This window comes from Sorghum bicolor, chromosome 6 (assembly GCF_000003195.3).
Source record: "Sorghum bicolor cultivar BTx623 chromosome 6, Sorghum_bicolor_NCBIv3, whole genome shotgun sequence".
In the NCBI taxonomy this organism is placed as follows: domain Eukaryota; kingdom Viridiplantae; phylum Streptophyta; class Magnoliopsida; order Poales; family Poaceae; genus Sorghum; species Sorghum bicolor.
The window spans coordinates 30,578,012-30,650,100 of NC_012875.2; positions in this window are offsets into that span (position 1 = coordinate 30,578,012).

A 72,089-nucleotide genomic window follows, 5' to 3' on the forward strand; every position below is an offset into this window, starting at 1 on the left:
ACTAGAGGAACTAGAACTAGAACTAGATGAACTAGAACTAGATCTAGATGAACTAGAGGTAGAACTAGAAGAACTAGAGGGATCCTCTCTACTTGGATGAACAATTGAAACCCTAACTTTTATTCTGTAGAAGAGGTATGATCTCCAGGGGCCAGGGGGGTCTGGTTTTATAGTCCCTTCAAGTGAATCTGGGCCGTCGGATCAAACCGACATTGATCGCACGGTTTTCCTTGATCCTTTAGGTCGGTGGAGCATAATACGCGAAACGGGTCCGAATTGGACACTGTAGCTGGGCGGGCGCCCTGCCTCCGAGCCCGATCGGCCTCCCGTTCGTTCCCGTGGCTTCTGGAGTCTTCTAGATGATAGAAAATTGCGCAGCACGTTAATATCTCTATGTAAACCCGACGTGTGGGCCTTTCTTCCGTATTTCCTGATAACCCCCTGCAGAAACAGACAAACACCAAAACTCGTGGAATTCTGTTAGATAAAACCCTAAGTCTAGGTGTTGGTTGCATTTGGATCCTTTTCCATGATTAGTTGATGGTTAAATATGAGCATTAAGGACCGTCAACACTAACCTCGAGATAAAACGGCTTAGCGCCGCCAAACACCCCGTGACCTTTTGTACCCCTTGACGTCTCGAATCGGCCCCATTCTCGCAACGGCCGAGACCTTCTCGGGGTTGGCCTCGATGCCGCGTTGGGAGACTATGTATCCCAAGAGCATGCCTCGAGGCACGCCAAAGACGCACTTCTCGGGGTTGAGCTTGATTCTGTTGGCACGTAGACAACCAAAAGCGATCTCGAGGTCCTGAATCAGGTCGCCTCGTTTCTTCGATTTAACGACGATGTCGTCAACATATGCCTCGACCGTCGACCCTATATGCTCGCTAAACACGTGGAGCATGCATCGCTGGTATGTTGCCCTAGCGTTTCGGAGCCCGAACGGCATGGTCACATAACAGTACATCCCAAAAGGCGTAATGAAAGATGTCGCGAGCTGGTCGGATTCTTTCATTTTTATTTGGTGGTAACCAGAATATGCATCAAGGAAAGAAAGGGTTTCACATCCCGCGGTAGAGTCAACAATTTGATCGATGCATGGTAAAGGGAAAGGAACTTTTGGACATGCTTTATTTAAACTCGTGTAATCGACACACATCCTCATCTTCCCATTCTTTTTTTAACTAGTACAGGGTTTGCTAACCAGTCGGGATGGTGAACCTCCTTGATGAATTCGTCCGTCAAAAGCTTGTGGATCTCCTCGCCAATGATCTTGCGTTTCTCGTCGTCGAAGCGACGCAGCCGCTGTTTCACTGGCTTGGAACCGGCTCGAATTTCCAAGGAGTGCTCGGTGACTTCCCTCGGTATGCCTGGCATGTCTGAGGGACTCCATGCAAACAAGTCGGCGTTTGCACGGAGAAAGTTGACGATCACGGCTTCCTATTTGGGGTCGAGGTCGGCGCTGATCATCAGCACCTTGCCGTCGAAGCCGTTGGGGTCGAGTGGGATCTTCTTCGTGCCTTCCGCCGGCTCAAAGCTACCCACATGACGCTTGGGTTCCGGAGCTTCTGTAGCAAGGGCCTCGAGCTTCGAGGCAAGCTCGGTGGAGTTCTCGACAGCTTCTACATACTCGACGCACTCGACGTCACATTCGTACGCATGCTTGTAGGAGGAGCTGACAGTGATGACCCCCTCGGGCCCAGGCATCTTCAGCTTCAGGTAGGTGTAGTTGGGGATAGCCATGAACTTAGCATAGCCCGGGCGCCCGATGATGGCGTGGTACGTGCCTCGAAATCCCACCACTTCGAAGGTGAGAACCTCCTTCCTGAAGTTGGCTGCCGTGCCAAAATAGTCCGAGAGGTCGATTCGACCCACCAACAACGCCTTCTTCCCCGGTACAACACCATGGAAGCCGCCTGCGCTCGGTTGGAGCTGCGTCCTTCTGATGCTGAGGAGGTCGAGGGTCTCGAGGTAGATGATGTTCAGGCTACTGCCGCCATCCATCAGCACCTTCGAGAGTCTGGTGTTGCCGATGATGGGGTAAACGACGAGCGGGTAGACGCCGAGGGCGACCACTTTGTCGGGATGGTCATCACGATTGAAGGTGATAGGGGTGCTCGACCAGTTGAGGTATTGGGGCACCGCCATTCTTGTCGCAAAGACCTCGTGGCGTTCCCTCTTGCGCTGCCTTGCGGTTAGCTGTTGTTGGGTATTCTTAACATCATTACCAAAAGTAGACTTAGTTTTCGAATTCTAGTAACGGTGCCAAAAATGCCAAACCTATCCCTCATACCACTTAAGCCAAGTTGTCATCTCAAGCTTGACATGAGAGACGCGGTATTGAAATATGCAATTGCTCTTCTAAATACATAATGGATGGGATCTACAAGCGCACAGATTAATACCGATGTAGCATTTTAACCGGGAAGTATTCCAGGTATCGTTATTTATATTTTTTACCACTGGGAAGGGATTAACAATCATCACTATTGATTACAGAATGGAATATGAGATTGAGTATCTATCATTGCATGTATAATTGAGAACATTTATCTAAATCTTTCATATAGGGGTAAGTGTCACATAAAAGATATATGAAGTAATGAATAGTGACAAAGATAATTAATCTGATCATCATAACTTAGCCACATATAAATATGATAAGCACCTCAATTAGATACTCTAGAAAGTCATTAGCATGGAATTAGAACGAACTACAAGAATATTTCCTAAGTTATTCTCAACTATATAGTCTAGCATTATCATAGTTAGTGCAAGCATACTTAGCAATCATTGCGAGACAAGACTACGCCCATGCATAGTGATATTAGCATATTTAATGAGAAACATAGCAATCACTCCCCTGTAATAATGTTGCTCTGCCAGCCCAATACACGAGAGGGGGACTATATAAGAATCAATGATGCTGTCACTATCACGAACTACTCCACGATGTGGCATATTGGGTACAATCGCAGATAAATACGGTATAAGCACCACGCCTACACAATATCTATCATTTACCCATGGATCCGATGGATAAATGCTATACGATCCTAAGCATGTATATAGATCCAATCTAACTAAGCCAAGTATATAACCATGATAAACTAAGAACAATATAATCTTGAATATAAACAAGTAGAGCAAAGTCATAAGCAATATATTGAAGTAGAACAAAGTCATATTCATAATATTGAAGAACAAAGATAATTAGAAGAACAATTAGAAGCACAATTAGAGAATTACCAAGAATCCTCTTGACAGATCCGGAAACCAATCGAAGATTGACTCCTTCTAGTTCTAATCCTATGTAGCTATGCTAATCTAGATATCTAATTAATGTGGTGGCGCTAATCTTGATCAGAGGCTTCTTCTCCCTTAAGGAATAATGAATTAGGGTTGAGAGGCTCTCTCCTCCAGGGGCCAGGGGGTCTGGTGTTATAGTCCCTTCAAGTGAATATGGGCCGTTGTATCAAACCGACATTGATTGAACGGTTATCCTTGATCCTTTAGGTCGGTGGAGATCTTTCCCGAAAGAGAGTCCTGATTGGACTCCAGAGGTGGGCGGGCGCCCAGTGCCTGGCCCCGTTCGGCCTCCGCTTCCTTCCCGTGGCTTCTGGAGTCTTCTAGATGTAAGATAATTGCGCGGCACGTTGATATCTCTATGTAATCCCGACGTGTGGGCATTTCTTCCATAGAAATAGACAAATACCAAAACTCGTGGAATTCTGTCAGATAAAACTCTAAATCTGGATGTTGATTTCATTTGGATCCTTTTCTTTGTTTATTTGATAATTAAATTTGATACTTAAGGACCGTCATCAAACTCCCCCAAGCTTACCTCTTGCTCGTCCCTGAGCAAGGATAGACTCAGTAATGGATCAGAAGTTGTTGCAATACCTTTCACTATGGGACTTGTAACCTTCACTTCTGTCTTGAGTAGTTAAAAGATAGAACAGTCTAGTCAAGTGTCATGTCTCTTATTTTTTATCAGCTATAGCTCTAGAGTTTTTGCAGATTTTTCAAATAAAACTCAGAGATTCCTTTGTATGACTCTCTCATATCTCTCTTTTGTGGTATTTCTGGATCCTTACCAAGGCAGAGATGGTATATGCCTTCTCTCAAAATATGTAATATTTATGGTATAAAGCATAGTGACATTTCCTTCTCTCTCACCCTACTCTAATAAGACTTTAATATCTGGAGCTCATAGGTGGGAGATAAAGTATACATACTCACAAAACATTTATTTCATAGTCAAACCATGGATCCAAAGAAACAAATCAATAAGTCAAATCAAGATGTGCATGTGTGGCAAATGAATGGTGTATGGTGATGATGGTGGTAACAATGGTGAAAGTCTAATTCTACTTTTAATCATTGAGGGGATACATACCTTCCTCCCTTTCTAAAACTTTATGAGGAGAATGAGATGCTCTTCTTTTTCTTTTCTCTCAGGTGGGTATCTTGTACCCCTAATTCTACTGTCGGACACTTGTCTATTTTTACCTCTCGTCTCACTTTTTTTTTCTTTCGAGGTTCCGGGCACTTGCCCCTTTTTATTTCCTCGTATTATTTCTTTCTTCTTTTTTTTAGAGCACTCATCTCTTGAGATAATATAGCAAGTGGTAGTAACAAGATAGCTTGAGCATTTATTTCACAGGGAAAAAACAAAGATGTTTTTTGGCTATTCTCTCCCGGATTAGGAGTAGAATGTTTTTGGGTGGTTATGGAGATGGAAATGAGTGGATATATGTGGATGGTACTTCCGGAGTTGAAGCACCATGTGTGAGTGAACGTGCAAGTGAATTTTGATTTAAACCACATGATAAGTTCCTAAGGGCAGCTTGACCACACTCAATGCTCATAAGCAGTAAATAGTAAATGTGTGGCTCAAAGTCTAGCAAGCATGTATATATGGCTGTGGTAGGAATTTAAACTCTCATCATACAGGAACTCATCATGCAATAGTTTAAAGATTTTAAAAGATAAAATTCTCCAGAATTCTAGCATCTCTAGGAACAGATAAACAGCAGCTCAACCTTCCCATATCATATCCGTTAACAACTTAGACTTCAGATCAAGTTTTCCTCCCACAAGTTTAGGTTTAGAGCAAGCTTTAAATTATAACAGTTATGTCTAAACTTGAGAGATAACTCTAAATTTTAAAATTAGGCAGAGCAACTATTCATCATATCCATGATAGAGTTTTATTATTAAGATTCAGATTAGCATAGCACTTTATTTATTTATTAAACACACTAAGCAAAAGATATATATATATATAAGCACAAAATCTTTATTTGGTTTTCCATAGTTATGTATATTTATATTTTAATACAGTATAAGTATAAAGATACATAGATAGTAATACTTATCGGGATAAATGGGGGTGCTCTCCCCCAAGCTGAATTTTGACGTAATTTCCCTTGATGTAGCTAGCAGGTGGCAGAGGTGTATTTGAAAGTCAGCAGAATGTCCTCCGTCTACTAGTCTTCTTGATTCTTAAATTCAGTGGAGCTCAAATCGACAACAAAGCTTGTGGAACTGATTAAGTGTTAGCATAAATATCTAGCATTTATCATGTTGAGACTCCTTAACAAATATTACTCCCTATTTTTATATTTTCATTTTATAAAGCAGAAAAGAAATATTTATTTTATTTTTATGCCACCACAGTGAATGTACTTATGGGTTTTACGCCACTCGTAAACTCACATGGGCTTACTGTTTTTCACATTTTTATTTTCTTTTAGGATAGTATGAACATGATTAACTAAGCAAACTATTTAAAATAATTGAAAGGGAAAGGATAACTACCAAGTTTACCTCTTGGTAAGGCGTTCGGTGTTTTTAAGTCCTCCAAACGGGACCCTCCATTTTCTCAATTGTCATGGGATTCGTTGGGTGGCGTAGTCGGTACTTCTGGCGGCGCCTCCTCTTCATGTATAGTTATCTTCTCTTTCCACACCTGACTCGGTGCTACGGTCTCCTCTGGATAATTCTGTTTAAACTATATGTCTTCTGACCTTACAACTTCTCTTTCATAGTCTGCCCATCCGTCCTTGATGATTTCCCTCCTCTGGTTGTGGTTGCGTCGTTTTCTAACCTGCTTAGATTCTTCAAAGATGTAGTTAGGGTCAGTAAAATAGCGGTGTACCTTTTCTGATGGGAAGTGCATATGGACTTCTCCGGTTCCAATGTAGATGATTGCTTTAACGGTGCTGAGGAACGGTCTTCCAAGGATGATGGGTGGATCGTATTCGTCTTCTCCCATGTCAACAACCGGAAATTCTGTGTAGACAAAATGATCGTCTATTTTGACTGGGACATCAGTCACTGTTCCTTTGACCTCTCGAAACGTCTGATCTGCCATTTGGAGCTGAATGTATGTTTGTTTTAGGGGCATGGTTCCGAACAAGAGCCGATAGGTGACTGCGGCCATTATGTTGACGCCCGATCCGGTGTCACAAGTCGTCTTGTAGAAGTTGTATCCATTTATGGAGCAATAGATGCTTGGCATTCCTGGGTCGTCCTTCTTGGTCAAAAATGGTGACTTAAGTTGTTGATCTTGACCTCCATGAACTGCAGTGACCATCTTAGCTGACTCGGTCCACACTTGCTTGTTCCTGTTCCTCCTGTTGGTCCTCTTCCTTGATTCACGTCTGGATTGATCTGGGATTTGTGTAGTCTTGTTCTTGAAGGAAAACGTCTCCTTCCTCCCTTTGATGTAGAAACTGATCTTGGCAGCACTAGCGCAGATGATAACTCCCGAGGTGTTTAAGAATAGCCTCCCTAAGATGATGGGTGCCCTCTCATCATTACCGGTCTCTATCACTACGAAGTCTGCTGGGGCGTATAAGGTACCAACTCGGACACAAAGGTTCTTCAATATTCCTTTTGGAAAACTTATCGTCTGATCTGCAAACTGCAAACACATGGTTGTTTCTAATAATGAATATATAAAGAATTTTTCATAGAATACCTGGATATAATGTTGACGCTGGAGCCAAAGTCGCAGAGTGCTTCTAGGACATCCACCATGCCGATGGAGATCGGGATGACGGGGCGTCCTAGATCGCCTCTCTTGACCGGTAGAAGGTCAGTAGTGAATTCAGTGACGAGGTTACTCCAGTTATTACCTGCATCAAACATGTCTACAAGATTTGCAGATTCTAATCCTTCTGGTTGTGATGGTATACCGGGGTTAGTAGCAGGAACAGCAGCAGCTATTTGATTTAACTGAGATTCAATCATTTTATTAAAGCTAATTTGATTCTTGATGACAGAAGAGAAATTATCCATTCTATTATTTATATTTTCTAGCATTTTATTATTAGATGCCAATTTCTTAGATAGGTTATCCATTAGCTTTCCTTGATTAGACACTAACTCTCTCAAAGGTGGAAAATTATTATTATTATTGTAAGAATTGTTACCTTGATAATTACTTGAGTAGTTAGGCCTCTGTTGATTCCAACCTTGATTTTGTTGAGGACGGTTGTAGTAGTAGAAGTTGTTATTGTTGATGTAGTTCACATCCTCAAGCATCTCAGGGCAGTGATTGCCTGAGTGTCCAGTATCTCCACACTCCTCACAAGTCATGTGAGAGTCGTAGATGTGCATAACTTCTTTCTTATCTCCAGCTCTATCATCGAGCTTTTTCATGAGCAGGTCTAACTTTGTAGACAGCATGTCTACCTCCTTGAGCTAATGCATACCTCCACCTCTCTCACGTGTCTGGGTCCTCTCTTCATTCCAGCCTCGGTTGGACGCCATCTTCTCCACAAGAGTTGTGGCTTGTGATATGGTAAGTGATAGGAATGCTCCTTCAGCTACAACATCCATGGTTTCTCGAGCACTGTTGCCGAGCCCATGATAAAATGTCTGCATCAATAGCTAGCTCTCCATTCTATGATGGGGACATTCTAGGATGTAGTCTTGGAAGAGCTCCCATGCTTCTGGAACGGATTCGTCATTTTGTTGCTGAAAACTTGTAATCTTCCCACGGAGAGCATTGGTCTTGCCCATGGGAAAGAACGTAGCTAGGAAGTTTGTTGAGAAGAGTGCCCACGTAGTATTCTTCTCCTTTGTAGCGTAGAACCACTGCTTCGCTCTCCCCAACAGTGAGAATTGGAAGAGGCGAAGTAGTATAGCATCTCTGGGGACTCCTGATATGGTAAATGTGTTGCAAATCTCCAGGAAGTGTTGGAGATGAGCACTAGCATCTTCATGTGCCTTCCCATAGAACTGGTTGGATTGCACCATGTTGATAAGTCCAGGCTTGAGCTCAAAGTTGCCATCGATCTCTACAGCAGGTCCAGTGCGGATGTTGTCCGTAGTGGGAGCTGAGAACTCACGGGTTGATTTGTTTGCCATGGCTTCAAACTCTGAAGACAAGTTCCGGTGATCTTCTTGATTGGATGAAGCTTCTTGCTGAAGTGTTGATGATCTCTTCTTGAGCTTGGCTCTTGTTTTTCTGAATAACGCTTCGGGATTGTCAACAAAATTTCCTAGATGATGTCTTCTATTCATACATTCCCCTACATAAGATAAAATAGGAAAATATCAGGGTAAAACTGTATGAGAGAATTGATAAGCTCAATCATATTAGTGATGCGAATGATAACTCAAAATCTATATCCATTCCTGATTAGTAATCAACCTTCCCCGGCAACGGCGCCAAAAATGCTTGTTGGGTATTCTTAACATCATTACCAAAAGTAGACTTAGCTTTCTAATTCTAGTAACGATGCCAAAAATGCCAAACCTATCCCTCATACCACTTAAGCCAAGTTGTCATCCCCAGCATGACATGAGAGACACGGTATTGAAATATGCAATTGCTCTTCTAAATAAATAATGAATGAGATCTGCAAGCGCACGGATTAATACCGATGTAGCATTTTAACCGGGAAGTATTCCAGGTATCGTTATTTATATTTTTTACCACTGGGAAAGGATTAACAATCATCACTATTGATTACAGAATGGAATATGAGATTGAGTATCTATCATTGCATGTATAATTGAGAACATTTATCTAACTCTTTCATACAGGGGTAAGTGTGACATAAAAGATATATGAAGTAATGAATAGTGACAAAGATAATTAATCTGATCATCATAACTTAGCCACATATAAATATGATAAGCACCTCAATTAGATACTCTAGAAAGTCATTAGCATGGAATTAGAACGAACTACAAAACTATTTCCTAAGTTATTCTCAACTATATAGTCTAGCATTATCATAGTTAGTGCAGGCATACTAAGCAATCATTGCGAGACAAGACTACGCCGATGCATAGTGATATTAGCAAGGTAAATGAGAAACATAGCAATCACTCCCCTGTAATAATGTTGCTCTGCCAGCCCAATACACGAGAGGTGGACTATATAAGAATCAATGAAGCTGTCACTATCACGAACTACCCCACGATCTGGCATATTGGGTACAATCACAGATAAATACGGTATAAGCACCACGCCTACACATTATCTATCATTTACCCATGGATCCGATGGATAAACGCTATACGATCCTAAGCATGTATATAGATCCAATCTAACTAAGCCAAGTATATAACCATGATAAACTAAGAACAATATAATCTTGAATATAAACAAGTAGAGCAAAGTCATAAGCAATATATTGAAGTAGAACAAAGTCATATTCATAATATTGGAGAACAAAGATAACTAGAAGAACAATTAGAAGCACAATTAGAGAATTACCAAGAATCCTCTTGACAGATCTGGAAATCAATCGAAGATTGACTCCTTCTAGTTCTCATCCTATGTAGCTATGCTAATCTAGATGTCTAATTGATGTGGTGGCTATAATCTTGATCAGAGGCTTCTTCTCCCTTGAGGAATAATGAACTATAGTATTGAGGCTCTCTCCTCCAGGGGCCAGGGGGTCTGGTTTTATAGTCCCTTCAATTGAATATGGGCCGTTGAAAGCCCAAGTTTGGTTTTGGATAATTGATGAAACCCTAATACTAACCTCTATGCTAAGTGTGTGTAGACTTAATGAGGTTGGTACATGCCAAGTGATGGAGCAAGTGATGATCATGGTGATGAAGGTGATGACCACAAGATGATCAAGTGCTCAACTTGGAAAAGAAGAAAGAGAAAAACAAAACCCTATGGAGATCAAGGCAAAGGTATTGCTTAGGGTTTTGGTTTTGGTGATCAAGACACCATAGAGGGTGTGATCACATTTAGGATAGATAGCCGTACTATAAAGAGGGGAATTCTTTGGCTAAGCGGTTATCAAGTGCCACTAGGTGTTTTTGTTCATGTGCATGCATTTAGAACCTAGTGAGCTAACTTAACTCCTTTGAAGAAAATGATTGTGAAAATGCTAACACACGTGCACACTTGTTGGTTTACACTTGTGGTGTTGGCACACTTTGAGAAGGAGGTGGAGTTTCAAGGGTAGAGAGAGGATGGGTTCGGCGGGATTCGGCGCTTTTCGAGAAAATGAAGTGCATATTTTCTATTGCGCCGGTGGGAAATTTGGAGTAGTCGCGGGAGTGTTTCTCGCTGAGAAAACACTCACCGGACGCTGGCTCAGAGGCACCGGACGCTGTGTCTGAGCGTCCGGTGTGCAGGCTGCCTGGCCCAGTTAGGGTAAGGCACCGGACGATAGGCACCGGACGCTGGCTTGAGCGTCCGGTGGTGCGCGTCCGGTGTGCGGGCGTTTTGCGTCCCTCTCTGCGCATGGGTCCGGTGAGCACCGGACGCTAAGGGTGCGTCCGGTGGCTTGCGTCCGGTGACCCTGCGAGTTTGCGGAGCTCTCTGCGCATGAGTCCGGTGTGCACCGGACGCGTCCGGTGTTAACTTGCTCAAGCGTCCGGTGCTCTGCAGGTTACCGTTAGACTCTGACACGCGGCTGACGTTGGAGCACCGGACGCTGGTGTTGAGCGTCTGGTGCCCCTTTAAGAGCGTCCGGTGACCCCGTGTTTTGCCCAGTGAAAGAGCCAACGGCTCTATTTGTTTGAGGGGCTATAAATACGTGTTTGGCCGGCTTGGGGCTGACTCTCTTGGCATTCTTGACTACTAGACATCCTTGTGAGCCTAAGCAAACACCTCCCACTCATCTCCTTCATAGATTATACATCTTTGTGAGATTGGGAGTGATTCCAAGTGCATTTGCTTGAGTGATTGCATCTAGTGGCACTTGGGGATCGTTCTAGCTGCGGTTTTCTTGTTACTCTTGGTGGTTGCCGCCACCTAGACGGCTTGGAGCAGCGGAGGAGCTTTGGCACGAGTTGGTGATTGTTTGTGGCCATCTCCCGTGATTGTGAGAGGTTTGTGCCTACCTCGGCGGAGTGCCAAAGGCAACATTAGTGGATTGCTCGTGTCATTGAGCTACCTCACTTGTGGGTAGGTTCTTGTGGTGTGCTAGTGAGGACGAGGTTCGTGCTACACCTCTTAGCCACCGAACCACCAAGTGTTGGTCGACACAACGGGGACGTAGCGTGCCGGCAAGCACGTGAACCTCGGGAGAAAATCGTGTGTCTCCATTGTGATTGTACTTTGGATTTCTCCCGGTGATTGGACTTCATATTATTGATTGGTTCATCCCCTCTACGCGGTGGTATAAAGTTCAAACCATCTCTATTACTTTCTTGCAAACTAGAGTAGCTTACATACTTGTATAGAAACTTTAGGTAGCTCTCTAGTGTAATGTAGAGACATAGCTCTTGTGTGCCTAGTGATTATATCAACTAGAATTGTTGGATAGGTGGCTTGCAAACACCCCATTAGAGCTAGAGCAAAAAGCTTCGCTTTGTTATTTACTAACCTCTTGCTCTAGTGAGTTTGTAGAATTTTTTTAAAATAGGCTATTCACCCCCCCCTCTAGCCATATTAGGACCTTTCAGCCGTTGGATCAAACCGACATTGATTGAATGGTTATCCTTGATCCTTTAGGTCGGTGGAGATCTTTCCTGAAAGAGAGTCCTGATTGCACTCCACAGGTGGGTGGGTGCCCAGGTCAACTGGGCGGGCGCCTAGTGCCTGGCCCCGTTCGGCCTCCGCTTCCTTCCCGTGGCTTCTGGAGTCTTCTAGATGTAAGATAATTGCGCGGCATGTTGATATCTCTATGTAATCCCGACGTGTGGGCCTTTCTTCCGTATTTTATGATAACCGCCTGCAGAAATAGACAAACACCAAAACTCATAGAATTCTGTCAGATAAAACCCTAAATATGGATGTTGATTTCATTTGGATCCTTTTCTTTGTTTATTTGATAATTAAATTTGATACTTAAGGACCGTCAACAGCTACGTCGGGGGTCCACCGTAAATCATGTAGCAGTCGTGGACGGCTGGGAATCCCTCGTCTTCCTTGTCTTCCCCCTTGTCGCCGCTCCTCTCTTTCTTCTGGTCGTCCTTCTTAAGCCCCAGGCCGTCGAAGTACCTTTTCAGCATGCGGCAGTCTTCAAGCTTGTGATTCGCCCCTCCCTTATGATAAGGGCAAGGCTCTTTCAGCAGCTTGTCGAAGATGGCTCCCTCAGGGGGCCCTCGAGGCTTTTTACGTTCCACCGCGGCAACGAGATCTTCATCGTCGAGGGCCTCTCACTTGAACGGCCGTGCTTTCTTCTTCTTCTTGCTTTTCTTGGGCCCTCGTGTGGGACCTTCATCGACGTTGGCTGGCGCTATGCCTTTGCCTCCCTCGTAGCTGAAGAAAGCACCGATCGCATCCTCCCCTGCAGCATAGTTTGCCACCACGTCCATTAGCTCGTCGACGGTCTGTGGGCGATTTCGACCTAACTCCCGCACTAGATCTCGGCAGGTGGTGCCCGAGACAAAGGCTAGGATGACATCGTGGTCAGGGATGTGCGGCAGCTCGGTGCGCTGCTTCGAGAAGCGTCGAGCGTACTCTCGGAGAGTTTCTCCTGATTTCTGCTTGCACTTGCTGAGGTCCCATGAATTGCCGGGTCGTATGTAGGTTCCTTTGAAGTTGCCTTCGAACACCCTGACAAAATCAGTCCAATCATGGATCTGGTTGGCAGGGAGTTCCTCGAGCCATCTGCAGGCGGTGTCGGAGAGGAAGAGTGGCAACTATTGAATAATGGCCCGATCGTCCCCTCGAGTGCCTCCCAACTGACAGGCCAGTCGGAAATCTGCCAGCCACAGCTCTGGCTTGGTTTCGCCATTGTATTTAGCAACGCTAGTCGGTGGTCGAAACGGGCTGGGTAGCAACATGCTGCGAATCACTCTGCTGAACACATGAGGGCCCGGTGGTTCTGGGGCCATTCGGTCCTCGTCGCTGTCGTATCGTCCGCCGCGGTGGGCGCTGTAACCGCGCTCCTCTGCATCCTCGTGCCGACGGCGACGATACTCGTCGATGTCATGTCGCGCGTCGTGTCGCCGCTGATTGTCGACGGGGTGGTTTTGGACAGGCACCGTCTTCTTTCCTCGAAGTGGCGATTGCTGATGAACCGACGCCTCCCTTTTGTTTCGGACCGGCTCGTCATGCTTCTCCGAGCCTGTACCTCATCGCCGAGATGCTGAGCTGTCGGCTTGCTGAGCCGCCGTCACTTGAAGCAGAGTCTGCACCTCATCTCGAATGCGCCGTGCTTGGGAGTTCGAGGGTTCAGGCATGTTGCGTAGCAGCATGGTCGCAGCTACGACATTCTGGCCCGCTCGGGGGAAGCGGCTGACGGGTTGTTCTGGTTCCCCGTCCCGGCAATCTGTCGATACACTTCTCGGGCTCGCCTGCATGCGCCTCCGCCATGCGGGAGTGGTTGGTCCTGCTCGAGGACCCGCTCGAGCTGGGAGAGGCGCTCGCGGTCTTCATCAAGCTTGGCTTTGAGCTCTCGTAACTGCACAAGTTGCGCAGCTTTGTCTTCCTAAGGCGGAGGGTCGACCTGACCGTTGTTCCCAGGCGTCCCAGGGTCCTCTCTTGCTACAGGGGCTCAACCTCCTACGACGGCGTCTTGTGTCTCGTCTGTGGTCTCCACCTCTCCGTCGACGTTGAAGCATTCCCTCGTAGGGTCATAGCTGTCGGATTCAGAGTCGGGGTCCGGCTCGGCGGCATAGAAGCATCCACGTCTTTCCTCCAACAGCTGCTGCCTGAGCGAGGTGATCGTGTATCTCCCAGGTCCTAGGCGTCGGAGGCCTCACACCGGGAGAAATCCGGTAACCCGGATGCTTGTTGCTGTGCTCCAGCGTTGCTTGGGAGGACCATTGGTCACTCCACGTATGTCTGGGCGCTTGGACATATCGTCCTGGCGAGCGACACCGCGGCATTGTCCAGACCGAACGGTGGTGCTCTTCTTGGGGTGAATAACCCGTGCGGAAGTAGCGTTGTGGGGGACGAGAGCGCACGAGGCGCGTCGTCACCCATCGTCGTCGCGCGATCCTCGTGACGTCAGGCCGTCGTACCCGTGGCTCCAGCGCGTGGGGTTGTCGGCTCCTGCGTCACCACCCGCCTGGCACAAGATTGCGACCGTGAGGAGGCAGAGGAGTGGTGACGGCGCTGTCCACGCCTCTTCTTGGGCGGGGAGGCACGGTGGCGAGGCCGTCTTGGAGCTCTCAATCGTGCGGGTGAAATGCGAGCTACTTCCGGTCCTTTGACCGAGAGGAGTATCATGTCATAGCTGAAACCAGTAGACATGAACTCGAGGCTCCCAAGCCAAATCACCGTGGAGTGTGGAATCGGTGAAACGAAAGTGGCCATCTGGAAAGAGATGGGAAGTCGATGAAAAAACACGCAGGACCCCTACCTGGCGCGCCAACTGTCGGTGTTTTCCCCCCGGGGGGTCACACCAACGAGTAAAACTTGTGTGCGTGCTCCCTTTCCCAGATGGTGATGCAAGAAAGACACAAAGATTTATCCTGGTTTGGGCAAGAGAAGGCCCTACGTCCAGCGGGGGGGAGATGTTTCTATTATCTTACACCTAAGTGCTTGTACAGGGGTGAATACAAGTCAGTATTGTGGCTGGATGGAGATGAAATGTGATAGCTCTTCTACGTATGTCTTGTGTCCTGCCCCTACCCTTTCCTAGGCTTCCTCTTTTATAGTTCCAAGGGGAGACCTAGGTTACATGCATAGGTGACAGAGTAGGGGTCGACAGGGGCGTGGCGTGCTGACCTACTCGAGGCTTCCGTACCGGCGTGGTCTCGAGCCGTCTTGCTACCCAGTACTTGAATGATGATTACGCGTGCCACTGAATCCGGCTTCTGCGTGCCGTCCTGGGTTGGCTTACCATGGGCACGCCTGTACGTCGTGGCTGTGGTCGTGTCAGGGTGGTTGAGGTGCTGTCTTTCATCGCCCGACTCTTCTTAGGGAAGAAACACGTTCGCTCGAGGGTCCGATGCCGTGCAAAGCCTCTTTGATAGGAGCACTGACTTTGGGCGTCTCGAGGGGGTCATGACAAGACATCCCGTTCATCTCGCTGTGCCCTGCCATGCTCTGGTTCATCCGATGGACAAGGCTGCAAAAAGGGGCGATTGGACGGATGCTTGCTCCCTATCACACTTCCCGTGACTGTCGGGTTAGCTGAGAACGCGACAGGCGCATTAAATGCCCTGGTTCCCGTACCCGCGTCAGGCGGCAGGCGGCGTCCTTGCGCTCGAGGCCTGTCGATTCGTACGAGCCAGTTTCCGTATTCGACGGTTGCTATTCGGTCGAGCCCTAGTTGATTCACACGACGCTCTTTCTGTGTTCGAGGCTATGGACGTTGTTGATGGTCCTTAAGTACCAAATATAATCATCAAATAAATAAAGAAAAGAATCCAAATGCAACCAACACCCAGACTTAGGGTTTTATCTGACAGAATTCCACGAGTTTTGGTGTTTGTCTATTTCTGCAGGGGGTTATCAGGAAATATGGAGGAAAGGCCCACACGTCGGGTTTACATAGAGATATTAATGTGCCGCGCAATCTTCTGTCATCTAGAAGACTCCAGAAGCCACTGGAACGAACAGGAAGGCGAACGGGCCTGGGTGCAGGGCGCCTGCCCTCCCCCCTTGGGCGCCCGCCCTGTCCCAGAGTCCAATCAGGACTCTCTTCGGGGATTATGCTCCACCGACCTAAAGGATCAAGGATAACCATTCAATCAATGTCGGTTTGATCCGACGGCCCATATTCACTTGAAAGGACTATATAACCGGACCCCCTGGCCCCTGGAGGAGAACAAGTTCATCATAGAGTTGAGAGAAGCCCTCGAAGGATAACCTCTCCTTTAAATAGACTTAGGGCTTAGCATCCAATGTGAGTAGAATTAGATCTTCTAGTTTCTACTAGATTGAGAGAGATAGAGTGGAGGTGTAGATCGGAGGAAGCCTGGCCTGTCGGTGTCTACTCTGAGGTTGTATCTACGGGATCAAGTTCTCCTAACCTGAGGCTTCCTTCTAGGATTCTTTAGTAATTCGACTTCTAATTCTAGTAAGTTCTTGTTTTATTGTTCTTTGGTTTATGAGTTTACTTTAATCTCTTTCGGTTGAGTTTAGAGTAATCATTGCTAGCGTAAACGTGGTGTTTGGGCTAGGGTACTTATAGATATCCCCTGACCAGCTGGACTGTGGTAGTAGCGAGGAACGTGACATTTCTGAGTTACCTTTGCAGACCATATCTTGTTAGCAGGACGGGTAGGGTTTATAGGTGCGGGTCGAACATCCTTTGTGGTGTCTAGATTCCGTAAGCTTCCCCAATAGAACAGTAGATCATCCTTACCAAGGTTAGAATGAGACTACGGTTGTAGTCTTCTCTATACATCGCTCACATCGAGAAACATTCTTTATAGCCTAAAGGGTAGTAGCAATAGATTTGGTTAGTCAGATGCACCCTTTCTCCCAGTGGTAAAAATATAAATACGATACTCTAAATAACCTCCCGAGTGAAATGCTCACCGATATCTGTGTGCTTGCGGATCATTTTCTGATGGCGTTACCAAATATCAACAAGCATTTCTGGCGCCGTTGCCGGGGAGAAAGACGGTTTGCTGAGATAACTTTAAGTCTTGCTATTATCTTGTATTATACTTTTATCTTTTTATTTTTTCCATCTTTATGGATAACTCAAATTCCACACCTATTATTGAATTTTTTGCACCTTCGGAGACCAGCCATAGACCATGGGAGTCAATAAGTCCTTTCTTTGCCCCTAATTATGATCTGTGTCCGGAGTTGATTGCAATAGGTCAAATCCAACCCTTTTCTATAGCTGAGCTCCTATCTTTTAATCGAGAAGATAATGAACTTTTAGCTACACCTAGGGAATCTTTTAATCTTTCTATAAATTCTGGTTTAGACCTAGCCCTACAAAAATCATGTTTTGTCTCGATATTTTCACATTGGTCTTAATCATATACCCTTTGGTAGAGTTTTTCTTTCTTTAGCTGTTAGTAAAGCAAGGTATGTCTTCATTCGTGGACATCCTTCTTGTACTAGTCTTCATAGAAAAATCTTAGAGATAGAGAAGGAATCATCTCCCAGACAAGGAAAGGAAGTTTCAATAGCCGATTTCCAAACATTCCAATCCCATGATTCGGCTATCCAACCCATCCTTGAGCCTAATAATTTCTCCTATGCTCTTTCTCTTGAACTTCCCGATGATCCTATGAATCTCTCTAGACATCCCATTCATAAGAGTCACCAAGATCACAAGGAGGATCGAGAAGAGCAACATCAATGGCTAGAGGGCATTAAAAATCCATGTGCTATCACCATTGAATGGATGGATAAAACAAACTTGAGAGACAATCCTAGAGGAATTTTAAGCATTCATGAAGAATCATCCTTGGAGTTTGAGAATGTGAGAAACAACAATGAGCATGGAAGTTATTTCATAAATACGTCACCAAGTCTTTGCTCATATAAAACATCTCCTCAATCAATTGGTCTCTCCAACATCACCGCATTTGAGATCTCCAACCCCCTCTTTGATGAGGACATCCCAACCAAGCATGCTCCCTCTAATTCCACGCCAACCTCTACACCGACTACACCGGCACCAGCCCAAGCCATTGATGGAGCAATTACACGTAGCCGAGCCAAGAAGCTACAACAAGAGGTGAACGCGCTACTTTGTGAGAGTTCTATTAATGTTAATGAGAATATTATACTACCTAAGTGTTCTACTTTGGTTGTGCTTAGGTATACACATGAGGAGGGAGGTGACCTGGATCGCAAGGATTGGAACAACACGGTGCAGAACGGACCAGTTGAAAGAAGGGCAGATCGGACCAGTACGGTGCAGAACGGACCAGTTGAAAGAAAAGATCATAACTTTCACTTTCGAGATGCTATGAAGGCTCATGAGCACTTGTTGGAAAGCTCATCGAGTCTACTTTCCCATGAATCTAGTGGCCACTAGTTTGGATACTCCATATTGCCTGCAGACCAGAATTAGTACAGACTGCTCAGAAGGTCAACAGTCTATCATGATAGAATGTTGGTACAACTTGCCAAGTAAAACTGTACCAATCTACTGCGTTTCGTGGTGCATGGCATACGTTGCTGGAAAGCTCTTGGAGTCTAGTTTCACACCCAAGAAACGGATCATCATTTGGACTTCTCAATAAAAAGTTATGGTCAGTTTATTGGAAACTGCTCTGGAGGCCAACAGTCACGCGAAGCCACTTCGGGAATCCATTTCGAGGAGACCTTTCACATTGCCTGCCCTCAGAAACTCTATTTCGTTTTCATACCTATCTAGCAGGGCTGTTGCTAGTATAAATACCCCCTAAGACTCATTGTAATCAAAGACTTTGATAATTGAAATACAGAACCCCTTTGTTCAGCTGCGTGCTAACAAATTCAGAGAGTGATCTCTACCCCTTTGCTCTTGTGTTTTCCTTCGCGGAGATTACAGAAGCGGCCGCGTCATCGGCACCCAATCCGTGCTCCTGATCCTCGAGTTCAGGTTGCGTAGATTGGTTCTTTGAGAGTGTGGTTGGACGAATCCTTGGTTCAGGCTGCCGTATAGAGACGGTGGTTGGCTCCTTGTGCGTGTCGTCAGGTTGCACTAGTTATCCTCGCTGCTTGCAGCAAGTTATCGGCTGATCCTCAGCTAGTTATCCTACGTCGTGAAGATCGGGACAACGACCTCACCATCTGGTATCAGAGCTCAAGTTTCCACGGTAGGAATTTTACCCTTAGCTACATATATATATCTTGTTCGTCCTATCTCCCAAAAAGCCATAAAAAAATTGCATTAGCCCTTTGTTTCAATCTGTTTTTCTTGTGAGTTTGGTTAAGTTTCAGTCCATTAGAGTTTTGTTTAGTTGCTGATCATCATATCCTTTGTGTGTCCTTTGTGCCTCTTTTATATCTACAAATCCCTAAAGAAAATCTGAAACCGGTATCATCCTTCGCGTAAACTTTGATCCTATCAAGTTAGAACGCTGACGGTTGTGTCTTGTTTCAAAAAAAAAGTATGTGTAAGTGTTATATCTGCTCTTGTTCTTAGTTATAAAAAAACAAAGTATCAAAAAAAAGGAAAGTGAAAAAAAAAGAGAGTTGAGGAAGAAAAGTTGTGAAGAAAGAGTAGAAAGTTCACTCTGTTTATGTGCTCAAGTTCTGAATTTTATATCAAGTCACACAATCAGTCATTATCCATCTTTGGTGCAAAATTTTGCTTGGGTTTGATTGCAACACTTGCATCCTAGGCATACTCCTTGTTTGCATCAAATCTAAATTATCTTTGCGCGTGTGTTTGATCTATTTACATCACTCATATCTTGTGGTCAGCACTAGGCATTGAACTTCTAGTTTGGATTGTGGTTTAACTTTACAATATCAAGAATTCAGACTGCATTCCTTGTGAAATATATCCCCACCAAGCTCCACAAATAACCCACCATCATAGGAAAATATTGATCTTGGATTCTCCCAACCATCATTCTCGGTTACCACCTCGCATTGGCCGTTGTAATCTGCGGGGAACTCACATGAGCTTCGGTTGGTAAGAGAGGTGAGATTGTGAGATTCCACATATAATTCCCTATTCTACATATATTGTTGCTTTGCCTTCACTAATTTTTTACAGCAAGATGTCTGAGCATCCGGAGATTGATGATTGTGTCACCATGGCACAATTCGATGAGATAAAACAAAGCATGGAGACGCTAACAAACAATGTTCAAGCACTCATGAACCGGTTGCAAATTCATCCTCATGATAATGCAAATGACAGTCACCATGAAGATGAAGAAGAAGATGATGAACAGCCCCATTATGATGATCGTCGTCACCGAAGAAATCGTAGGCGTAATCAGCACAATGAAGAGAGGTTTGGCAAGTTAAAATTCACCATGCCCCAGTTTGAAGGAGGATCTGATCCTGAAGCATATCTTACATGGGAGTTGAAGGAGGATAAAATTTTTCGTGTGCATAATTATTCTGAGAGAAAGAAGGTTGCCATGGCTGCTCTTGAGTTCGATGGGTATGCTCTAATCTGGTGGGAGCAAATGTTGAATGAAAGAGAAGAAGCTGGTCAAGGTGATGTTCGTTCATGGGCTGAAATGAAGAGAGAATTGAGAGCAAGATTTGTCCCCAAACATTATCTCCGTGATTTATTTGACAAGCTACAGAATCTGAAGCAAGGAAGCCTCAGTGTTGATGAGTATTATAAAGAGATGGAGAAGGCGATGATTAGAGCCAATGTAATTGAAGATGAAGAGCAAACAATTGCAAGATTTATGTCAGGGCTGCATCGGAATATTCAGCGCATTGTTGAATTTCAGCAATATCGTAATCTTGTTGAATTGGTGCATCAAGCTAGCAAAGCTGAGCGGCAATTGCAGCAGGATATGAAGTCCACTAGAGGAGTATCTTTCAGCACAAAGAGTGCAGCAAGTGGAAGTAAATTTGCACCCAAAGGAAGTGGAAATAAAGGTACATTTTCTAGCTCAAACGGTGGTGCACGATCTAGCAACCTTGGTTCTTCTAGTAGCAAAGAGTTGGCTGTTCAAAATGAGAAATTCAAATCAGCAAACTCAGTGGGTTCTTCCACCAAGAGTAGTGGAATTCAGTGCTTCAAGTGTGGTGGTCGTGGTCATCTTGCAAGAGAGTGTCCAAACGCTAGAACCATCATTGTGAATGATCAAGGGGAGTATGAATCTGCTAGTGAGGAAGAACAAGAAGAAGTGAGGAATGAGAGTACAAAAGAAGGAGAGAAAAATAATTTGAGTGCCCTCCACAAATCAGTGAGTGAGAGCCACAAGCCAAACATGAGAGATGACAAAAAAAGAGAGGGAGAGAACTTCGTGATGATAGCCACCAAATCTGAAACGAGAGATATGAGGAAAAACCCAGATCAAGTACTATTTGTACTTGTGTGCAAGGACACATTGCTTTCAGCTAATGACTTAACATTTGTCCCTAGTGTTGTTGCACGTGTTTTGCAGGACTATGACGATGTTTTTCCAAAGGAAACACCTGCTGGACTTCCTCCTTTGCGCGGTATTGAACATCAAATTGATCTCATCGCTGGAGCTGCACTTCCAAACCGTCCGGCGTACCGCACCAATCCGGAAGAAACCAAGGAGATTCAAAGGCAAGTACAAGAACTTTTAGATAAAGGATATGTGCGAGAAAGTTTAAGTCCTTGTGCTGTTCCTGTGATTTTGGTGCCAAAGAAAGATGGTTCTTGGAGGATGTGTGTAGATTGTAGAGCCATAAACAACATCACCGTTCGTTATCGTCATCCTATTCCTAGGCTAGATGATATGCTTGATGAATCGAGTGGTTCTATGATGTTTTCTAAAATTGATTTGAGAAGTGGTTACCATCAAATTAGAATGAAGATTGGAGATGAATGGAAAACTGCTTTTAAAACAAAGTTTGGGCTGTATGAATGGTTAGTTATGCCTTTTGGTTTGACCAATGCCCCTAGCACGTTCATGAGATTGATGAACCATGTCTTGCGAGCATTCATTGGAAAGTTTGTTGTTGTTTACTTTGATGATATTCTAATTTACAGCAAGACATTGGAGGAACATGTTGATCATATTAAGCAAGTTTTGGATGTGCTAAGAAAAGAAAAAATATTTGCTAACCTTGAGAAGTACACATTTTGTACAGATCAGGTTGTGTTTCTTGGTTTTGTTGTTTCAGGTTCAGGAAATCAGGTTGATGAATCAAAGGTGAAAGCAATCAAGGATTGGCCAACTCCTAAAAATGTGAGTCAGGTGAGAAGTTTTCATGGACTTGCTGGTTTTTACAGGAGATTTGTGAGAGATTTCAGCACCATAGATGCTCCGTTGAATGAGTTAACAAAGAAAGGTGTTGCCTTCCAATGGGGTGAACCACAAGAGAGAGCATTCCAAGAATTGAAGAAGAGGCTATCCGAAGCCCCCTCGCTGGTAAAGAAGAACCTGAAGGAGTGGGAAGAGTGCTTGCCACATGTGGAATTCGCTTACAACAGGGCAGTACATTCTACAACTAATATGTGTCCTTTTGAAGTTGTGTATGGATTCAAATCCCTTGCTCCGATCGATTTGTTGCCTCTACCATTGCAGGAAAGGATTAACATGGAAGCATCCAAGCGTGCATCATATGTCAAGAAGATTCATGAGAAGACCAAAGAAGCAATCGAAAGAAGGTCCAAGTACTATGCTGATTGGGCAAACAAGCATCGCAAGAAGGTGATATTTGAGCCCGGAGATTTAGTGTGGGTACATCTTCGCAAAGACCGCTTTCCTGAGAAGCGTAAATCCAAGTTGATGCCACGGGGAGATGGTCCATTTAGAGTGCTGTCCAGGATCAATGATAATGCCTACAAGATTGAGCTTCCTGAAGATTATGGTGTTAGCACAACCTTCAATGTTGCTGACTTGACACCATTCTTCGGATTAGAAGAATTAGAGTCGAGGTCGACTCCTTTTCAAGAGGGGGAGGATGATGAGGACATCCCAACCAAGCATGCTCCCTCTAATTCCACGCCAACCTCTACACCGACTACACCGGCACCAGCCCAAGCCATTGATGGAGCAATTACACGTAGCCGAGCCAAGAAGCTACAACAAGAGGTGAACGCGCTACTTTGTGAGAGTTCTATTAATGTTAATGAGAATATTATACTACCTAAGTGTTCTACTTTGGTTGTGCTTAGGTATACACATGAGGAGGGAGGTGACCTGGATCGCAAGGATTGGAACAACACGGTGCAGAACGGACCAGTTGAAAGAAGGGCAGATCGGACCAGTACGGTGCAGAACGGACCAGTTGAAAGAAAAGATCATAACTTTCACTTTCGAGATGCTATGAAGGCCCATGAGCACTTGTTGGAAAGCTCATCGAGTCTACTTTCCAATGAATCTAGTGGCGACCAGTTTGGATACTCCATATTGCCTGCAGACCAGAATTAGTACAGACTGCTCAGAAGGTCAACAGTCTATCGTGATAGAATGTTGGTACAACTTGCCAAGTAAAACTATACCAATCTACAGCGTTTCGTGGTGCATGGCATACGATGCTGGAAAGCTCTTGGAGTCTAGTTTCACACCCAAGAAATGGATCATCATTTGGACTTCTCAATAAAAAGTTATGATCAGTTTATTGAAAACTGCTCTGGAGGCCAACAGTCACGCGAAGCCACTTCGGGAATCCATTTCGAGGGGACCTTTCACATTGCCTTCCCTCAGAAACTCTATTTCGTTTTCATACCTATCTAGTAGGGCTGTTGCTAGTATAAATACCCCCTAAGACTCATTGTAATCAAAGACTTTGATAATTGAAATACAGAACCCCTTTGTTCAGCTGCGTGCTAACAAATTCAGAGAGTGATCTCTACCCCTTTGCTCTTGTGTTTTTCTTCGCGGAGATTACAGAAGCGGCCGCGTCATCGGCACCCAATCCGTGCTCCTGATCCTCGAGTTCAGGTTGCGTAGGTTGGTTCTTTGAGAGTGTGGTTGGACGAATCCTTGGTTCAGGCTGCCGTATAGAGACGGTGGTTGGCTCCTTGTGCGTGTCGTCAGGTTGCACTAGTTATCCTCGTTGCTTGCAGCAAGTTATCGGCTGATCCTCAGCTAGTTATCCTACGTCGTGAAGATCGGGACAACGACCTCACCACTCTTCCTTTCTATTTATAAAAACTATAAAGGGGTGGTTATCGATGCATTTGTCTATAATAAATATTACAGATATCGTTGAGTCAATCTTGATATAGGCACGCTTAGGTCAGCGTTGGATGGGAAACCACTCCGCCGACATAAATTGATGGTTTCCCAAGGACAAGCTTAGTGTCCTAAAACAAGCACTTATCACATCATAACATGAGCTTCTAATTATTTGCAACATTGCCTTGTGTATTAAGCATATAAGGATAAATATTCCTTCGGCTATTCTTGTCACTAACCTTTCCAGGATTGGAGCAAGAAGATTGGATGAATGACAAGCACAAGGTATGTCCAACCAACCATCACACAACATTAAATTAAATTCATCCAAACTTGAATTTTGCAAAATTCAAGCTTGGGGGAGTACTTTACATAAAAACATCATTTGCCATGTTGCTATGTTGGTTGTCCTTACCTTTGAGACATGCTCAATTTGTTAAATACTAATCACACTACTTCATCTCCACTTTAGTAGATCTCTATAAATGCTCTCATGCTACCTTTATTTGCTTTAGTATATGTCTAGGCTTGGAGTAGTTTCATTTATCTCTTAATTAAGCATGGTGCTTAGTTTAGGAATGATGATCTTACTTCCAAAGGAATTTTTTTTTAAATTAAGCACGGTGCTTTGGTTAAAATGCCCTCCTAAATCAAATTAGACATGGTGTCTAGGTTGATTTTTGAGCCGATAGTATGCTATAGTAGATATGGGATATTTTGTTGGACTAACCCCTGCAGGAAAACTTTCAATCAACCTGGGAAGTCCTGAGATACAAACTCATTGGAGATAAAGGAGACACATGAAGTTTAACAATTTGCACAATAAGGACATAGCTCATTCATCATAAAGATATGATCTATGGAGGGTGCCACAAACACGATACACAACCACTAAGAAAGGAAAGCTTCCACAAGGTGATACTATACCATCACTCTTCAATTAAGGTAACATCTTGAAGTACTTGAGTATCACTTTTATAAGTTTCTCCTTGGTTATGGCGTTCACATAACATAAAGAGACAACACATGTATGAATTGTAACTCCAAATTAACCAACCCAATTAATTCAACATGTTTAGTCCTTTAATCTTTGTCCTTAGTACTACCTTCGTGATCCCACACTCCTAATCATATAAGCTAAAGTATTGCACATTCAATCTTTGGAAGATATAAACAAAACATAAATATAGATAGATTATCTTTCCATTAGGTTGAGCCATCTGATCTGACAAATGCTACACTCATGATCTAATCAACTTTGTCTTGCTCACTATGCTGAAGGTTAGAGAAGAACAAATACACTATTGGTTCTGTTGGTGATTTTCACCAACAGGGCCCATGCACTTGATCTCTACCTTGTCTCTATGAGCAGGTACACTTCAAGCAAAACCTGAAGGAGTTTTACAACTTCCAGATTCCACCAAGTGAAGGACCTGGATCTGCGAGCACAAACACACTGAGTAGGATATTGCCAACACCGCACTTCGAACTGCTGGGCAAACGAAGAACATGGGTGACTCCGTAACAAGAGGTGCAGACGTCAATGTCCACACCTAATCAAATGGTGCACCTAAAGGATGAAGACGGTGAGAAGTCTTGTCCAGAAGACTTAGAACATTGGATTCTTGCCGAAAGAGGTCAAGATTGTCGACTCAAGTCGCCCTTCCTGATCAAGAAGGACGACCCTGGTGTTCCAAGCATCGAGTGCACAATCAACGGATACTCTTTTCAGAAGACACTCTACGACACCGGATCTGACGTCAACATAATGGCCGCAGTCACTTATCAGCTCCTGCATGGAACCATGCCCCTACAACCAACATACATTGAGCTCCAGATGATTTTCAGGTCATTGACATGGGAGAAGACGAGTATGATCCACCCACCATCCTTAGAAGACCGTTCCTCAACACTATCAAAGTTATCATCTATATTGGAACCGGAGAAGTCTACATGCACTTTCCTCTGAAGAAGACGATGCAACCAGAGGAGGCAAATCATCAAGGACGGATAGGTAGACTACGATGGAGAAGTGGTAAGGTCTGAAGACATACAGCTTGAACAGAATTGTCCTGAGGAGACCGTAGCACTGAGTCAGATGTGGAAATAGAAGATAGTTATAGCCGCCATCCAGCGAATCCCAGGACGACTGAGAAAACAGAGAGTCCCGTTCGGAGGACTTAAAAACACCGAACGCCTTGCCAAGAGATAAACTTGGTAGTTATCCTTTTCCTTTCAATAGTTTGCTTAGTTAATCAGGTTCATGCTATCTTGAAAAGAAAATAAAAATGTTAAAAATAGTAAGCCCCATGTGAGTAGACTTATGGTTTAAAAACCCATAAGTACATTCACTATGGTGGCATAAAAATAAAATAAATATTTTTTCTGCTCTATAAAAATGAAAATATAAAAATAAGATTGTGATCCTACCAAAGAGAGTAACATTTATTGAGGAGGCTCAACATGATAAAGGCAAGATATTTATGCTAACACTTAACCAGTTCCACAAAGCTTTGTTGTCTATTTGAGCTCCACATAATTCAAGGATAAAAGAAGACTAGCACACGGAGGACATCCTAATCGCTGTCAGGGTGCTGTCGACATTCAAATACACCTCCGCCACCTGCTAGCTACATCAGATGAAATTACGTCAAAATCTAGCTTGGGGGAGAGCACCCCCATTTATCCAGCTAAGTGTTTCTACTCGCGTTTATACTTTACTCAAATAATAAAAAGATGCATAATCATGAAAACCCAAATAAAGATTTTGTGCTTTTATATATATATCTTTGCTTAGTTTGCTAAATAAATAAATAAATAAAGTTTGCTATGAACCCACGTGATAAACTCTCACATAGAAATGATGAATAGTTGCTCTGCCATGACTAGTTCTTAAAATTGAAATCTCTCTCAAGTTTAGGCATAACTGTTATAATTTAAACCTACTCTAAACCTAAATTTGTGGGAAGAGTACTTGATCTAAAGTCTGAGTCGTTAACGGATATGATATGGAAAGGTTGAGCTGCTATTTATCTGTTCCTAGAGATGCTAGAATTCTGGAGAATTTTATCTTTGAAAATCTTTAAAATAACACATGATGAGTTCCTGTATGATGAGAGTTTAAAATCCTACCACAGCCATATATACATGCTTATTAGACTTTGAGCCACACATTTACTTTTTACTGCTTATGAGCATTGAGTGTGGTCAAGCTGTGTATACCCTTAGGAGCTTGTCATGTGGTTAAAATCAAGATTCACTTCCACGTTCACTCACACATGCTGCTTCTACCCCAGAAGTACGCATCCACATATATCCACTCATTTCCATCTCCAGATTCACCTAAAAGTATTGTACTCCTAATCCGGGAGAGAATAGCCAAAAATATTCTCCTATTTCTGTTATTCCCTGTGAAAAAAATGCTCAAGATATCTTGGTTACTACCACTTCCTATATTATTTCAGGAGATGAGTGCTCTAAAAAAATAAAATAAATATAATACGAGGAAATAAAAAGGGGCAAGTGCCTGGAACCTCGAAGAAAATAAAAAGTGAGACGAGAGGTAAAAATGGACAAGTGTCCGACAGTAGAATTAGGGGTACAAGATACCCACCTGAGAGAAAAGAAAAAAAGGAAATATAGAGCATTTCATTCTCCTCGAAAAGCTTCAAAGTGCAAGAAAGGTATGTATCCCCTAAAAAGAGCAAAAGTAGAATTAGACTTTCACCACTGTTATCACCATCATCACCATACACCATTCATTCGCCACACATGCACATCTTGATTTGACTTATTGACTTGTTTCTCTGGATCCATGGTTTGACTATACAATAAATGTCTTGTAAGTATGTATTAGCTATCTCCCACTTATGAGCTCTAGATATCAAAACCTTATTAGAGTAGGGTGAGAGAGAAGGCAATATCACTATGCCTTATACCAAAAATACTTCATACTTTGAGAGAAGACATATACCATTACTGCCTTGGTAAGGATCCAGAAATACCACAAAAGAGAGATCTGAGAGAGTCATACAAGAAATCTCTGAGTTTTATTTGAAAATCTACAAAAAAAAAACTCCAGAGCTATAGTTAATCAAAGAACAAGAGACATGGCGCTTAACTTGACCGTTCTATCTTTTAACTGCACAAGATACAAGTGACGGTTACAAGCCCCATGGTGAAAGGTAAAATGAGTAAGTTTTAAGTCTTAACAGTTTACTCTAACTCAAAGATGAGATCTTACTTTTAAGGCATGAAACCACTGCAGAAACTCTTCAGTCCATCCTTGCTCAGGGACGAGCAAGAGGTAAGCTTGGGGGAGTTGTTGACGGTCCTTAAGTACCAAATATAATCATCAAATAAATAAAGAAAAGGATCCAAATGCAACCAACACGCAGACTTAGGGTTTTATCTGACAGAATTCCACGAGTTTTGGTGTTTGTCTATTTCTGCAGGGGGTTATCAGGAAATATGGAGGAAAGGCCCACATGTTAGGTTTACATAGAGATATTAACGTGCCGTGCAATTTTGTGTCATCTAGAAGACTCCAGAAGCCACAAGAACGAACGGGAAGGCGAATGGGCCCAGGGGCAGGGCGCTCGCCCTCCCCCCTTGGGCGCCCGCCCTGTCCTAGAGTAAAATCAGGACTCTCTTTGGGGATTACGCTCCACCAACCTAAAGGATCAAGGATAACCGTTCAAACAATGTCGGTTTGATCCGACGGCCCATATTCACTTGAAAGGACTATATAACCAGACCCCCTGGCCCCTGGAGGAGAACAATTTCATCATAGAGTTGAGAGGAGCCCTTGAAGGATAACCTCTCCTCTAAATAGACTTAGGGCTTAGCATCCAATGTGAGTAGAATTAGATCTTCTAGTTTCTACTACATTGAGAGAGATAGAAAGGAGGTGTAGATCGGAGGAAGCTCGGCCTGTCGGTGTCTACTCTGAGGTTATACCTGCGGGATCAAGTTCTCCTAACCCGAGGCTTGCTCCTAGGATTCTTCAGTAATTCAACTTCTAATTCTAGTAAGTTCTTGTTTTATTGTTCTTTGGTTTATGAGTTTACTTTAATCTCTTCCGGTTGAGTTTAGAGTAATCATTGCTAGCGTAAACGTGGTGTTTGGGCTAGGGTACTCATAGATATCCCCTGACTAGCCGGACCGTGGTAGTAGTGAGGAACGTGACATTTTCGAGTTACCTTTGCAGACCATATCTTGTTAGCAGGACGGGTAGGGTTTATAGGTGCGGGTCGAACATCCTTTGTGGTGTCTAGATTCCGTAAGCTTCCCCAATAGAACAGTAGATCATCCTTACCAAGGTTAGAACGAGACTACGGTTGCAATATTCTCTATACATCGCTCACATCGAGAAACATTCTTTGTAGCCTAAAGGGTAGTAGCAATAGATTTGGTTAGTCAGATGCACCCTTTCTCCCAGTGGTAAAAATATAAATACAATACTCTGCATAACATCCCGGGTGAAATGCTCACCAATATCCGTGCGCTTGCGGATCATTTTCTGATGGCGTTACCAAATATCAACAGACGTCGTCTTTGACAATTTTACATGCGATCGGGGGGCGTCGAGTCGGGGGCCTCGATTTATGTACGGGTGCTCTCGTTATGTGCGTCGGTTAGGGTACCCCTTTCTGATACCCTCGACATTTAGCAATCCCTTCCTAGTGGTAAAAATATAAATAACGATACCTGGAATACTTCCCGGTTAAAATGCTACATTGGTATTAATTTGTGCGCTTGCAGATCTCATTTATTATTTATTTAGAAGAGCAATTGCATATTTCAATACCGCATCTCTCATGTCATGCTAGGGATGACAACTTGGCTTAAGTGGTATGAGGGATAGGTTTGGCATTTTTGGCGCCGTTATCAGAATTAGAAAACTATGTCTACTTTTGGTAGTGACGTTAAGAATGCCCAACAGGCATCAAGACGACGATTCCTTCTGGGGCCCCCTGCTTCTCTCCTTGCGGCTACCACGTGAGCAGAAGAGTGTCTTACCTCACGATCGGTCTCATCTTCCTTCACCAGGGGTTTCGATGATCTGACATCAATCTCCCCCTGTAAAGAAAGAGCCAAGTGTCAGGGAAACTAGATGAGGAAAACAATGCTCGAGATACCATAACTCGAGGTTCGATAGGCTCGAGATACTTACCAGATCGAGGTAGCCGTCCTCAGGCTAGATAGGGAATGTGTTTACGTCCTCTGCCTAGAAGGCGCTCGATATAGCAGCCCTGACCCTTGCCACAACCTCCTCGTCAGGGAGCACCTCCCTCGACATCCGGCGTGCCTAGAGGTCCCGGGACGTAGCGCGTGGGCCCATCTCATCCATCCTCAGCGGACGGGACATTAACGGGAGCACCCATTGATCATGAACCGCCGAGAGGACGATAGCCGCCGTCAGCCCTTCCACACACAGGCGCTTCAGGGCATCGAGGAGGGGGTGCAGTCGAGATTGGCGGTCGTTGACCATGCCGTAGTTCTAGTGCGCCAGGCGTGACATGATGAGCCGCCCGGTGTACAAAGGGAGGAGACCGTCGTCGTTGCGCACGTAGAACCACTTTGAGTCAAACTGGGCGTGGTTTGACGTCAGCCCAGTAGCGATGTACTCGCGTGGCTCCTCCGAGCGTCTGGACTTCTACACCAGATTGAGGTAACCCGCCCGCACGGGTTTCTTCACGCCGGTGGTTCTACCGGGGGCCTGGAATAGCTCGCCCCAGAAGAGGTGGAGCCAGAGCTCCCAGTGAGGCATCACGCCTAGATAGCCCTCGCACACCATGGCAAAAATCACCATGTTGGAGATGGTGTTGGGGGACAGGTGTTGAAGCTCGACCCCATAGTGATGGAGGAGCGCCCTCATGAAGCGGCTCGAGGGAGATCCAAACCAATGGCGATGAAACTTGATGAAGTTGACCGCGTAGCCTTCAGGCAGGTTCGGTTCCCGGTGCTCCGCTGGCGACACAATCTAGTCGGGCCGTGTCGAGGAAGTAACAGGGCGGAGAGGCCCCTCACCCACCAGATCGCATAACGGCGCTCCATCACGATCGACGGGCGCCAGTCATCGGCAACAATCAATGTCATAGGCATGGTAGCTGAGACGAGCTTGACAGTGAAGGGGACCGGGCAAAGCTTTGTGCTCGGCTTTGTTCTCTCTCTCTCTGTCTCTCTCTCTAGGCTTTGTTTTCCTTTTGCGTGCAGGAAAGTGGAAAAGGAAGGAATGAAGATGACAGCGGAAAGCGAAAGATGGACCAACAGGGCGGATCCCTCAAATATATAGATGGACCACAATGGGCAGATCCGCCAATCTTAGTGACTTCCTACTTTCAATGCGCTGCCTAATCGACCCAAGATTCTAGCGACAGGACATTTGTAGTTTCTGCACCCGAGGTTGCAAAGGCTCTCTCCTAAAAAGGCGCACCCAACAGGCAGGAAGGCAAACCACCACGATGCATCCTTTCACCACAAGGTAAGCTAGGCTCCGTCCATCTTTACAACCTCGAGAGAGCATAGACTGGCCCTCAGTCGGGGTTCGACAGTCGCTCTTGAGTACCCGAGTCAGGGATGCCCAGAGGGGGGCCAACACGAGGCAAGGCTCGAGATCATATCATCGAGACCCCACTAGGAGTATCCAAGGCTGAGACTAGTAGGAAGGTGAGGAATCCCCACAGAGGGAGGCATTGAGCTGCTGGGCCCTATCGAATGGAACTGGTATCCACGCCCGCACAAGTCTAGCATCAATGAGAGCGCCCCAGGGCTGACTACCAACCACCATCGAACGGGGCATGGGTTCTCACTTGGACTTCCCGATATCAGCTCACAGAGAATGTCGATGCTTGCCCAATCAATGGTAGCGTCACAGAGAACTATTGGAGCTGTGAGCGTATAAATCTTGGGGGTTTTGTCAGATCTGACATCCCTCGACAAAAGAGGGTCGAAAGCGGTCAAACCCGATTACAAAAATACTTGCCAAGAAAGAAGAAACTAATAAAGCCCTCGAAGGAGTCTACCGACTCCTCCAAGGCCTCGGGGGCTACCCCCGCGTGGGTCGCTCGCGCGCCCCCACAGAAATCTGATCACTAATAAACCCCTTCTCGACCACCAGTGCTTGAGCAGGGTCCCGGGGCTACTGTCGAGTATATCAATAAGGGGTACCCAAACAAATATCCCCGAAAATGAACAAAAGGCCAACCCCAGAGCAAGTCTCGACGCCCCCAACAAAGCACATGCTGATCGACACCATAACTCGACCTACAATATGTATGCTGATCAACCCTGGTCTCGATGATGGAAACAGGGTCGAGCAAATGCTTGAGACTCAAGGCCAAATGAACCTCGATTACAGAAACAAGTCGAGCAAATCAACCTACCTCGAGCGCAGAGGCGCGCTCCTGCGCCTGTTGTGGGTATGGTTCCTAGAGCATTTAATGCGACTGATAAGCTCCCACCTAACCCTACGGGCACAGCAACCGTGATGATGGATCGTGTGCGCATCAAATCCCACTTTCCATCAGCTTTATCCTAGAATTCGGAGAAAGGTACACGCTGGTACTATTGCAACTAGCGTGGTGTCCCGTCAGAAGGCCCCTCGAGACATAATGGTCGGCACTTCCATGTACGGATGCTGCCTAAACTGCCAGACCCTCGAGCCCACATGCTCCTTTCCATAGAAGGGTTGAACAATGGAAGTCAGGGCTCAAACCACTCCCGACATGACGACTGCAAAGACATACAGGTGTGCGTATATATGGACCAATACCAAGTGATGTATAGGGGGTCAGCCTAGGAAATGCACGTCCATCATCGCCAAGTACGCCACAACAAGACCGGTCGAGGCCACGCCAGTACGGAAGCCTCAAGTTGACCCGCGCCATACCCCTATCAAGGCCTACTCTAGCACCTACACCCTGTAACCTTGTGCCTCCCCTTGATCTATGAAAGGGGGCGCCAAGGCCGAAACGAGGACAACACGATACATAGAACATCACACTTGCATACACCATTCCTTGCCATCCTAGCTTCACACAGTTAGGACTTAGAACCCCCGATTCAATCGCTCTTGTATTCATCCCTATACAAGCACTTTCATGCAAGATAATACAAACTCTCCCCCCTGCTGGACGTAGGGCCTCCTTTTGCCCGAACTAGGATAAATCTCTGTGTTCATCTTGCATCACCCTCCGGAATGGAAGACACGCACACAAATTCACTCGTTGGTGCTACCCCCGGGGTTAAAACACCGACACCCACCTTCTTACATGTGCTCTCTCCAGCTCCCCCCTCAAGTAATCATTCAAATTGGCAGATACAGGAAGCATTGTCTTTGGAATGGAGGAGTTATTAATAGAAAAGGAACTTGCTTGGCAGCCTGGGAATCTGCATGCCACTCCAAAAAAGATGGTGGCTTGGGTATCATTGACCTGGAGGCACAAAACTCAGCACTTTTGATCAAGCACCTTGACAGATTCTACAATAATGCAGACATACCTTGGGTTAGTCTTTCTTGGAATAAATTATATGCAAACACCCACATCCCACCACATGCTAGAAGCCCTGTTGGCTCATTTTGGTGGAAAGATCTGCTGAAACTATTTAGAGGCTTTGCAAGATGTATACCAAAAAAGGGCAACTCTATCATGTTATGGGAGGATCTCTGGAAGGACAGTCCTTTGAGTGAAGTTTTCCCACAACTTTTCTCTTTTGCCAGAAAGTCAAAATGTTCCATCAATTTTTTTCTCGATAAAGAACTAAATGTCGTCCTCTTCCTCCCCCTCACTGTGCAAGCCTCTGCACAGCTTGTGGAACTACAAAATTTGATTCAGTAAAGGCAAATGTCAACTAGCCTTGAAGATCAATGGACATATAGCGAGGGTGAATTTGATTCAGGAAAGGCAAATGTCAACTAACCTTGAAGATCAGGAAAAGCATACAGTGTGATTGTTGGGACACAACAGGCATCACCACTCTTCAATTGGTTATAATCAGCTAGAAACCTTGGGAAGCAGAAGCTTCTTTTGGTTACTACTCATCTCATGAGTGTGCAGTCTACTTTGGTGCTACTCATCTGATTTCTAGTATTGAGTGTGCAGTTTATTTTGGTGCTAATCACTACTACAGATATGATTTAACCATTTGTAGAAGCGGTGAGCGCCCAGCCACCCCTACAAATCTAAAAATGGGATTTGTAGAGGCAGTTGCAAATCGTCTGCCATGAATCATAAATATGGGCTGAAAATAGCAAAAACGAATTTTAAACCAGTGGAGACCACACATCGCGAGTCGCATAAACACGTGGCCTCAATCTTGGCGCATTCCACCCCTAACCACTCCACCCAAACAACACTTATGCCAAAGTAGGGTATTGGTCCTCATTGTATCTTTATCTGATTTTAAAACTAGTATCTGGGACCCTAAATGAATTCTAATAAAAAAGTTATCAACTACAAAATCTCATAGCTTTTCGAGATCTATAACTTTTGCTTTGATTGTTTCTCCATTCAAGATTGTTTGAAAAATTTAAATTTTAAATATGATAAATTCATGCGTATTATTCACGCATAGATGATTTCAAATAAAAAAATTTCGACTACTATCATAACTTTTTGAGAGCTATAACTTTTGTTTCGATCATTTCTTCATCTGAGGTCGTTTGAAATTTTGAATTTACTATGCAGCTCATATTTTTAGAGATGACTAGAAATATTTTTTTTATTTTTAGAGACGGGCCACTGCTTCTACACTACTACAGAACAGGCCTTCGATCACTTGCCCAAAATGAACAATAATCTCAGCCCAATCAGCGTCCGGGACAAAAACATCTTTACTCCCAGTTGGTGAGACCAACCGGGACTAAAAGCCCCCTGCCCAACGGCTATGGTGTCAGAGATCGGTAGAAGGGACCTTTAGTCCCGGTTGTTGTTACCAACCGGGACTAAAGCCCAGCCTTTAGTCCCGGTCGGTAACACCAACCGGGATTAAAAGCTGTTGTCCCGGTCTTTCTCACCGGCTGGAACTAAATATTGGACTTTAGTCCCGGTTAGTAATGGGAACCGGGATTAAATGTCCTTCTCTATATTTGAACTTTTCTTCTTTCCCTGGTCGAGCCCGATCCTCACTCTTTTGCTGTGTTCTTCATTTGCTTGTTCTTGCATCTCCGGCTATTGATTCATTTCATCATTTCTACGCCATTATCGAGGTCACTAGCTTCATCTTTTCAATATTTAGCAGCGGCATATGTCATTTTCTAGTGTTATGTATGTTGTTTTTTATTATATAGTTTGGTTAAGAGATCACTAGCTTCATCTTCTCAACATCGACGCGTTGTTTAGAGAAATAGTGATACTATGGTTTTTTATTTTAATTAGTTTTGAAAAAAATTAAAAACTTATAATACTATAATTTGCAATTTGTGATCGAGTTAATTATAACTAGTCTCGGTTTTATGTATTTTTAAAAATAGAGAACTGTTATGTCTTTTTAATTTTGCTTATTTAGAAAAATTAGAAATAGAGAATTTTAGGTTATTTGTTAGTTTAATTTCTATATAAAAAATTAGAAACTTATAATACTTTAATTTGCAATTTATGACAAGGTTAATTAGTTAATTATAACTAGTATGCATACCGCATTTCATGATTAGTTAGAAAAATAGAGAACTTTTGTGCTTTTTTAATTTTGCTTGTTTAGAAAAATTAGAAATATAGAATTTTAGGCTTTTTGTACTTTCATTTCTATATAAAAAATTAGAAACTTATATTTCTTTAATTTGCAATTTATGACAAGGTTAATTAGTTAATTATAACTAGTATGCATGCCGCATTTCATGATTAGTTAGAAAAATAGAGAACTTTTATTTCTTTTTAATTTTGCTTGTTTAGAAAAAATAGAAATAGAGAATTTTAGGTTATTTGTTACTTTAATTTTTGTATAAAAATTAGAAACTTATAATACTTTACGTTGTAATGCAGACAATGACACGTCATTGGATGTACAATGCCGATCGCTGCTCCAAAGATTTCATTGATGGTGTGCATTATTTCTTAAGAGTGGCCGAGGAACACAAGCGGGATGGATTCATATGTTGCCCATGTGCCTTGTGTCAGAATTTGAAGGAATATTCTAGCTCTAGAAATATTCACTCACATTTGTTGAAGTTGGGTTTTATGCCAAACTATATTTGTTGGACCAAGCATGGAGAAACTAGGATAATGATGGAAGAAGGTGGAGAAGAACAGTTGGAGTCTGACGATATTATTGCTCAATACGGTGACTTCATTGATACAGCAATGGGAGAAGCTGAAGATGAGGCAGGTGCAGAAGGCGCACCAATTGAAGATGATGCTCTTGGTGATGTCATTCGTGAGGCACAGAAAGACTGCAAAAGTAAAAAAGAGAAGACAAAGTTTGACCACATGTTAGAAGATCACAAGAAATTACTATACCCATCTGCCCAGGATGGGCAAAAAAAATTTGGTATAACACTGGAGTTGTTAAAATAGAAGGCACAGAATGGCGATAAGGCATTTGGACAATTCCTGAAGATCCAAAAAAACATGGTTCCGAAGCCTATGAACTGCCCATTACTATGTACAAAGAAAAACAGGTCGTTTGTCCTTTGGGATTAGAAATCAAGAAGATACATGTATGTCCTAACGACTGCATCATATATCGTGGCAAGGACTATGAGAATTTAGATGAATGCCCCGTATGTAAAGCATAACGGTATAAGATCAGGTGAGATTACCCCTGGCGATGTTGAGGGGGAAGAACATCCCAGAAAGAAAAATCTCTACAAAGGTTATGTGGTATGCTCCTATAATGCCATGTCTGAAACGTCTTTTTAGAAATAAGGACCATGCAAAATTGTTGCGGTGGCACAAAGAAGACCGTACGGTAGACAACATGTTGAGACACCCTGCTGATGGGTCCCAGTGGAGAGCAATAGACAGGGAATTTCCAGAATTTGCAAAAGACGCAAGAAACTTAAGGTTCACTTTAACTACGAACGGTATGAACCCTTTTGGTGAGCAGAGCAGTAGTCATAGCACTTGGCTTGTTACACTATGTATCTATAATCTTCCTCTATGGTTATGCATGAAGCAAAAGTTCATTATGATGCCGGTGCTCATTCAAGGCTCGAAGCAACCGGGCAATGACATTGATGTCTATCTAAAGCCATTAATTGAAGAACTCCTACTTTTATGGAGCGAAACAAGTGTTCTTGTGTGGGATGAGTATAAACAGGAACACTTCAACCTATGAGCACTGTTGTTTGTGACAATCAATGATTGGCCAGCTCTAAGTAATCTTTCAGACAAACAAGGGATATATTGCATGCACACATTGTTTTGATGACCTTGATAGTATATATTTGAAAAAATGTAGAAAGGTCGTGTACTTTGGGTATCATCAATTTCTTTCTATGAATCACCCAGTTAGAAAGAAAGGCAAGCATTTTAAAGGTAAGGCAGACCTCCGATGCAAGCCTCGCAACAGAACTGGAGAAGATGTATTTGAGATGGTTAAGGATGTGAAAGTAGTTTTTGGTAAGGGACAAGGCAGCCAACCAGTTCCAAAAGATGCAGCGGGTCATGCACCCATGTGGAAGAAGTCAATATTTTGGGAGCTACCCTATTGGCAAGTCCTAGAGGTCTGGAATGCGATCGACGTCACGCACCTAATAAAGAATATTTGTGTGAACCTTCTAGGATTCATGGGTGTGTATGGGAAGCCTAAGGATTCACTTGAAACACGACAAGACTTGCAATGCATGGAAGAATGAGACAACCTACATCCAGATAAGACAGATGATGGACGCCAATATTTAAGACCTTCTAGCTAAACTCTTAGCAATGAAGATAAAGAAATCATGTTGGAATGCTTAAGCAACATCAAGGTCATTTCTAAACTTAAAGTCGCATGACTGCCATGTGCTTATGACGCAATTGCTTCCAGTTGCATTAAGAGGAATTCTACCTCAACACGTACGTCTGGCCACCGTAAAGCTATGTGCATTCCTCAATTCAATTTCTTAGAAGGCAATCAATTAACTGGAACTAGCTGCTCTACAGAATGATGTGGTCCAATGTCTTGTCAGCTTTGAGTTAGTGTTCCCTCCATCCTTCTTTGATATCATGACACACCTCCTAGTTCATCTGGTCAATGAGATCAATATTCTTGGTCCTGTGTTCCTACATAATATGTTTCCCTTCGAGAGGTTTATGGGAGTCCTAAAGAAATATGTTCACTAGCGTGCTCGGCCACAAGGAAGCATCACAGAGGGCTATGGGACAGAGGAGGTCATTGAGTTTTGTGTTGAATTCATTCCTAAACTTTACCCAATTGGTGTTCCTAAATCGTGACATGTGGGGAAACTGAGTGGAAAGGGAACACTAGGAATGAAAACATACATCAGTACTGGGGATGATTCTTTCAATAAAGCACACTACACGGTTCTTCAAAACTCATCCGTGGTGGAGCCGTATGTCACGAAACACAAGGACTTCCTACGATCCCAATTCCCAGAGAAGAATGAAGCTTGGTTTATGCGTCCGCACATGGACACTTTTAGTGATTGGTTACAAATAGAATGTCAGGGTAATGACCAGATTGATGAGCAATTGTATTTGTTGGCTAGGCAACCATCATGGCACATCCTCACGTACAAAGAGTACGAGATAAATGGAATATATTTTACACCCTGGCCCAAGATAAAAAAAGCACGAACCAAAATAGTGGGGTTCGTGTAGACGCCACAGACCCAAATGGAAACAGACAAACATATTATGGCCGCATAGAGGAGATCTGGGAATTAGACTACACACCTAATTTTAAAGTCCCTTTGTTCCGGTGCCAATGGGTGAAGGTTACCGGAGGTGAGGTAACAGTTGACAAAGACTATGGAATGACAACAGTGGACCTCAACAATGTTGGTTACAAAGATGAACCATTCGTCCTTGCTGCTGATGTGAATCAGGTGTTCTATGTAAAAGACATGTCTACAAAACAGAAGAGAGGGAAAAATGACAACAAATCAACGAATGAGCCAAAACACCATATAGTTCACTCAAGGAAAAGAAACATTGTGGGAATTAAGGACAAGTCAGATATTTCAGAAGATTATGAAAGGGATGACCGAATCACGCCTTTCAATGCGACCAAAGATCCAAGCATCCTGATAAATGCTGAGAACACTCTATGGTTGCGTCAAGATCATGACCAGGGAACATACGTCAAAAAGAAGATCACTATTGTGTCCGCCTAATAAATATATTGCATTAGAGTATGTGTATGTGACAATTGTAACTTAAGATGTTTATATTAGTTTTTCTTATTTTATATCATTTCAAATAATAAAATGACTTGTGGGAGAAAAATTTTCCTACTTCAAGATATTAAAATTAAGTAATACATTTTTGCATTAACAAAATACTAACTATTTTTTATATTTAAGTTTGCTATTATAAGAGATGGAAAGATTTTAAGTTCCCAAATTTATTATGTAAGCAATTAGACAAAAAGAAATGTAACTGTTATTTTTAACAAATTAATACAAATTCTTTTATTTACTATTCAATTAACAAAATTAATCTAATTATTGTAAGCATAAATAATTAAGAAATATAAAAGAAATCTTTAAAAAATAATCCAATTTAATGGTGAATATCACGTATATCACGATTTTGGAGATAAATGATGATAAATGAACAAAATTTATGTTCAAATAATGAACAAACAAATTTTCTATCAAAAAACACCTACTTTAAGATATTAAAATTAAGTAATACATTTTTGCATTAATAAAATAATAATTATTTTTTATATTTATGTTTGCTATTATAAGAGATGTAAAGATTTTATGTTCCCAAATTTATTATGTAAGCAATTAGAAAAAAAGAAATGCAACTATTATTTTTTAACAAATTAATACCTATTATTTTACTTACTATGCAATTAACAAAATTAATCTAATTATTGTAAGCATAAATGAATAAATAAGAAATAGAAAAGAAATCTTTAAAATATAATCTGATTTAATGGTGAATATCATGTATATCACGATTTTGGAGATAAATAATGATAAATGAACAAAATTTATGTTTAAATAATGCACAAACAAATTTTCTGTCAAAACCACCTACTTTAAGATATTAAAATTAAGTAATACATTTTTGCATTAACAAAATACTAATTATTTTTTAAATTTAAGTCTACTATTATAAGAGATGGAAAGATTTTATGTTCCTAAATTTATTATGTAAACAATTAGAGAAAAATAAATAGAACTATTATTTTTTAACAAATTAATATCTATTATTTTATTTACTATGCAATTAATAAAAATAATCTAATTATTGTAAGCATAAATAAATAAGAAAGGGCAAAATATGTTTAGTCCCAGTCTGCAACACCAACCGGGACTAAAGGTGGTCTTTAGTCCTGGTTGGTGCTACGAAACTGGGACTAAAGGTCCCCGTGGCTATTTAAGCGAATAGTCTTCTTCCTCCTCCAGATCGACATTGCCCTAACCCGCCGCCGCTCCCCGCTGCCTCCACATCTTCCCGGAGCCGCCGCTGCCTCCTTCTCTGGTGCAGGGACTAGCGCAGACGAGCGCCACCACCGCCTTCTTGCCAGCCGGACGTTGTCGCGCCACCTCCTCGTCATCCACGAGCCGTCGTCGTCGCGCCGCCGTGCCGCCTTCGAGCTTCTCCGACGCCACCCCGGCTGCGCGCACCCTCATCAGAGCGCCCCCGTGGCCGCCTCCTCGCCCTCGTCAGAGCGCCCCCGGCCGTCTCCTCCCCTCCGGCCACAGAACGCCGCGCCGCTGTCGTCGAGGGTGAGCACACAGAGAAAAACTTGATTATTGATGATGTTTTTTTATGTTTGTTCAAAGAACGAAGGTGGCGACATTGTGTTGTATGTTTGTTCAAAGATCCGCAGGCTATGTGTTCTTGTTTAAAAAACTAGCACTTGAAAGATTTTTTACTATTTGTTTTTGTTCTCCCATAATGTGGTGATATGTTGTACGAATGTGGTGATCTGCAGGCTATTTTTCTATACTGTATGAATGACATATGAATGACATGATATGTTGTATGAATTAAAAATCATTTTAGTTAATTTTATTTGAATTAAAACTATGAATCTGTTTCTAGACGTATGATAAAAATCTCGTTCCCAATGCCTGCCTACGAGAAGTACACGTTTCTAGATTGTTCTACATCTACACTTGTCGTACTCCGATCGACGAAACACACGTGCTCGCGAAACGTACACGTTTCTAGATTGTTCTAATGCACAGTGAACTCGATTGTATTATTTCTTACGAGCTACCGCAATCTCAAATTGTAAATCATTCCATGAACCTTGTAGAGTCAAAGTATCTCAAATTTAAACAAATTTATATGATAGAATAATAACATTTACAATATCCACTAAGTATCATTAGGTTTTTCATTAAATTATAAGTCACTTCAAGAATTTTGGAGAGTTAAAATATCTCAAGTTTAACCAAATGACTTACAATTTGAGATGGAGGAAGTAGTTGTACTAGCCTATTAAAAAAAGAAGGTACTACAATATATCAGAGCATATGTAGGTGAAGAAAAGGTATCATATTTGAATAAGCGTAGTAAAGAAACTATATTCACAAAGATTTCTTTTAAAAAGTTATATAAAAAGCTTAGGTTCTATTGCTGATTTACTACTCTCTTAGTCTCAGTTTTTAAAAATCAAACAATTTAAAATTTTTATGACATTTCTATAAAAGATATAAGTATTATTAGATTAATTATAGATATATTTTTATACTATAAATTTACTTGAGACATAAATGCTAATAACTTGGTTGAATTTGAATTAGTTTCATCGGCACAAATCACATAATTGCATTCTTTTATGGACGAAGAGAGTATATTATATTATATATTTATAATATATTCCCAAAATTGATATACATAAAGTCTTTTGCCAAAAATGATAAAGCCTTTTCCCCTTTGTGGGAATCCACTCCACTGCGAACTGTATAAAAATTGGAATTTATTCCGTTGCAAACCTTATTGTGTATAGATAGCACAAGTTACTCCACACAACCACACGCTAATCTTTGACCATTACTTTAATATAGGTAGCACAAGTTACTTTAATTTATGTTGATAGCATCCAATTTGCAGAAATGGCCAATCCGAATGACAACATAGATGATGCAATAAGGGACCAAATCAACAGCGGCGCCAATCTAGATCCCCAAGGCGAAGATGATGGGAGTCAGCACTTTGCTGATTATGAAGAACTTGTGAGAGACAATCCTGATGAGGTCTATCTACAATCTAGTATATATGTATATACATGAAATTTAAAACGAATAGCGTTTGTATTAATATATTTATACTTGTTTGCGCAGCCCTCTAGATCGGCGACAACTTATGAGAACAGTAGAAAAGTGCGCAGCCCGAAGAAGCCGTTGGAGGGTCGGTACATTTTGTCATAATTCGATGAGGGTACAAGAAAAGTACTTGGGACAAATTCTAAAAAATTTGTTGCGCACTATGGGTACCTTGTAAGGGACAGGATCCCGATCAGTGCTCGTGAATGGAGGCAACGGAAAGATAACCCTAATATTAGTTTTGTCTCAGATTGTGACAAGGAATTGATTTGGCTAGATGTCCTTCAACATTTCGCGCTCGATACACAATATGAAGCTTTGAAGGAGAAGGTTAAAATCTGGGCTATGCAGAAGATGGCCAAACAATTTTAGGCTTGGAAGAAGAAACTGTACAAGACTTTTGTTGCACATGACTGGACACCAAATTTCACCAACAAGGCCTACGTCAAGTTGAGGCGTTTTTGGGATGAGTTCGTAGAGTTTATGAACTTAGAAGAGGGTCAGGCACGGATGATCAAGAATCAGGAAAATGCTAAACAAAAGCAATACCACCATCACTTGGGTTCAGGTGGCTACAGGACTGCTATTCCTAAGTGGCAAAAGCTGGAATAGGAGATTCTTGACGGGGGGATCAAACTAGAATCACTGTACTGGCCTGAGCGTGCCAAGTATTGGTTCTTCGGTCACGGGGGAACCGTGGACCTAGAGACCGGAAAGGTAGTCTATGGTGAAAAGCTCCACAGAGTGGGACAGAGAATAGCCTATGCCCGAGGATTAGTTGAAAGTGACACCTGGTAGCCAAATTGGGAGAAGGATGAGCTGACATACACCTTGGAGACTGCTGAACACGGTGGGCGAACAAGAAGGAAGAGGAAGCAGAGCGGTTGCGTAGGTTGGAGGCAATGGTGATGGAGTTACGCGAAGCGGCTCGTGAAGCGATAGCGCGAGAGAAAGCGCTTGAATAGAGTATGAACGAGGAGATCAAAAGGCAAGTGCAGATGGCAGTAAGTTCTATACAAAGGCAAACTGCATTAGAGCCTGGAGTCAACATTAGCCACCCCCCGTTCAGTTGAAATGCAGTTGCACTTCCATAGAGATGCCAACTATTCAAGACGACGTGGGGCTGCACTTTCCATTGGATGACATCACTGAACCTCTCACAACATGTGAGCTACATATTCCATAGGTGACTGCCACAGTCATGGTTGCTGTCGGTGTTGTAACTCCTGTCGACCCTAAGAAGACACCAAAAATCCATGGGGCGATAGTTCCACCTAGATGTGCTAGTGTCTCGGTGGATAGAGTTGTCAAAGGCTTTAGTAATGTGCAGCTTGAGATAGAAGGAGGTGATGGAGAGAAGACTCTAGGACAAGCAGAGAAGACTTTCATTAGTTGGCGCAAGCACTACATCATTATTCCTAAGGCATCACCTAGTAGTCTACCACCACCTCCTCGTCATGAACCTAGTCCTAGGTGTGGATGAAAATTGACGATACATTTGTTCACTAACTTCATTTTGCATTCTCTTAGTTAGCGGTTTACTCATATACCTCTTTAGTTTCACACGTGGTCACCAACATGTCATAGTGCTGCGGGTGATGACGAGGGAGTGCAAGACACGGCTGCATCGCCTCGGTCTCCAACGCTGCCACCTCGGGCTCCAACTCCACCACCTCGGGATCCAACGCCACCACCTCGGGCTCCAACGCCACCACCTCAGGCTCCAACACCACCTCCTCGGGCTCCAACCCCCCACCGGCCGCCCCATCGCCTCCACACGTGGATCTAGCACGAAAACCGGTGGACCCACCCTTAAAGATGAGGTCGGCACACAATCAAATGTGTCAGCCGCCCTGCCATGAAAAAAGAAAGCCTCCGAAAAGAAACAACCTATCATTCCTAAGAAGCTGTCCTATGAGAAGACTGATGCAGAACTAGATGCTTCGGTAAAGTCAAATGTGGATAGTTTCTTCAAGAAACTTAAGGCTGAAACTGAAGCCAAGCGAAACCCTGAGAAGCCATACCTCTTACTACGGCCACAAGATCTACGGCAAAGGGTTGAGGCTCAACAAAAAAGAGGCATCAAGCTCAAAAAGAATCATCATCTTTATCGGACTATGATCGCACCCTAAGGAAATCCATAGAAGAAGAGAAGAAGAAAGAGAAAAGAGCACGCAAGGGTGTAGCACAGCTTGGGGGAACAATCAAACCAATCAGTGCCCCTGCTAGTAATTGGAAATGAATATGGTTCAAACATCGATGTGCTAGACCAGTAGATACCGGCAGATTTCAAATTTGATGAGCTTGAAACTTTTTTGTGAAAACTGGTCATAGCTTAGCCCAAATGATAGCGGGGGCACCAATTGAAAGTGCTCCAAAAATTGATCATTGGCAGAAGGAATATACATATGGCGAGAGTCTATACAACCCTACGGCCCTCAACAAACTTGGAATGCAAATATACATGCTAAACAAATTGTACATCACAGTGTGTGTCAGAAAAGCATATGACTATCTCTGCGTCCAAATTAGAAACTATCATTAATTCCATAGTGATGATATTTTTATATTCAATTTACTGAGCTACACCAACTATGCCACATGGACGCTCTTGATAAATCTCTAATCAGTTGCTTCTCTTTGTAAGTGATTCTTTCTTTCAATAATGTCACTGTAACTTATCATGTATATGTATAACTAATTACAGAAACCCGCTATACATATGGAGAAACATGATGAGGGACCATAGAATTAAAAATGACAAGGAGACTGGATTTGTGGATCCATATATTGTATTCGAAGACCTGAAGACCCCGTATGTCTTATGGAGAACTCAAACGGAGAGAAATCTATGGAGGTTCTTGATCAACCAAAAGGACAAAAGATATATACTCTTTCCCTATAACTTTAAGTAAGTGTTGTTATTGTGTGTACATTCTATTTAACTAATTAATCAGATCAGTATGGAGATATATAATTATTTTGCCTACATGCACACAAATGCAGCTTTCATTGGATACTAATTGTCATTGATCTCTGTCAATATCAATTGGTAATCTATGACTCGTTGAGAAAACCACAGGAAGATTACCAAGAAATTATAGATGTTATCTAAGGGTAACTCTGATCTCTAAATATTAGATTCTGCTCTTTTAACTCAGTAATAGATAATTAATAATGATCGTTTTATTGCTAGGGTTTGGGCTAGGTTCGTGCAGAAACACCGTCCAGATTTGAAAGCGCCACTTTTAAAGCCTATCTTACTTCAGTGGGTTCTACGGCAGACACCGGGCAACAATTTGTGTGGCTACTATGTGTGCGAGCTTATGACGGTCTATGTCAAAAGAGCTAATTTTGAGCACCTAAAAGTATGTAACATGTATATATAATAAGTTTATTTCATTTATTTGTTGCTATTTAATAAATCCTATTCATACTTCTAACTTTTTTCTTTAATGTCTATTGAAGGAGATGTGGTTGAAGGAGCAGGTGTTGGATGCGGTGCGCCTAAAAGGAATTCAAGAGACAATCGTAGAATTTCTTAACGACCAAGTCCCAAATCCCGGTGGCGAGTGCTAGTTTAACCCTGAGGAGCCAATGAAACCAAATCATGATGATCATTTGTACGATGCTTGAGTGGCGGAGATAAATTTTGTTGTAAATAATTCATCCGTGATGCATATGTGTAAATATTATATTATGGACCTATAGATACATATATAATATATATAGTGTTTCATAGTATATTTATATGTAATGCTTTATATTATATAAATTATAGGTGCATGTTTCCATAAACTAGCAACAAACAATACGCATTCAAAAATAATAATAACATAATTGTAAACCCTAAATGGAAAACCAAAAGGAAAGAAAAGGAAGAAAGAAAAAACTCTTTAGTCCCGGTTGGTAACACCAATCGGGACTAAAAGTGGAGGCCAGGTGGCACACCGTGGTGCATCTTTTAGTCCCGGTTGCTTTTACCAACCGGAACTTGACCTTTAGTCCCGGCTCACAGAACTGGGACTAAAGGTGGTACATTTAGTCCCGAAACCTTAGCCTCGGTTTCGTAGCCAGGACTAAAGGCCCTTACGGCCCGGGGCAAAGCCGTTCCCTGTACTATTGCTAGCAACCTCTAAATATGCCCTTATTTTATACATGTGGCTCTATTTGGGCCCTCACTTGGCCTTCAAAATGAGTGGCCTCTATAAATCGATTTCTAAATGTGGCTACTATTTTTAGACACCACTATGGCTCTAAAAATAGGGACATTTTTAGATGTAGCTAGAAGCAATAGCCACTTTTAGAATTTAATTTTTAGAGACGGTTCGTTTTGGAGGCCACTATAGAGATGACTTTGATTCGCCTCTGTTGACACCGTTTTTGGACACGTACCCAGGGACCAGTAAAGTATAGATCGGCAGGTGGAGCAACGGTAACTAGTCTGCAGAAAAGTTGCCGATGAGGTTAGTTGCCGATGAAGAGACGATTGAATGTGGCTAAGTCCTGAGGTGGTGACGTTTTTTTACCGATGATCAATATCAGTGTTTGCTGATGGCCATAATAGGAAGACTGCCGGTGACTCTGAGGGAAAGTGTGGAGGTTGCAAATTGATCAGTGGCAGTGTCCCGGTCGGTTACAAGGGGGTAGTTTTATGTTTTCCTTAGTTATTTAAAATTCGTTTTGTGTACAGATTCTGTTTAATTTGGAATTTGAGTCCTTCGTCATATTTTCCTTTTTACTACGAGTTCTTAGGAATTCGTCGACTTAAGCTCGGTGTATTCTCGAGTTCCGCGTGAATACCTCTTGGCCGTGACATCCGGGCGCATCGCTGTTGTCGGGACCAAAGTATTCGAGTTATCACCTTTGCCGGTAGTAAGGTCAAATCGGCTGGCACGCCTTAACATTTGAATCGGGTATTAGCCCTTTGTGTTTGCAGATCAGCTTTTGCACCAACACATCTTTTGGCATGCCCGGTGGGACAGATTCAAGATCAAGATCAACATGGCGAATACCGAGTTCGATCTGGAGAACGTCATCCCCGTGACGGAAGCCAATCTCAGAGATGAGTAGAAGCAAGCTATTGCAAAAGCCATGGATGACTACAAGCAGCAATGTTTGAAGTCCTTCAGTATCAACAGGAGCGGCGAAGTAATCCAGAAAGAAGCACTGCCGGCACCTCGGCAGGTTACTTTTGAAGCCAATCCTGGTAAATTTCAAGATATGGTTGATAATGCTATTAACTGTGCCTTGATCAATCAAGCTGGAGTGCTGTCCAACACGGTTTTCAATGCCGTGGCTAGAACTTTCAAAGAAGGACAATTGCCACCAAATTATGTGGGCCCTATCTATCATCAGCCGGGATCACCAGTGGTCACAGCTCTATTGGCTACAATAGCCGTTGTAAGTGCAGAGGTTACTTCTCCTCGAAGCACATTAGGGCTCACTAATGTGCAAACTACGCCGATGACGACCAATCCATCAACCTCAGATGAGCAAATCAAGCTTGCTACAGATCTACTCGCATCGGCAATGTCAGGATCTGTTCCTCCTAACTGGTGGGGTTATGGTATGCCCCTAGAGATGATGTTGAAGACGCCCGGCACGTCTCAAACGGCTGACATGAGAGGCAAGGCTCCTATGGCATCGGCACCTCCAAATCTGCCGATGAATCAGAGTCCCCAGTATCCTACAACTACTACTACAAGACCTTACACTGGGAATTCTCAAGTTCCAACGTTCCAGATGCCTAACGCATTGGCAGATTCAATGCCGATGCAACAGAGGTTTATGACTTAGCTAGGGTATGTCAATTCAATGATGATGCCCAACCTTCAGCCATCGGCAGGGTTCATGCCGATGAATGCTAACAGTGGATGGACAGGGCAATTAGTCTTTCCACAGATGCCTCAACAGAATCATCAGGCTCTAGGGTTTCAACAAGGCCAGGTCCAGTCTGGATTCTAGAATCAAGGGTTGGGCAACCAGCCGATGAATCTTGGTCAACAGTTCGGTGGTCAGACGATCAACCCCATGTTCCATGCAGATCGTGCGCCTCAGCAACACATGGAAGTATATCAGCATGCGCTAGATCCACAACCACCCCATCGGCAAGATGCCGATGCTTATTGGGCCGATAAGATAGCCGAAGTGATGAGGGACCAATTTGGGATAAAACCCAAAGTCAACACTTACTCTTATCGGACACCATATCCTCCTGCTTATGATTTAATTCCACTTCTAAATCGGTACAAGGTACCAGATTTTACTAAGTTTTCTAGACAGGATGATACATCGACTATGGAGCATGTCAACAGGTTCATCATTCAATGTGGGGAAGCTGCTAATAGAGACGAATTAAGGGTTCGATTGTTCTCGTCATCGTTGTCTGGATCGGCATTTACTTGGTTTATATCGTTACCTCCTAACTCAGTGATTACTTGGGCCGATTTGGAGAAGCAATTCCACAAATACTTCTTTTCTAGAGTCCATGAGAAGAAGATTACCGATTTGGTCAGATTGAAACAACGCAATGATGAATCGGTTTAAAGCTTTGTGCAGAGGTTGCGAGAAGTTCCACAAATACTTCTTTTCTGGTTCTGGACGATCGGCAGATAGCCAATTTAGCTTTTCAGGGTTTGTTGCCACATATCAGAGACAAGTACGCTTCTCAAGAGATCAAAAGTCTGAGTCACTTGGTGCAGAGGATTTCCGACCAAGATATTAAACCCTTTGAACCTAAGAGAGCTTGGAATAAAAAGGTGTCATTTGTCAATGAAGCAGCAAGCTCGGATTCTGATGAAGAGCCAGTCATCGGCTTGGTAGAGTGGGTGAAAAATAAGAAGCCAATGTCTTGTCCTTTTGGGCATAAAGAGCCAGAGAAGTTCGCATTTGATATCACCAAAGCCGATAGGATATTTGACTTTCTACTTCAAGAAGTTCAGATCAAATTGTCACCCAATCATGTAATTCCATCGGCTGAAGAATTGAAGAAGATGAAATACTGCAAGTGGCACAATGCAACCTCTCACAGCACCAATGAGTGCAAGGTTTTGAGACAACAGCTGCAATCGACTATAGAATCTAGGAGAATTAAGTTTTATAGTTCTAAAGCGCAGAAGCCGATGAAGATTGATCAACACCCTTTTCCAACAAACATGTTGGATGCTAAGGGAAGGACCAAGGTCTTGACGTCGGAAGCAGCTGAAAGAAGTGCATCGGTCGATCCTCAACATCAGATTACTGCTGCCGATGCCAAAGGAAAAGGCTTGATCCAAGAAGGAACTAACTCGGGAAGGTCTCCCCGATCTGGTATTGTGATAACTCATAGAAGGCCTCGGGAGACCTGGCAGCAACGGGGGGATCGGTATCGGCGCCAGCAAGAAGACTATCATCGGGAAGAAGAAAGACGCCGGCAGGAGTGGAATCGGCACAGAGATCATTGGAACTGCCCGTTCTTTATCCATTGCTGGGAACAGAACATCAAATTACCCACTGTTAGAGATTGCCCTGAGTGCAATGTTATGATCGGTATGACAGATCCGATCGGCGCTATCACGATGGTGATCGGTGATTTAATGGGCCGATTAGGGGGAGAGCGTCAGTTCATGATCGGCTGGGGGGCAGACTCAGTGTACACGATAGGCTTGGTGATCGTGTTGAATATTTTCCCAGGAACCAGGAAGAGCTTGAAGAGATGGCTAATGCACGAGTCCCAATGAGTTCATATTTTGTAGAGACGCTAATACTTATCGGATGGAGTCAAGGGAAGGTCGTCGCCCATCGGCAAGGCAGTCACAACTTCCCCCAGGTGTCCAGAGGGGATGACTAGGACACAGAAAAGGAGGCTGCAGCGCAAAAGACGAGAAGAGCTAAGCAAGGACGAGAACTCTGGCCAGTCTGGGGATCAACAACAACTGGATCCTAAGGGGAAAGGGCCATCGGTAGATGTTAACATGGTATTTATGTTGCCGATGGAGTTCCTTGCGCCATCCAGTGATGATGAGGAGTTGGAGTTCTCCGACCAGATAACTCAGTTGGCTCTGGATCCGATGACAGCTATCTTTGAAAAGCCTGCCGACAATGAAAGGCAGCATCTTAAAGCTCTGTTTGTCAAAGGAAGAGTTGATGGTTAGCCAATGACCAGGATATTAATTGATGGTGGGGCTGCTATCAACATCATGTCGTATGCAGTCTATCAGAAGCTTGGAAAAGGGGATCAAGATTTGACCAAGACTGATATGATGCTAAAATACTTTGAGGGAAATGTGTCTCCTGTTAAGGGGGCAATCTGCGTTGAGTTGACCATCGGCAGCAAAACCTTGCCGACAACCTTCTTTGTGATCAGTGGAAAAGGTGCTTATAATTTGCTGCTAGGGAGAGATTGGATTCATGCCAATTGTTGCATCCCATCTACAATACACCAGTGCTTGGTTCAGTGGGTAGGTGACAAGATTGAGATTGTCCTGGGGGATTCTTCTTATGTCATTGCATCGGCAGAAGCAGACACCTATGAAAGGACTAGGTGTATCTCGGGAGAAATTTGGGAGAAGGATTTCCTCAAAGTTGCTGATTATGAAATTCCACCGATCCAAGCAGTCAGTTCTGATGAGGAGTTTTAATGGATAGGTTCGCCGATGATGAAAAATTAGGCCAGGGGTTCACATCGGCCGATAATTTGGTAGAGGTAGATATAGGTAGTGGTGATAAGCCTACACCTACTTTTATTAGTGCTAAGTTAAATTCTGAGTGTAAGCAGCAGTTAACCGATTTGTTAAAGAAATATAAAGATTGCTTTGCTTGGGATTATACTGAGATGCCTGGTTTAGACCGATCGATTGTTGAACATCGGTTACCCATCAAGTCTGGATTTCGGCCACATCAACAGCCAGCGTGCCGATGTAATCCTAATATTCTTCCTGATATTAAGGCTGAAATAACCAAACTTATCGAAGCTAAATTTATTCGGCAGTGTCGGTATGCCGAGTGGATTTCCAATGTTGTTCCAGTTTACAAGAAAAATGGGAAGCTTCGGGTTTGCAATGATTTCAGGAATCTTAATAAAGCTACACCGATGGATGGCTACCCAATACCAGTTGTCGATCTACTAGTTGATGCTGCGGCTGGGCATCGGATCATAAGCTTTATGGATGGCAATGCAGGGTATAATCAAATATTCATGGCTGAAGAGGATATTCCAAAGACTGTATTTAGATATCCTGGTCATGTTGGGTTGTTTGAATGGATAGTCATGACCTTTGGTTTGAAAAATGCTGGTGCTACTTATGAGAGGGCTATGAATTTTATCTTTCATGAGTTCATCGGCAAGCTGGTGCAAATTTATATTGATGATGTGGTGGTTAAGTCTGGAGATTTCACAAAGCATCTTGCCGATTTACGAAAAGTATTGGAATGCATAAGGAAACATGGTTTAAAGATGAATCCCAATAAGTGTGCCTTTGGTGTATCGGCAGAGCAGTTTCTTGGTTTCATGGTGCATCAGAGAGGAATTGAAATTAGTAGACGATCTATTGATGCTATCAACAGAATTGTTGCCCCTACTAACAAGACTGAGCTTCAATCCTTGATTGGCAAGGTAAATTTTATCAGACGGTTTATATCTAATTTGTCTGGTAAAATTCGTGCTTTCAATCCTTTACTTAAATTGAAAGCCGATCAAGAGTTCATCTGGGGGAGAGAGCAACAGTTGGCTCTAGATGAAATCAAGAATTATTTGGTAAATCCTCCGGTTCTGATTCCACCTCAGCAAGAAAAGCCCTTCACATTATATTTGTCTACCGATGGGATGGTCATCGGTTCGGCTTTAATTCAAAAATTTGAAGGGAAGGAACGTGTGATTTATTATTTAAGCAGGAGATTGATCGATGCTGAGACCAGGTATTCGGCTATTGAAAAATTATGTTTATGCCTATATTTCTCCTGCATTAAGTTGAGACACTATTTACTATCGCCCGAATGCACTATTGTATGCAAAGATGATGTGGTCCGGTATATGCTATCTATGCCGATTATGAGTGGCAGGATCGGTAAGTGGATTTTGGCGCTGTCGGAATTCGATCTGCGTTACGAATCGGCTAAAGCGGTTAAAGGACAGATTATGGCCGATTTTGTGACTCAACATCGCGGTGCAGTGGAAACTTTGGAAATTGTGCCTTGGACGCTCTTCTTTGATGGATCCACGTGTGACCGGGGGGCAGGAATCAGCATAGTGTTAGTTTCCCCTCGGGGAAGGAAGTATGAGTTTTCTTTGCCGATTGTTGCCACATCGACAAATAATCAAGCTAAGTATCAAGCTTTAATTAAGGGGTTGGAATTGTTAAAAGAAGTTCGTGCTGACACTGTTGAAATCTTCGGAGATTCTATGCTAGTTATAAATCAATTAGCTGGAAGTTATGAATGCCGAAGTGAGGTTTTAATAACGTATTATGAAAGGAGTATGCAACTATTAAAGGAATTCAAAGATTTCTGATTAGAGCATGTTCCTCGATTGCATAATGAAGAGGCCAATCGGTTGGCTCAGCATGCCTCGGGATATCAGCCTATATTAAACACAATATCGGCAATCAGTGCCGATGATTGGAAAAAAGAAATCATTGATTATTTAAAGGATCCATCCAATAAAGTTGAGAGACATGTTCGGTTTCAAGCCACCAAGTATGTGCTCCTCGAAGATGAGTTATATTATCGAACAGTCGATGGAGTCCTTCTCAAATGCTTAGGTGATGGTGAAGCTAAAAGTTTGAGGGGAGAAATCCATGAAGGAGTGTGTGGAGCACATCAATCGGCTTTTAAGATGAAGTGGATGATTAGGAGAAATGGGTATTATTGGCCAACTATACTGGAGGATTGTTTTAAATATTTCAAAGGGTGTCAACGGTGTCAGAAATTTGGCAATATTCAAAGTGCACCCGCATCGGCCATGAATCCCATTATCAAACCCTGGCCGTTCTGGGGATGGGCTATTGATTTGATCGGCTGTTGGGTATTCTTAACATCGTTACCAAAAGTAGACTAAGTTCTCTAAATCTAGTAACAGTGCCAAAAATGCCAAACCTATCCCTCACACCACTTAAGCCAAGTTGTCATCCCCAGCATGATATAAGAGACGCGGTATTGAAATATGCAATTGCTCTTCTAAATAAATAATGAATGGGATCTGCAAGCGCACAGATTAATACCGATGCAGCATTTTAACCGGGAAGTATTCCAGGTATCGTTATTTATATTTTTACCACTGGGAAGGGATTAGCAATCATCACTATTGATTACAGAATAGAATATGAGATTGAGTATCTATCATTGCATGTATAATTGAGAACATTTATCTAACTCTTTCATACAGGGATAAGTGTCACATAAAAGATATATGAAATAATGAATAGTGACAAACATAATTAATCTGATCTAGCCACATGATAAATATGATAAGCACCTCAATTAGATACTCTAGAAAGTCATTAGCATGATATTAGAACGAACTACAAGAATATTCCCTAAGTTATTCTCAACTATATAGTCTAGCATATCATAGCTAGTGCAAGCATACTTAGCAATCATTGTGAGACAAGACTACGCCCATGCATAGTGATATAGCAAGGTAAATGAGAAACATAGCAATCACTCCCCTGTAATAATGTTGCTCTGCCAGCCCAATACACGAGAGGGGGACTATATAAGAATCAATGAAGCTGTCACTATCACGAACTACCCCACGATCTGGCATATTGGGTACAATCGCAGATAAATACGATATAAGCACCACGCCTACACAATATCTATCATTTACCCATGGATCCGATGGATAAATGCTATACGATCCTAAGCATGTATATAGATCCAATCTAACTAAGCCAAGTACATAACTATGATAAACTAAGAACAATATAATCTTGAATGTAAGCAAGTAGAGCAAAGTCATAAGCAATATATTGAAGTAGAACAAAGTCATATTCATAATACTGAAGAACAAAGATAATTAGAAAGCAATTAGAAGCACAATTAGAGAATTACCAAGAATCCTCTTGACAGATCCGGAAACCAACCGAAGATTGACTCCTTTTAGTTCTAATCCTATGTAGCTATGCTAATCTAGATGTCTAATTGATGTGGTGGCTCTAATCTTGATCAGAGGCTTCTTCTCCCATGAGGAACAATGAATTAGGGTTGAGAGGCTCTCTCCTCCAGGTGCCAGGGGGTCTGGTTTTATAGTCCCTTCAAGTGAATATGGGCCGTTGGATCAAACCGACATAGATTGTATGGTTTAGATTCATCCTTTAGGTCGGTGGAGATCTCCCACGAAGCAGAGTCCTGATTGGACTCTAGAGGTGGGCGGGCGCCCAGGGGAACAGGGCGGGCACCCTGCCTCCGGCTCCGTTTCGCCTCCGCTTCGGTCTCGTGGCTTCTGGAGTCTTCTAGATGTAAGATAATTGCGCGGCACGTTAATATCTCTATGTAATCCCGACGTGTGGGCCTTTCTTCCGTATTTCCTGATAACCCCCTGCAGAAATAGACAAACACCAAAACTCGTGGAATTATGTCAGATAAAACCCTAAGTCTAGATGTTGATTTCATTTGGATCCTTTTCTTTATTTATTTGATAATTAAATTTGATACTTAAGGACCGTCAACATCGGCCATTTTTATCCACCATCTAGCAAAGGGCATAAGTTTATCTTGGTTGCTACCGATTATTTCACCAAGCGGGTTGAAGCTATTCCTTTGAAGAAAGTCACATCGGCCAACATGATTGATTTCGTGAAAGAGCATATTATTTACCGATTTGGTATTCCTCAAGCAATTACTACCGATTAGGGTACCATGTTTACATCAGGGGAGTTTGATGAGTTTGCAATCGGTATGATAATTAAGGTGTTGAATTCTTCTCCTTATTATGCTCAAGCTAATGGGCAGGCCGAGGCATCTAAAAATGAATTATCAAACTTATTAAACGGATAATTGAAGAAAATCCTAGTAAGTGGCATACGTTGTTGAATGATGCTTTATGGTCATATCGAATGGCTTGTCATGGGTCGACCAAAGTTTCACCTTATCAATTGGTATATGGACATGATGCAGTGCTGCCCTGGGAAATTAAGACTGGATCTAGGTGACTATCTTTTCAAAATCAATTGGCTGGCGATGACTATGCTACTTTGATAAAAGATGAGTTGGATGACTTAGCAGAGCATCGGTTAAGGGCTTTGATAAGTATAGAAGAAAATAAGAAGAGAGTTGCCAGATGGTATGATAAAAAGGTAAAGGTTAAGGAGTTTGCTGATGGAGACTTAGTGTGGAAACTAATCTTACCGATCGGGACTAAAAGTTCAAGATTTGGGAAGTGGTCTCCCAATTGGGAGGGTCCTTTTCGGATAAATCGATCCGCTCCTGGCAATGCTTACATCTTGGAAACTCTCAAAGGAGTTGAGTTTCCCAGAGCGTTGAATGGCAAATATCTAAAGAAATATTACCCGAGCATATGGGTCGATGCATAAAGGGTTTTAGTGCCGATAACACTCCTATCGGCTGGATTGAAATGTGCCTGGGACTAAGTATGATGTTTTAAGAGATGCCGATAACAGTCCTATCGGCTAGATCAAAATATCAGGAGTGTGTAAAAGAAAAGAGCAAAATATGCTGCCGATGAAGAGTTCACACGTTTAATAGAGCCTGGATCGTTGATATGGCGCGCAGATGGATCTGATCGGCTTCTTCTATCTCCTTCATGTCATCATCGGCAGAGCCCTCCACTGGTTTCAGTTTCTTCTTCATCTGCAGTGCCTGGCGGTCCTTGATGTTTTGCTCCTCTTCAAGAGTCTTGATTGCTTCAGGCAGTTGGATTTCTTCTTGTTGGGCTTGGGACAGAGCTTCTTCTACTTGTTTGGGTTCTTCCAACAGGGCTTCTCTCTGTGCTGATAGATCAGAGATCTTTTGCTTCAGCACGTCTCGTGAGGATTTCAAAATGCCGATGCTCTTATGCTTTTTATCGGCAAGGAGCTTTACTTTCATCATATCTTCTGAGAGCTGGGCGTGAGTAGCTCTATCAGCAAGGCGCTGAGCGGCCTTCTGATACTGAAGCTGCCGACTCTCCAAGTGAGCAGCCTTGAAGAGGATCTCTTCGGCATCGGCAGGAATTTGGCCTCTGAGAGCATTGAACAAGGCCTTAGCTGGATCGGAGTCATCAATCAATTGGGCCGTATCTTGATGAAGGAGGGCCCACAAATCTTCCAACTTTGTTCTAATCTCTGCCGATGAGATTCCAACCGCTCGAGAAGAACTTGCTTTCTCGCCTTCATCTTCAGAGATATCGATGGCAAAGGAGAACAAGCTGTTAGGAGAGTCCTGTTCCTGAAAAGGGAAGACAGAATAAGTTATTCTATGATCAAGTACTGATAACAATAAAAATAGAGATCGGGTAACTTACTTGTTTCAGAGCTATTTCTCGCCTTTGACTAGACGAGGTCGATGGAACCACAGGCTGATCGGTTGGAGTTGCTGATGAAACTATGTCAGCTGAAAGATTGACAGAAGTGATTAGTAAAGTGGAAAAATAGGTTCATCGGCAATAGATGGAAAGTATGTTACCTTGAGGGGGTGCAGTACTTGTCTGAATCGAGGAGACTACCGATGCTATGATTAGACTTGTTGGATCGGCGATCTGCTCGTGTACATCAGCCGATGTTTCTTCTGGCTGGAGTTCTTCCGTTTGAGGTTCTTCTTGTGGCTGAGGAGGAGATGGTACTTGTTGTGTCTGAGCTTTTGGAGAAGAAGGGGATGATTCTACTGGGATCAGAGACCTTGGGGGAGGAGGAGGCATTGCTATTCTCTGGCGCTTCGCTTGTGATCTGGTACTCTTGGAAGCTTTTCTCTTCGGTTGACTGGACTGGAGGTCATCGGCAGTCGTACTTCTGGTCTTTGCCGATGTACCGGTGTGCTCATACAACAATGAAAAGTTTATGAGTACAATTGTAATAGGTATAAAAATAGAATCGGTATGAGTTAAAGAATTCGAAAATTTACCTTGAAGGATTGTGCTAAGGCAGTGGCAGCTACCGATGGGGATGTCTTCGTCCGCTTGGTAGTAACCTTTTTGAGACGCACACCCCGATGCATTATAGCGGCCAAGGTTGCAGCGTTGTTGCCGATCAAAGAGATCGGGCCCGATGGAAGGAGTTCAATCGGCCTACCACTCCTGCTGACTAATGGTGGTGTATCATCGACCTGTATATGACAAAGAAAGTAAGCTGCCGATAGAAAATGAAAGTGAAAGGATTGAAGCATCGGTGTTAAAATACTTACAGTATTATCAGGGACTTTGTACTTGGGGTCGATCATGCCACGATATGTGAGAGCCGATTTGCAGAACAGGTGTTCGTTCCACTCTTCCCACCACTGTTTGTATGCCTGAGTGATGAAGAGAGCTGGAATCCAAGCCGATAGATCGACATCTGTATCGGCGTTTGGTAGAAGTTGAGCCACCCTAATCCATTCCAGATTGCTAGTGATGGTCTCTCTCGGTTTTATCACATCGGCGTAGCAAAGTGCAATCGGCAGTTGGCCGAAAGCCAGTTGGCGAGCTAGTGCCGATGGGTTATAAAACTCATAGGTCAGATTGGAGGCTTTCCCACTACCAAAGAAGTTCACTGGTATGGCTCTTGGGGTGATAATTGCCATCATCACGTCACAGTCCTTGTTGAGAGCATCATTGAAAGGGTGGAAAGTCAAGGGGAATCTGGTGTCTGGATCTTCATAGGGCATCCATGCCCGTTGTTCTCTGGTCAGGCCCTCGTACAGAGTTTGAAAGAATCGGCTAACCTGGTCCTCGTTGCCACCAGTGCTAGGTAAGACTATGGCCGCTTTGCCAAAGTTCAAGGTAGAGCGAGTTGTCGATTCTTCTTCATCCAGTTCATAATCTTCGGCTATGTCCCTGGGGAAGCGCTATGCAAAGAGGTCGAATTCAAGGCGCTTGTGCATATGGAGATTAAGCCACTGTTGATGAACCACCAAGGACCCCCTAAGTTGCCGATGGGTTGGCCGAGCAGAAGTTTCCTGGCTACTTGGTGGAGGAGGTGATAAGCTGAGCCGAGCAAGTATCGGCCAAGAGGAAATCAGCCGCCATCGGCTAGTCTTTGTGCTGCCGATAAGTAAATAAAAGTTGGTCCTGCCGATCGGCCACACAATACAAATTTATCTAGCCACATGTTCAGAAAAGTGGTCTGTTCCTTTGCATTGACTGGACCTGTTCTTCGGTACTTCTGAATGTACCCTGACCAACCGCCAATAGCACGAGTTTCCACCTTAGCACTGGGTTTGGTGTCGAACAGGTGGGTGTTATCGGCAGTGGATATATCTAAGTCGGTGAGCATAAGTACATCGGCAAGTGTAGGAGAAGCAGGGTCATGGCCAAACACAAAAGCATTGAGTGTATCTGACCAAAACTATGAAGCAGCTATCAGCAGTGACTCATTCCTCTCCATATCGGCAAGGAATAACCTAATACACTGGTCCAATTTTTGCTCACCCTATTGAACCTCATTTGAATGACTGACTCTCAAGAACCAATCCTTCCATCCCTTGGTAGGACTGGGCCATGAACGGAAGGCATCCTTCCATAGATCTAGGGAGAAATTTTCAGCTCTAAAAGGAACTCTGTTTGTCTCTGCGTTTATCAGATCGGTGGGATCTGGGTTTCCTAGCGGGCCAAGACATTGGAGGTGAGGTTGATCGGTAGGAATAATGATCTTATCGGCCAGATCCTAAAGGTTTGTGGGGATATATAAAAAAGAAGAAAAAAAAAGTATTCAGTAAAAGAAATCGCGGATGAACGGGAGTACGGTAAAGGTGCAGAAAAGAAGGGTAGTGAACTGACCTCAGACACGGTGAAGTTGATGGCCATTTTCTTGCGAGAAGAAGATCGAAGACTTGGGAGATTGGTGAAGAAGGCCTTCGCTGAAGTTCTTGGAGCTCTCGGGTGGTGCCGCTGCCGCGAAAGTGGATTTTGGGCTGTAGAATGACAAGATGGAGAAGGAGTACCCGAGAAGGAAGTATTTATAGGACAAAACGGGCAGGGGCAAATGTGACTTATCTCTTTGCCGCATCCGTGAAATCCGAGGGTGTTCAGGTAGATATGGTAACTGTTTGCGCGGTAATCAAGGGATTGTGTAGGTGATTTGACAGCAAGCGGTCACGATTTTTGAGATATTTCACTGTGCGGGATCTCTTGGTCGGTCCATCGGCAGCTCCCTATAACGGTAATATTGCCGATGGGCGCATAAAGTGGAAAGATCCAGTTCGGGAGGTTGAGGAATTTGAGGAATCTGCAGGAGAATCGGGCCAAGGTTGTTCAGATTTAACGGTCGGTTACCAAATTGGGAGAATTAATTGCGGAAAGGCATCATTACTGTAGAGAATTTCGGAGCATTAATGATTTTATACTCCGAAATTGGGGGGCATGTGTTGACACCGTTTTTGGACACGTACCCAGGGACCAGTAAAGTATAGATCGGCAGGTGGAGCAACGGTAACTAGTCTGCAGAAAAGTTGCCGATGAGGTTAGTTGCCGATGAAGAGACGAATGAATGTGGCTAAGTCCTGAGGTGGTGACGTGTTTTTACCGATGATCAATATCAGTGTTTGATGATGGCCATAATAGGAAGACTGCCGGTGACTCTGAAGGAAAGCGTCGAGGTTGCCGATTGATCTGTGGCAGTGTCCCGGTCGGTTACAAGGGGGTAGTTTTATATTTTCCTTAGTTATTTAAAATTTGTTTTGTATAATGGATTCTGTTTAATTTGGAATTTGAGTCCTAGTCGTGTCTGATTGTAGCTCTTTGAGCAGGGTATAAATGTAGACCCTGGGGCCTTGTAATGAAGAGAGATCAATCAATCAAACACAAGTTGTTATTCATATTCCAGCATCTACTTTTTCGACGACTTCGTCATATTTTCCTTTTTACTACGAGTTCTTAGGAATTCGTCGACTTAAGCTCGGCGTATTCTCGAGTTCCGCGTGAATACCTCTTGGCCGTTACATCTGGGCGCATCGCTGTTGTCGGGACCAAAGTATTCGAGTTATCACCTTTGCCGATAGTAAGGTCAAATCGGCTGGCACGCCTTAACGTTTGAATCGGGTATTAGCCCTTTGTGTTTGCAGATCAGCTTTTGCACCAACAGCCTCTATAGTAAAATGCCTTCTATCTCTGAAAAACCATTTTTTGTAGTAGTGAATCTTATTTATAGGAGTGCTAGAAAACAGCCTATAGTGTCACGGTTTAGTATATATGGAGGCAGAATACAATTCTAAGTCTGGCAATTTAGTGAGTGCTGTAGAATATAGTCCAGTCTGTTGGGTGGTGTAGGACATAGCAAGATTTGTTAGGATCCTATTGACGCCGGATTGATTCCAAATCCCAAATCACTAGGGCTTTGGACGCCTAGGCGACTAGGCCGCTATGGACTGAAGAACACAGGGAGGATGTCACAGCTTTGTGGGGATGAACAAGTGGTTTACAAGCAAACCACCAATGGTAACCAACGTAGCAAAGAAACCATCGAAGCTCTCACCCGAGAGGGGCCCCGTCAGGGCAAGAACGTCGCTGGGTTGCCCTAGGTCAGCTAACAACTCTAGGGCGCCATCCTTGGTCGTATCTAGGGATGAACAACATGAGGGTTAAAAAAGAGGATAAAAGGGCTGTAGTAGATTGATTTTGATGATTGGATAGATAGACATGAACTCAATTGGCTATTATCCTCTTGTTGACACCGTTTTTGGGCACGTGTCTAGGATGGCAGGATAAGGTGGCAATATGCTGTTTACAAGGTGAAGTGCCGATGAGGATGGTTGCCGATGAAGGAAAAGTTGAACGTGACTAAGTCTACGGACAGTGATATGACTGTACCGATGGATAGATGAGAAAGTCTGCCGATGACTATGGTGAAGGGTCTGCCGATGATACAAAGAAGGAGTCCGGAAGTTACCGGTCGTTGTGTGGAGGAGTTTCAGTTTGTCACGTTGGATAGTTTTGTTATTTCCTTAATTATTTACATCGTTTTGTATACAGATTCCGTGTAATTTGGAATTCGAATTCTAATTGTGTCTGGTTGTAGCTCTTTGAGCAGGGTATAAATATAGACCCTAGGGCCTTGTAATGAGATATCGATCAATCAATCAAACACACGTTTTTACTCATATTCCAGCATCTACTTTTTCGACGACTTCGTCACATTTTTTTTCTTTTCATTACGAGTTCTTAGGAATTCGTCGACTTAAGTTTGACGCGTTCTCAAGTTCCGCATGAGTACCTCTTAGCCGTGACATCCGGGCGCATCGCTGTTGTCAGGACTAAAGTATTCGAGTTACCACCTTTGCCGATAGTAAGGTCAAATCGGCTGGCACGCCTTAACGTTTGAATCGGGTATTAGCCCTTTGTGTTTGCAGATCAAGTTTTGCACCAACACATCTTTTGGCACGCACGGTGGGACCAGATTCAAGATCAAGATCAACATGTCGATCTCTGACCTCGATCAGGAGAACGTCATCCCCGTGACGGAGGCCAACCTCAAGGATGAGCAGAAGCAAGCTATTGCCCAAGCCATGGAAGAGTTCAAGCAGCAATGCCTGAGGTCTTTCAGCATAAACAGGAGTGGCGAAGTGGTCCAGAAAGATGCACTGCCGGCACCACGGCAGGTTACCTTTGACGCCAATCCTGGCAAGCTTCAAGATATGGTTGACAATGCCATCAATCGAGCGTTGATCAACCAAGCTGGTGTACTATCTAATACGGTTTTCAATGCCGTGGCAAGAACTTTCAAGGAAGGACAAATCCCACCAGATTATGTGGGCCCCTCTCATCATCAGCCAACGGCACCAGAGGTCACGGCTCCATCGGCTGCTTTGACGGCTGTGAGTGCACAATCTGCCGTCCCTCCAAGTACATCGGGAGCTACTGATGCGCTATCTATGCCGATGACAACCAACCCACAGACTTCAATTGGGCAGCATAAACTGACGACGGATATGTTGGCATCGGCAATGTCAGGGTTGACTCTTCCTCATAACTGGTGGGGTTACGGTATGCCTCCAGAGTTGACGCCAGGAACATCACAAATAACTGACATGAGGGGCAAGACTCCTATGACATCGGCGCCTCCCAATGCGCCGGTGAACCAGAGTCCTCGGTACACTACGACTACTACCGCAAGGCCTCACACTGGAAATCCTCAAGATTCAATGTTCCAGATGCCTAACGCATCGGCAGAGTCAATGCTGATGCAACAGAGGTCTATGGCCCAATCGGGGTATGTCAATTCAATGATGGTACCCAATTACCAATCATCGGCAGCACCTATGCCGATGAACGCTAATAATGGATGGCTTGGACAGCAAGTCTTTCCACAATCGCCCCAGCAGAGTTACCAGACTACCGGATTCCAGCAAGGGCAAGTCTATCCCGGGTTCCAAGGTCAGGGGATTCCCAACCAGCCAATGAATTTCGGACAGCATCTCGGGGGACAGCAACTTGGAGGACAGCCAATCGGTGGACAGCAGTTTGGTGGTCCGCAGATTAGAGGGCAGGTAATCAATCCAATGTTCCGTGCAGATCACGTCCCGAACAGACACGTGGAGGTTCGCCACCAAGTGCCAGATCCGCAGCCGCCTCATCGGCAAGATGCCGATGCATATTGGGCCGATAAGATTGCTGAAGTAATGAGGGAACAATTTGGGATAAAACCCAAAGTCAACACTTACTCTTATCGGACACCGTATCCTCCTGCATATGATTTGATCTAGCTTCCACGTCGGTACAAGGTACCGGATTTTACCAAGTTTTCCGGGCAGGACGACACATCAACCATGGAGCATGTCAACAGGTTCATCATTCAATGTGGAGAGGCTGGTAACAGGGACGAATTGAGGGTTCGTCTATTTTCTTCGTCATTGTCTGGATCGGCTTTTACTTGGTTCATATCATTACCTCCCAATTCAGTAATTACTTGGGCCGATCTGGAGAAACAATTCCACAAATACTTCTTTTCGGGGGTTCACGAGAAGAAGATCACCGACTTGGTCAAGTTGAGACAACGTAATGATGAGTCGGTTGAGAGCTTTGTGCAGAGGATACGAGAGGTCAAAAATAAATGCTATAGTTTGGTTCTGGATGATCGGCAGCTAGCCGATTTGGCTTTCCAGGGTCTGTTGCCACATATCAGGGATAAGTATGCCTCTCAGGAGTTCGAAAGTTTAAGTCATTTGGCGCAGATGATTTCTGATCAAGACATCAAGCCTTTCGAGCCTAAAAGAGCATGGAATAAGAAAGTGTCATTTGTCGATGAAGTAACAAGCTCAGATTCTGATGAGGAACCAGTAATCGGTTTGGCAGAGTGGGTAAAAAACAAGAAGCCGATGTATTATCCTTTTGGGCAGAAGGAACCAGAGAAGTTTGCTTTTGACACCGCTAAGGCCGATAGGATATTTGACTTTCTACTTCAGGAAGGTCAGATCAAACTGTCACCTAATCATGTGATCCCATCGGCAGAGGAGTTAAAGAGGATGAGATATTGCAAGTGGCATAATGCAACTTCCCATGACACCAACGAGTGCAAAGTATTCAGACAGCAGCTGCAATCGGCTATAGAGTCTGGGAGAATCAAGTTTGACAGTTCCAAGGCCCAGAAGCCGATGAAGATAGACCAACATCCTTTCCCGACAAACATGTTGGATGCCAAGGGGAAGGCTAAGGTCTTAACATCGGAGACAGCTGAGAAGAGTGCATCGGTAGATCCTCAGCATCAAGTTACTACTGCCGATGCAAGAAGTAAGGGCTTGGTCCAGGGAGGAACTAGCTCAGGAAGGCCTCCTCGATCTGGTATCATTATAACTCATAGAAGGCCTCGAGAAAATTGGCAACAACGGGAGGATCGGTATCGGCGCCAGCAAGACGATTATCGACGGGAAGAAGAAAGACGCCGACAGGAGTGGAATCAGCACAGAGATCATTGGAATTGCCCGTTCTTCATCCATTGTTGGGAGGAAAATATCAAGCTACCTACTATCAGAGACTGCCCTGAGTGCAACGGTTATGATCGGTACGATAGGACCGATCGGCGTTGTTATGATGATGATCGGCGATTTAATGGGCCATTCAGAGGAAGGGCGTCAGTTCATGATCGGCTGGGGGGCAGGCTTAGCGTGCATGATAGACTTGGTGATCGTGTCCAGTATTTTCCCAGAAACCGGGAAGAGCTCGAGGAGATGGCTAATGCGCGGGTTCCCGATGAGTTCATATTTTGCAGGGATGCTAACACACATCGTATGGAGTCGAGGGAGAACCGACGCCCGGCAGCAAGGCAAAAGCCACTTCCTCCATGGTGTCCTGAAGGATTAACCAAGACACAGAAGAGGAGATTGCAACGTGAAAGGCAAGAGGAGCTAAGCAAGGGCGAGAACTCTGGAAGTCAGCAGTCATCAGACACTAAGAGGGAAGGTCCATCGGCAGGAGTCAACATGGTCTTTATGTTGCCGATGGAGTTTCTTGCACCATCCAGTGATGATGAGTTGGAATTTTCTGATCAGATAGCTCAGCTGGCTCTGGATCCGATGACGGCTATCTTTGAGAAACCTGCCGATGACGAGAGACAGCATCTCAGAGCTCTGTTCGTCAAAGGAAGGGTTGATGGGCAGCCAATGACCAAGATCCTAGTTGATGGTGGGGCTGCTATTAATATTATGCCGTATGCAGTATATCGGAAGCTTGGGAAAGGGGATCAGGATTTGACCAAGACCGATATGATGCTCAAAGACTTTGAAGGAAACGTGTCTCCGGTTAAGGGGGCAATATGTGTGGAGTTGACCATCGGCAGCAAAACCTTGCCGACAACTTTCTTCGTGATCGGTGGAAAGGGTGCTTACAACTTATTGTTGGGAAGATATTGGATTCATGCCAATTGTTGCATCCCATCTACAATGCACCAATGCTTGGTTCAGTGGGTAGGTGACAAAATTGAGATTGTCCCAGGAGATTCTTCTTATGTTATCGCATCGGCAGAGGCGGATACCTATGAAAGGACCAGGTGCATTTCAGGGGAAGTTTGGGAGAAAGATTTTCTCAAAGTTGCTGATTACGAGATTCCACCGATCCAAGCAGTCGGTTCTGACGATGGTTTTTAATGGATAGATTCGCCGATGATGGAAAATTAGGCCAGGGATTCACATCGGCCGATGATTTGATAGAAGTAGATATAGGTAGTGGTGATAAGCCTAGGCCTACTTTTATTAGTGCTAAATTAGATCCTGAGTGTAAGCAACAATTGACTAGTTTGTTGAAGGAATATAAAGATTGCTTTGCTTGGGATTATACCGAGATGCCTGGTTTAGACCGATCAATTGTTGAACATCGGTTACCCATCAAATCTGGATTTCGGCCGTATCAGCAACCAGCTCGCCGATGTAATCCTAACATTCTACCTGATATTAAGGCCGAAATCACCAAACTTATTGAAGCTAAGTTTATTCGGCAGTGTCGGTATGCCGAGTGGATTTCCAATGTTGTTCCGGTTTACAAGAAGAACGGAAAGCTTCGAGTGTGCATTGATTTCAGGAATCTCAATAAAGCTACGCCGATGGATGGATACCCAATGCCTGTCGCCGATCTACTGGTTGATGCTGCGGCTGGTCATCGGGTCATCAGCTTCATGGATGGTAATGCAGGATACAATCAAATATTCATGGCAGAGGAGGATATTCCAAAAACCGCATTCAGGTGTCCTGGTCATGTTGGGTTATTTGAATGGATAGTCATGACTTTTGGGTTGAAGAATGCTGGTGCTACTTATCAAAGGGCTATGAATTTTATATTTCATGAGTTCATCGGCAAGCTCGTGGAGATTTATATTGATGATGTGGTGGTCAAGTCTGGAGATTTCTCAGAGCATCTTGCCGATTTACAAAAAGTGTTAGAATGCACAAGGAAGCATGGATTGAAGATGAATCCCAACAAGTGTGCATTTGGTGTATCGGCGGGGCAGTTTCTTGGTTTCGTGGTACATCAAAGGGGTATTGAAATTAGTCGAAGGTCCATTGATGCCATCAATAAAATAGTGGCCCCTACCAACAAGACCGAGCTCCAATCCTTGATCGGCAAGGTAAATTTTATCAGGAGATTTATATCTAATCTGTCTAGTAAGATTCGTGCTTTCAGTCCTCTTCTTAAATTGAAAGCCGATCAAGAATTTATTTGGGGAGAAGAACAGCAGTTGGCTCTGGATGAAATCAAGAAGTATCTAGTAAATCCTCCAGTTCTAGTTCCACCTCAACAAGGAAAGCCCTTCAAATTGTATTTGTCTGCCGATGGATCGGTTATCGGTTCAGCTTTAGTTCAAGAATTTGAAGGGAAAGAGAGGGTAATTTATTACTTGAGCAGGAGGTTGATTGATGCTGAAACCAGGTATTCGGTCATCGAAAAACTATGTCTATGCTTGTATTTTTCGTGTATCAAACTGAGGCATTACTTGCTATCGGCCGAATGCACTGTTGTTTGCAAGGACGACGTGGTCCGGTACATGCTATCCATGCCGATTATGAGTGGTAGGATCGGTAAATGGATTTTAGCGCTGTCGGAGTTCGATTTGCGTTACGAATCGGCTAAGGCAGTCAAGGGGCAGATTATGGCCGATTTTGTGACTCAGCATTGCGGTGTAGTGGAAACCTTGGAAATTGTACCCTGGACGCTCTTCTTTGATGGATCTACCTGTGACCGGGGGGCAGGAATCGGCATTGTATTAGTTTCCCCTAAGGGGAGAAAGTATGAGTTTCCCTGCCGATCGTTGCCACGTCGACAAATAATCAGGCTGAGTATCAGGCTCTGATCAAGGGATTGGAGCTGTTAAGAGAGATTCGTGCTGATGCTGTTGAAATCTTCGGGGATTCTATGTTGGTTATAAATCAATTGGCCGGGAGCTATGAATGCCGAAGTGAAGTTCACATAACTTATTTCGAGAGAAGTATGCAACTGTTGAAGGAATTCAAGGATTTCCGATTAGAACATGTTCCCCGATTGCATAATGAAGACGCCAATCGGTTAGCTCAGCATGCCTCGGGATATCAGCCAATGATTAATGCAATATCGGCAATCGATGCCGATGATTGGAGGAAAGAAATTATGGATTATCTAAAAGATCCATCCAAAAAAGTTGAAAGACGGGTCCGATTTCAAGCAACCAAGTATGTACTTCTTGAAGATGAATTGTATTATCGAACTATCGACGGAATTCTTCTCCGATGCTTGGGTGATGATGAAGCTAGAAGTTTGATGGGGGAAATCCATGAAGGAGTGTGTGGAGCGCATCAGTCAGCTTTTAAGATGAAATGGATGATTCGAAGGAATGGATATTTTTGGCCGACCATACTTGAGGATTGTTTTAAATATTTCAAGGGATGTCAAGGTTGTCAAAAGTTTGGTAATATTCAGAGAGCGCCCGCATCGGCTATGAATCCTATAATAAAGCCTTGGCCGTTCCGGGGATGGGCTATCGATCTGATCGGCCAGATTTATCCACCATCTAGCAAAGGGCATAAGTTCATTCTATTTGCCACTGATTATTTCACTAAGTGGGTTGAAGCTATTCCTTTGAAGAAAGTCACATCGGCCAATATGATTGATTTTGTGAAGGAGCACATTATTTACCGATTTGGGATCCCTCAAACGATTACTACCGATCAGGGCACTATGTTTACATCGGGGGAGTTTGATGAATTCGCAATCGGTATGGGGGTTAAAGTGTTGAATTCTTCTCCTTATTATGCTCAAGCCAATGGGCAGGCCGAGGCGTCTAACAAAGGAATTATCAAGCTTATTAAACGAAAGATTGAAGAAAATCCTAAGCGGTGGCATACATTATTAAATGAAGCGTTGTGGTCTTATTGGATGGCTTGTCATGGATCAACCAAGGTGTCACCCTATCAATTGGTGTATGGACATGATGCGGTGTTGCCTTGGGAAATTAAGGCTGGATCTAGGCGATTATCTTTTCAAGATCAATTAACTGCCGATGATTATGCCACTTTGATGACCGATGAATTGGATGATCTAGCAGGGCATCGGTTAAAAGCTTTGATGAGTATAGAAGAAAATAAGAAGAGAGTTGCTAGATGGTATGATAAGAAAGTGAAGGCTAAGGAGTTTGCCGATGGGGATTTGGTATGGAAATTAATTTTGCCAGTCGGGACTAAAAGTTCGAAGTTTGGAAAGTGGTCTCCTAATTGGGAAGGTCCTTATCGGATAAGTCGATCGGCTCCTGGTAATGCTTATATTCTAGAAACTCTCGAAGGAGTTGAATTTCCCAGAGCACTAAATGGCAAGTATTTAAAGAAGTACCACCCTAGCATATGGGTCGATGCATAAAAGTTTAAATGCCGATAACACTCCTATCGGCTGGATTAAAGTGTATTTAGGGGTGAATTTAATGTTTTAAAAGATGCCGATAACAGTCCTATCGGCTAGACTGAAAGCAGGAAAGCACAGATATAATGCCGATGGAAACTCTATGTGTTAAGCAGCGCTTGGATTGCCGATATAGCGCGTAGCCGAATTTGGTTGGCTGCTTCTATCTCTTTGATGTCATCATCGGCAGAACCGTCTATCGGCTTCAGCTTCTTCTTCAGTTGAAGTGCCTTGCGACCATGAACATTTCGCTCGTGCTCAAGAAGCCTGATGGTCTCTGGCAATTGGTTCTCTTCCTGTTGGGCTTGGGATAGGGCGCTCTCCACTTCCTTGAGCTCCGCCAACAGGGATTCTCTTCTTGCCGATAGATCGGATATCTTCTGCTTCAGCGCGTCTCCAGAAGATCTCAGGATACCGATGTTCCTGTGCTTCTCATCGGTCAGAAGTTTCTCTCTCCTCATTTCATCGGAAAGCTGAGTCTGAGCGGCTCTATCAGCAAGACGCCGAGCAGCTCTCTGGTACTGCAGCTGGCGACTCTCCAAATGAGCGGCTTGGAATAAGATTTCTTCGACATCGGCTGGAATTTGGCCTCTGAGGGTTCTGAACAGGGTCTTGGTAGGGTCGGAGTCGTCAACCAACTGCGCTGTGTCCTGGTGGAGGAGAGCTGACAATTCTTCCAGCCTGGCCTTGATTTCTGCCGATGTAATGCCAACTGTCCGAGAAGAGCTTGCTTCTTCGCCTTCTTCTTCAGAAAGGTCGATGGCGAAGGAGAACAGACTGTCGGGAGAATCTTGTTCCTGGGGGGAGAGCAAGGTTAGTTCATACTCAGGGAATCGGCAAATAATGCTGATGGTAAACGGTGACTTACTTGCTTCAAGGCAATCTCTTGTCTTGGACTGGGAGGTGCTGACGGAGCTGCAGGCTGATCGGCCAAAGATGCCGATGGAACTACAGTATGATCGGCTGGGATTGCCGATGGGACAATATCGACTGAAAGAAGACGAGAAAGGTTATGAGACTAAATGGGAATAAGTTCATCGGCAATAGTATTGTTAAAATATGTTACCTGGAGAAGGAGCAACAATTGTCTGAATCGGGGGAACCGCCGATGATGTAATTGGACTCACCGGGCCAGCTGTTTGTTCACCCACGTCAGCTGATGTACCTTCTGTTTGAGGTTCTTCCATCTGTGGCGCTTCCTGCATTGGTTGGGGAGATAGTGCTTGTTGCGCCTGGACGTCTGGGGAAGAAGGAGAAGACTCCACTGGGATTGGAGACACCGGAGGAGGAAGGGGAGTTGCCACTTTTTGGCGTTTCGTTTCGGCCCTGGTACTCTTGGCACCCTTCCTCTTTGGCTGGCTGGACTGGGGGGCATCGGCACTTTGGCGTGTGACTTTTGCCGATGCACTGGTTTGCTATAATAACGAACAAAGGTATATAAGCATAGATATAGCCGATGTAAAGATACTCAGCGTAAAAGAAAAGGATTTGACAAATTGCCTTGAAAGCCCGCGCCAGGGTGGGACCAGCTACCGTTGGTGATGTCTGGGTTCTCCTGGTGGTGACTTTCCTGAGGCGCACACCCCGATGCACGATGGAAGCTAGAGTGGGAGCATTGTGGCCGATTGAGGAAATCGGGCCTGATGGAAACAAGTCAATCGGCTTGCCACTCCTGCTAACCAATGGAGGGATGTTGTCAACCTGCAAAAGGAACACAAGGGTAAGCTACCGATGGAAGTAATATTGAGAAAATGAAACATCGGTTTGAGATACTTACAGTGTCATCGGGAACTTCGTATTCGGAGTCGATCATGCCGCGGTATGAAAGGGCCGATCTGCAGAATAGATGCTCTTTCCATTCTGCCCACCATAACTTGTATGCCTGAGTGATAAAAGCAGCCGGAACCCATTCTGACAGATCTACATCTGTATCGGCGTTTGGTGGTAGTTGGGCTACTCGAATCCACTCAAGAAGGTTGTTGATGGTTTCTCTGGGTTTTATCACATCGGCATAAGGAAGTGCAATCGGCAGCTGGCCGAAAGCTAACTGGCGAGCTAACGCCGATGGATTGTAAAATTCATAAGTCTGAGGAGAGGTTTTTGTGCTGCCGAAGAAATTCACTGGAATGATTCTGGGAGTCACAATTGCCATCATCACCTCATTATCCCTGTCGAGAGCTTCATCAAATGGGTTGAAGGTCAGAGGGAGCATGCTATCTAGGTCATCATAAGCCAACTATGGTCGTTCGTCTCTGGCTAAACCCTCATACAGAGTCTGGAAGAATCGGCCGATTTGATCCGAATTACTCCCTGAACCAGGTAGAACTATGACAGCTTCGCCAAAGTTCAAGGGGGCACGCGTTGCCGATTCCTCTTCACCTAACACATGGTTTTCGGCTATATCTCTTGGGAAGTGCTGTGTGAACAAGTTGAAATCAAGGCGCTTATGCAGGTGCAGATTGAGCCACATATTAATAAACCACCAAGGGCCTCCCAAGTTGCCGATGGACTGGCCAAGCAGGAGTTTCTGGGCTACCTGATGGAGAAGGTGGTAAACAGCGCCAAGCAAGTATCGGCCGAGAGGAAATTGGCCACCGTTAGCCAGTCTCTCTGCTGCCGATAGATAGACAGAAGTCGGTCCTGCCGATCGACCACAGAATACAAACTTGTCCAGCCACATGTTCAGAAAGGTGGTTTGTTCTTTTATGGTGACAGATCCTTTCCCACGGTACTTCTGAATGTACCCTGACCAACCGCCGATAGCGCGAGTCTCCACTTTGGCACTAGGGGCAGTATCAAAAAAGTGGGTGCTATCGGCAGAAGATATATCTAGACCAGTAAGCATGGCTACATCGGCAAGGGTAGGAGAAGCAGGGCCGTGGCCAAAGGTAAAAGCATTGAGGGTGTCTGACCAAAAGTAAGATGCAGCTATCAGCAGTGACTCGTTCCTATGCATATCGGCAATGGACAACCTAATGCATTGGGCTAGCTTCCTTTCGCCCCATTGGACTTCATAAGAATTGCTGACCCTCAAGAACCAGTCTTTCCACCCTACGGTATGGCTAGGCCAAGAGCGGAAGGTATCTTTCCACAGATCTAAAGAAAAATTTTCAGTTCTGAAGGGGATCCTGTTGGTTTCTGCATTAAT